This window comes from Homarus americanus, unplaced genomic scaffold (assembly GCF_018991925.1).
Source record: "Homarus americanus isolate GMGI-L3 unplaced genomic scaffold, GMGI_Hamer_2.0 scaffold1024, whole genome shotgun sequence".
In the NCBI taxonomy this organism is placed as follows: Eukaryota; Metazoa; Arthropoda; class Malacostraca; order Decapoda; family Nephropidae; genus Homarus; species Homarus americanus.
In genome coordinates, this window is record NW_024715228.1 from 4,204,084 (window position 1) to 4,276,172 (window position 72,089).

At 45.9% G+C, this 72,089-nt stretch overlaps 3 protein-coding genes across 3 annotated transcripts; 2 read left to right on the forward strand and 1 right to left on the reverse strand.

Moving 5' to 3' along the window:
- Positions 1–9,715: 9,715 nt before the first annotated feature.
- On the forward strand, positions 9,716–45,345 carry LOC121855938 (tetra-peptide repeat homeobox protein 1-like). The gene is made up of 4 exons (XM_042351159.1): positions 9,716–9,773; positions 16,333–16,461; positions 30,146–30,206; positions 44,724–45,345. Exons 1-4 carry the CDS (start codon positions 9,716–9,718, stop codon positions 45,343–45,345), a joined length of 870 nt encoding a protein of 289 aa, XP_042207093.1.
- Positions 45,346–45,442: 97 nt separating this feature from the next.
- Positions 45,443–45,766, forward strand: LOC121856036 (U1 small nuclear ribonucleoprotein C-2-like). Its single transcript, XM_042351305.1, has one exon. The coding sequence runs from the start codon at positions 45,443–45,445 to the stop codon at positions 45,764–45,766; it is 324 nt and encodes a 107-aa protein (XP_042207239.1).
- Positions 45,767–45,775: 9 nt separating this feature from the next.
- LOC121856147 (proline-rich proteoglycan 2-like) lies at positions 45,776–48,921 on the reverse strand. The gene is made up of 3 exons (XM_042351462.1): positions 48,893–48,921; positions 46,910–47,190; positions 45,776–45,942 (listed from the first exon to the last, which is right to left on the reverse strand). The coding sequence occupies exons 1-3, from the start codon at positions 48,919–48,921 to the stop codon at positions 45,776–45,778; spliced, it is 477 nt and encodes a 158-aa protein (XP_042207396.1).
- Between the last annotated feature and the right edge of the window lie 23,168 nt (positions 48,922–72,089).

Genomic DNA, 72,089 nt, shown 5'->3' on the forward strand with positions numbered 1-72,089 from the left:
CAGGATGCAACGCTAAAACTATGAATTTCTGCCAAGTGGAAGGCCACTGCGGGACCCAGGTAACAACTCAGGGATGTTCAGTGGAGCGAAGCGGAGTCGATCACAGTTATGTTGCAACCACTTGAACCCGGCCAGCGAGAAGCTTTGTTTCGGAGCATATGGTGAGACGATCCACTCATCTCCTGAACGTGAGGAGTTACCAAGAGATTGTACTGATATGACCCGAGTAAAGAGAAAATTTAAAACCCGGTTAAAAATTTATCTCATAAACCGAAGAAAAAATAAACTTAATGTCAATAACACCCACAGGAATATTACGTAATTTACTAAACTGAACCAGAAGTAACTGAGGTCCTTTATCAGTCTAATGATTCATTTACTTAACTGATCTAACAAGACCTCTGATAAGTCTAATTTAACCCAGTCTCCATAACAGCTGTGTAAACACGGTCTCCCAGCGCATATGTTCACCTCGCATAAGAGAGAACAGGATAAGGGAGCGCTCCATTAGCTACTGAGAATAATGGCCACTACAGTAAATAAACATTACACTGGCGTCACGGTCCACCAGTCTCTCCTGAGTGCTTATAATCCCTGGTGTACAGCGGCGTACATCAGGGATTATGTTACGGCAGGGTTATGTACGGGAGACCTGCTGCCAGCCAGTGACCCAGCCAGTGAACCAGCCAGTGAATCAGCCAGTGACCCACCTAGTAACCCAGCCAGTGACCCAGCCATTAACCGATATAATAACCCAGCCAGTGACCCAGTTACCGTCTGAGCTGCTGGTAGTATCTAATGACCTTCATAACAGCAGACGGGTGATGGACAGACAAATTACAGAGGGCGGTGAAGCGTGTGTTAGTGTTGCACCACAAAGAAGCAATTTACCAGCTCATTGAAACGAGTTAATTACGCTTCATATAATCCAAAGAATAATTACAATTTCTGTCGTGTAATTGGTCGATACAACTAACCCATCTCTTGTTAGGGAGTTATTATTTGCTGGTTCATAGTGTAGCTAGTGAAGTGTAGGTTGTTAGTAGTAAGTGAAGATAACTCAGGGATTAGTGTTGTCTGTCTGTCTGTCTGTCTGTCTTACGTGAGTGACATTAACAAGAACAGGTGAGTGACCCGGAATGCACTAGCTTGACACGTCACTGAGCCTGGTTATGAATCCAACGTCAGGTAGTAATTAGGTAAGTCATGACAGGTGTTCGGGGGGTGGTGGGGAGCTGCAATGCACCAGGCACCTCTTACCTGTAATTAGGAGGCAGGTAATGCATGTGTCACCTTAAACATGACAGCGTGTGTGTGTGTGTGTGTGTGTGTATTTTGTGGGTTGTTCCATCTGTGGTAACACACACACACACACACCTCAACCACACACACACACCCTCCCCCCCACCACTCACACCTCCCCCCCCACCACTCACACCTCCCCCCAACACACACACCTCCCCCAACACATACACCTCCCCCCAACACACACACCTCCCCACACACACACACATCCCCCAACACACACCTCCCCCAACACTCCACACCTCCCCAACACACACCTCCCCCCACACACACACCCCCCCAACACACACCTCCCCAATACACACACCTCCCCCAACACACACACCTCCCCAACACACACACCTCAACACCACACCCCCAACACTCACACCTCCCAACACCTAGCACTCCCCCAACACACACACCTCCCCCCCAACACACACACCTCCCAACACTACACCTCCCCCCAACACACAGCCTCCCCCAACACTCACACCTCCCCAACACACATTTCCCCAACACACACACCTCCCCCAACACACACACCTTCCCAACACACACCCTCCCCAACACACACACCCCCCCACACACACCTCCCCCAACACACACACCCCCCAACACACACACACCTCCCCCCCACACACACACCTCCCCCACACACACCTCCCCCAACACACACACCTCCCAACACACAAACCTCCCCCAACACACATTATTTTCTAACACACACAATTCCCCAACACACACACTCCCCCACACACACACACCTCCCCCAACACACACACTCCTCCCCCCCAACACACACACTTCCCAACACACACACACCTCCAACACACAGCTCGCGTAAGTAACAATAGCACTAACACAGCGTCGCTTTTATTGGTAAATCTGAGCTTCGCATGGGACCGTTGTGTGACGCGCGGTGGTAGTTTACGCGGCTTTTATGTTTGTTGACGCGGGGGAGTTGATGGGGAGTGTATGAGGCCGCCCCACGTCCACACAATTTATGATACACCATACATGTTAACCAAGTTTATGATACCGCTAGTGTGTGGTATTTTATGATGCTGTAATGTTTTGTGGAAATGTATGGCGTTAGTATGTGTCAGGCGTGCGTGTATGGTATGAGTGTGTGTGTGTGTGTGTGTGTGTGTGTGTGTGTGTGTGTGTGTGTGTGTGTATGGTATGTGTGTGTATGGTATGTGTGTGTGTGTGTGTGTGTGTGTATGTGTGTGTGTGTGTGTATGATGTGTGTGTGTGTGTGTGTGTGTGTATGGTATGTGTGTGTGTGTGTGTGTGTGTGTATGGTATAGGTGTGTGTGTGAGTGTGTGTGTGTGTGTGTGTGTGTGTGGCTCCTGGAGACCAAGGTGTATAAATGATGATAAATGACCCACATCACCCCAAGAACTTGCATTATGATATTTTAGTATTCCTAGACACGGACTGAGTGGAAGTGGATCTACAGCAGACTGTTTATGATGTGTACTTAGTATTTTAAACACACACACACACACACACACACACACACACACACAAACACACACACACACACAGGTCCAAAGTGTCATTAATATGTTATTAGCGAAGTGAAGAAAACTTGCCTAAAAAAAAAATATTTGGTAACATCATATATCATAAACTCACGAATCTAACCTAACCTAACCTAACCTAACCTAACCTAACCTAACCTAACCTAACCTAACCTAACCTAACCTAACCCATCACGTTCCTCGGTCAGCCATATAGTAGCAGCTAGACCATCATAATCTTGTATTCTTTCAATTGGTGTATTTTACTGATACTTCGCTTTTGTGAGTCAAAGGTTAGGTTAGGTTTGGTTCAGGTTAGGTTAGGTTAGGTTAGGTTAGGTTAGGTTAGGTTAGGCTTAGGTTTGGTTCAGGTTAGGTTAGGTTAGGTTAGGTTTGGTTAGGTTAGGTTTGGTTTGGTTAGGTTAGGTTAGGTTAGGTTAGGTTTGCTAGTTAGTTAGGTTAGGTTAGGTTTATTTGGTTCAGGTTAGGTTAGGTTAGGTTAGAAGTTAGGGCTTGGTTAGGGGTTAGGTTAGGTTAGGTTTGGTTCAGGTTAGGTTAGGTTAGGTTAGGTTAGGTTAGGTTAGGCTTAGGTTTGGTTCAGGTTAGGTTAGGTTAGGTTAGGTTTGGTTAGGTTAGGTTTGGTTTGGTTAGGTTAGGTTAGGTTAGGTTAGGTTTGGTTTGGTTCAGGTGACTCACGAAACATTCAGTGTGACAGAACAAAGGGATTAATTATAAGTCTTGCTCATTACTCGGAACTTCTTCAGAGTCATCGTCTCTCAACACTAAAATGAGATCTCGGGTAAGATTATTTTCCTCAACAACTCTCTCTCTCTCTCTCTTCTTCTTCTTCTTCTCTTTTCAGACTGTCTTTACGCCTGCGTCTATCTGTTTCTGCCTTCCCTTCTCTTCTTCCCTCTTCCTTTCCTCCCCTCCTCTTTCCCTTTGTTCCCTTCCTCCTCTTCTCCTCTCCCTTCTTCCCTTCCTCCCCTTCTCCTCTCCCTTAACTCTCTTCCAAATCGTTAACCCTCTCCCACACCTCCACCCTCCCCTCCCCCACCCCTCTCTCACCCCCCACAACCACCCCAGGAGGGAGGATGTGTGTGGGGGGGCGGGGATAGTGATCTGGGTACGCTGCTTCCCCCCCGGAAGTGACACATCTGACATGAAAAAGGAAGTGGCGGGGTACAACTACTTAACACGACAGAGTACGTGCTAATACACATGTGTCTGTCTGTGTGTGTGTATGTGGTGTCTGTTTGTATGTGTGTGTGTGTGTGTGTGTGTGTGTTGAGGTGGTATGTTTGTGCGTACATGACGTCCTATATGTGTACACAAGGACGTATAAATTATGTATACATGTAAGAATTATACGAGTTCACGTTCATGATAACATAGTTTGTGAGTGTTTATTATTTGTGTTTATAGGAGAGAGAGAGAGAGAGAGAGAGAGAGAGAGAGAGAGAGAGAGAGAGAGAGAGAGAGAGAGAGAGAGAGAGAGAGAGAGAGTAAAAACCTCCATTCAACCCAAATATAAACCAGAATGACGAGAAATTTAGAAACATTCTATTTATTTTATTAGATTTATCCTTCTTGACGACGTTCACAAGCAATCATTCTACGCTCAAACGTCTTTATTTCCTTCATTATGTTCCTAGTTAATTCTTCGTTGTTTTTCTATTGACGAAACTTGTGGTCTTATGTCGTGTTTTTATTTAATTCCTCCACGAGCCTCACAGCACAAGCATACCCAGTCTTGACAAGCGTTCAAATATCTATCCAATGTTGACAAGCGTTCACTTTTTTTTCCTTTTACGAAATCCTCAATAAATCATTCAACGAGAAACATTCAAATTTCTTAACTTTTTTTTCCCCCCCGATTGACATTCAGTACATAAACAAACATTCAATTATTCCTTTCTTACGAAGCTCCTCAGAAGATCACTCGACAGATAGCCACGATAGACGTTCAAATTAATTCATTATCATCCGCGAGTACAGTCTCTTAAACACGCTCAGGGGGGGGGGGTTCCATCACACCACAACCCAGGGGGAGGGAGGGTGGGAGAAGGGGGTGGGACGGGGGGTGGGGAGAGGGGAGAGGAAGGGAGGGAGGGAGGGGGGGGATGGAGAGAGAGGAAGGAGGGAGGGAGTGGGGGTGGAGAGAGAGAGGAAGGGAGGGAGAGAGTGGGGGGGGGATGGAGAGAGGGAAGATATAAGAGGAAGTGGACTATCTTACCTCAGGATGACTCCAATTAATAAGGGAGAAGGTAAACAGGGAGGGTAGGGCGTGGACCGGTCATAAATCACCGCTAATGTACTGCTCTCTGGCCACTGCTGACACTAAGAGCTCTCCAATTTGCATGTTATCGACGTCATTAAAAGGAGTTTGGAACAAAGAACATGCATAACTCACACGACACATATACACACACACACACACACACACACACGCACACACACACGCACACACACACACACACACACACGCACGCATGTATGTACGTACTCCCACACACACACACACACACTAAGGTCATCACCCCCCACTTTGATGTGTGTGTGTGTGTGTGTGTGTGTGTGTGTGTGTGCAGCTAAACGAGCAAGAGTTATGTCACGCTGTCATGTCTTCTACCACACTTCACACACACACACACACACACACACACACACACACACACACACACACACACACACACATTGTTCCGTCACTTCTACTTTATAAACATGATTCTTGTACTACTCAAATATCTGTTCCTACCATTAGTTCTACTCCTCTACCATGACTTACCATGATCAAACTAGTCATTGTGGTGTCAGAAAATTTTGCCCCGCTACCATTCTTTCTTGTACCGTTTATCTTATATGTGCTACTGTATATTCTTTTTCCTGTTGCCATAATGCTACACACCCAACCATCATGCACAGAGCTACCATGCATTCTATCCTGTTATCATGTTAGGTTAGGTTAGGTTAGGTTAGGTGCTGGTTCACACTCCGTAATAATCGTGAAACTCAAGAATACAATAAATAAGTGAATAGACACAATGAACAATAAACGAAGTGAAAACGAGAGATTAAAAGGCGGTAAGGAAAGAAGGAGATAGGGAGAGAAGGAAGAAAGGGAGAAGGAGGGAAGAAGAAAGGGAGAGAGGGAGGTGAGGGTGAGACTTACAGGCAGTGATAATACGGTGGCGGGGGGGTTGGACAGGCAGGGACAGAGCGAGCGAGGTGACAGGTGACAGGCGGGGCGGGGTGAGGCAGGAGGCTGTCTGGGTGATGACAGCCGGTGACAGCCTTGACGGCACGACCCGGGATACCTGCCATGTAAAAGTTGAAGCCTCCCTCCATTATTAATGCGGAGTTCTGCGGCCACGGGAGAAGACTCGCTTAAAAACCTGCTGAGAGAAGGTGTGTGTGTGTGTGTGTGTGTGTGTGTGTGTGTGTGTGTGTGTATGTATGTGTGTGTGTGTGTGTGTGTGTGTGTGAAAGCAGTAAATAAACCAACAGTAACACCACCACCAACAGTAGCAGCAACAGTAACACCACCACCAACAGTAGCAGCAACAGTAACACAGTCAGCCGAGACAGTTCCCCAGGCCGGAGTTAGTTCACATATATTTCAATGACTATTTGTTATGTCAGGATGAAGCTTTACCGCAGCTACGTGTTGGTTAAACGGGTGTTGTCTTACTCTACTGTGCCGGGAAAGAGAGAAAGAGAGAGAGAGAGAGAGAGACCATTGTTACCATCCACATATCTCTACGCCTTAGTATTCAATGTTAGCTCCAGTTTGCTTGGTTCGCTTTCAGCTTTTAATTTGCTATTTTCATTCCAGGTTCGACCGTCAGATGGCGTGTTGTTGTGAGTTAGTTCACCCTGCAGTCGACAGATGGCGTGGAAAGGGATTTATTTTTCCAATAAGACCAAGAAGTGATGTGAATTCTTTGCAAGTAAGTACAGTAGGACAGTACTCTGCCTCATTGTTAATTAATTCTTCGTGTAAGAAGTGAATGGCGAGTGACGTGAGTTTAGTTCTCCCAGTAACTAACAGATGGAGCTTATCATGTTTTAATTTTCCCACTTAACCAACAGATGGCACTTATCGTAGTTTAGTTCTCCCAGTAACTAACAGATGGCGCTTATCATGTTTTTATTTTCCCACTTAACCAACAGATGGCACTTATCGTAGTTTAGTTCTCTCTGAAACCAACAGGTGGCGTTATGTACCACAGCAGCCATTGTGATCCAGCTCTTCCCCTCTATGTACACCAACGAACGATTCTTTCCCTTTTTTCCCCACTTTTTTTTTTTTTACTATTGACGCCGACCTATTGTGCTGTTGTTGCCCTGTGTGAAGGCCAGAGTGAGGTCATAAATTTCTTCCAGAAGCCAAAAACTGCATAGAAAACGGCTGTAAGTGGTAAAAAAAAATAATAGTTTTCAAACCTCAGTCACCGCTGTCTTGTCCCTGTGTTAGCTTAAGAGTCGTGGTTACTTTCTCTCTACTAGTAACTTTAAGTGATACAAATCTAAGCACGTAGCACACAAACGGGGATAATACGTTATATTCATGACCAACCACTAAGCTAATTCAATAATCTATGTATACAAACAAGTTGGAATAACTCTTTAACTCCTCAAAGAAAGTATGGACTGTAGAGAGCGCCATCTTCTTCTTAAACTCTAAGGCACTCTTGAGGTTAATTTTGTTTGAAGGAAGATACTGTACTTTTAACAGGGTCTTCGCTCAAGTTCTTACTTTACCAAGCGAATAATGAGGCAGTAATATATATCTCTCTGCGAACGTACAAAGGGACACTCAAGAGGTCTTTTCAATAACCAGGAGTTAGGTGACAGCTTTACATGACTTCCACAGACCAACTGTTTTGTGCTATAAACTGACGCTATTGTGGAGGGTGAATTACAACGTTTGGGAGGGAGGTGGGTGAGGTGGGAGTGAGGAAAAGGGGGGCAGTGGGATAGGCAATGGGAGGGAGGAATAGTGGGCCAAGCCAGGGATGGAGGATGGAGGGAAGGGGGGGGGGAAGTCGTTCAGCACCACTAAGCTAATTCACAAGAAAGCGGACGAAGTTTCATTTTTCTCTCCGCTGTGCAAATAATAAAACCCCTTTTAAACTTCATGCGGGATTTTATGCGGTCGTAAATGTTCCCAGAAGTAAAAGCTCTCGAGATAAAGTAGACTTGAGTGTATGGACTTGAATGTATGTTGTCCAGTAGCTATATAAGTAAGTGTGTGATGGTTTTTCTTAAAGTCTTTCTTAGGCTGTATGAGGCAAATGAATGAGTGCCTCTACTTTAAACTTGTATGTAAACAAAAACAAATAATGTAGCTTAATCATGACCTTTAACCCCCCACCCACCTTCCCCCCACCTACCTCCCCCACCCACCCCCCCACCCTACCTTCCCCCACCCACCTCCCCCACCTCCCTTCCCCACCCCCACCTTCCCCCCACCTACCCCCCCCACCACCCCTTCCCCCCCACCCACCTTCCCCCACCCACACCCACCTTCCCCCCCACCTACCTTCCCCCACCACCTTCCCCCCCCCTACCTTCCCCCACCTACCCCTTCCCCCACCCACCTTCCCCCCCACCTACCTCCCCCCACCTACCTCCCCCCCACCCACCTTCCCCCCCCTAGTATTATGTGTATGTACTGTTACTGTGTTTAAATATCTCTCTACCTTTACCTGTGTGTACACCTGGATCTGTATTATTGTTTTAAGGTAATTAAGTTGAATTAGAATTAAGATTTATTTTTAATAATTATTACCCTGGCTTACCTTGTCTTCAACACACGGGAGATAATAATGTTATGTCGCCTCTCTAAAGGTTAAAACAGTCCTGAAACTAATTTTTAATATTGGTAATTATATATTTTTTTGTTTATTTACTTGTTAATATTTGTCGTCTATGGTTATTTTTGTACCGTACTCTAATATTTCACGACACTACCACGCCATCATACTACCTCATCACCTCACTATACCATCACACTACACAACCACGCCATCATACTACCTCATCACATCACTATACCATCACACTACACAACCACGCCATCATACTACCTCATCACATCACTATACCATCACACTACACAACCACGCCATCATACTACCTCATCACATCACTATACCATCACACAACACAACCACTACTTCTTTACCACACCACACCACCATACCTCACCACAATACCAAACTACCACATCACATTTTTCTCATCATACCACCATACCACCACACCTCACCACACCTCCATTACTCCACATCACACCTCATCACACCTCCACACCTCCTCCACCCCTTCAAACCTCCAAACCTCCAAACCTCCAAACCTCCAGACCTCCAGACCTCCCCTCCACATATCTCCAGTGACCTCCATGAATATAAAATTGCCAGCAGGGGCGAGCAAAGTGGTCGAGAGATTGACTTATCATGTCCACAACTCTGCTTGGGGAGAGAGAGAGAGAGAGAGAGAGAGAGAGAGAGAGAGGGAGAGAGAGAAGAAGAAGAATAAATATAACAAATAAATCAAACAAAGCGATAATAAAGGAAGAATAGGGGAATAGAAAGAAGGGGAAAGATAGAGAGAATGAGAGATAAAAAGACAGAGAGAATAAATAAGAAGAGGAAGGAACGAAGATAATAATGAAGAAGAGAGGGGAGGAAAGAGTGAGAGAGAGGTGTGGGAGGATTGGTTTTGCTGGAAGGAGTGGAAGAGAGAAATGGAGATAAGAGAATGTAATGATGATGAGAGAGGAAGAGAAGGGGGAGGAGGAGGAAGGGAAGAAGAGTAGGGGGAGAAAGTGGGGTGGAGAAGGGGTGGGGAGGGGGGAAGTCTATCAAGTACTAACTCTGTCGTCATATTGTGCGTTATGACCCCAGACCAGGCCATAAAGGGCAGTGCCAAGGATAGTGCCACTGAGGTCATGGGTTAGTTCATCACAGTGTTAACAAGGAAGTGTCATAGTAGTGTTAGGAAAGTGTTTGGGACGTACTAGGAAAGTGTCACGGAGGTTGTAAGTTAGTGTTAGGAAAGTGTCTGGAAGTGTCAAGAAAGTGAGAGGGAAATACTAGGAACGTGACAAGGAAATGCGAAGGAAAGTGTCAGGTAAGTAGCATAAGAGTGTTAGGTTTGACACTTTCCAAACACATCCTAGAGTCCAGATACTTTTTTGACACCTCACATACATTTCTTGATACTTTCCTGACACTTCCTTTGACATTTTATCCCTAACACTTACTTAAAACTTCATATCTGACACTTTCCTGGTACTTTCTTGTACCTAAAACTTCCCCAGTACTTCTCTGCCACTTCAACCCTGACACTCCCCTTCTCTGACACTTCCCTGACACTTCTGGATACTCTCTTCCACTGACACTCCCCCTGACACTTCCTTCACACCTCACACTTTATTCACAAGTCATTTTTTTCTGACACTTCCTTGACACCTTTTTCCAGTGACACCTTAACCCTGACACTTTCCTGACACTTTCCTCATATTTCCGGCTGACGTCTCATGTCACGTACTTGAAAGCATTAGTATTGTGAGCGCGTGAGAGGAAAGAGTGTGTGGGAGAGTGAGAGTGTGTGGGAGAGTGAGAGTGTGTGGGAGAGTGAGAGTGTGTGGGAGAGTGAGAGTGTGTGGGAGAGTGAGAGTGTGTGGGAGAGTGAGAGTGTGTGGGAGAGTGAGAGTGTGTGGGAGAGTGAGAGTGTGTGGGAGAGTAAGTGTGTGTACGTGTGAGAGCATGAGTGTGAGAGAGTGCGGCAGTGCGAATGTGAGAGTGTGTGAGTGTGTGAGTGTGAGAGAGTATGAGAGTGTGTGGGTGTGAGAGTTGGATGTGTCAGGGGTCAGAGGTCACTTGTTACTGTCTATGTAACCTTTTACGTTTATATAAAGACATAAATATTCACCAACTACCTGTTCTCCCAGCCTCTCCTAGCTTCTCCCAGCACCACCCTCTCCTAGCTTCTCCCAGCACCACCCTCTCCTAACCTCTCCCAGCACCACCCTCTCCTAACCTCTCCCAGCACCACCCTCTCCTAACCTCTCCCAGCACCACCCTCTCCTCCTCCCTCTCCCAACCCTCCCCCTCTCCCCAGCAGTACCACCCTCCTAACCTCTCCCAGCACCACCCTCTCCCCTCCCAGCACCCATCCCAACCTCTCTCCAGCACCACCCTCCTAACCTCTCCCAGCACCATCTCCCCTCCTCCCAGCACCATCCTCTCCCAACCTCTCCCAGCACCATCCTCTCCTAACCTCCCAGCACCATCCTCCCCCTAAACCTCTCCAGCACCATCCTCTCCCTAACCTCTCCCAGCACCACCCTCTCCTAACCCTCCCAGCCTCCTAACCCCTCCAGCACCATCCCTCTCCCCTCCTTCCCAGCACCATCCCTTCCTAACCTCCTCCAGCACCATCCTCTCCTAACCCTCCCAGCACCACCCCTCTCCTTGAACCTCTCCCCAGCACCATCCCTCTCCCAACTCTCCCAGCACCACCCTCCTAACCTCCTCCCAGCACCTCCCCCTAACCCCCTCCCAGCACCACTCCCTCCTAACCCTCCCAACCTCTCCCAGCTCCCAGTACCACCCTCCTAACCTCTCCCAGCACCATCCCTCTCCTAACCTCCTCTCCCAACCCCTCTCCCAGCACCAACCTCCTCCTGGTAACCATCCCCTCCCAACCCTCTCTCCCAGCACCATCCTCTCCTAACCTCCTCCCAGCACCACCCTCTCCTAACCCTCTCCCAGCACCATCCCTCTCTAACCTCTCCCAGCACCATCCTCTCCTAACCTCTCCCAGCACCACCCCCTCTCCTAACCTCTCCCAGCACCATCCTCTAACCTAGCACCACCCTCCCCTCTCTCCCCAGCACCATCCCCTCTCCTAACCTCCCAACTCCCTCCCAGCACCACCCTCTCCTAACCCTCTCCCAGCACCAACCTCCCCCAGCACCATCCTCTCCTAACCTCTCCCAGCACCATCCCTCTCCTAACCTCTCCCAGCACCATCCTCTCCTAACCCCTCCCAGCACCATCCTCTCCCATCCCTCCCCAGCACCATCCTCTCCCTGTCTCCCAGCACCATCCTCTCCCTAACCTCTCCCAGCACCATCCTCTCCTGTCCTCTCCCCAGCACCATCCTCCCCAACCTCCTCCCAGCACCATCCTCTCCCTAACCTCTCCCAGCACCATCCCTCTCCTAACCTCCCTCCCAACCTCTCCGCACCAACCCTCTCCTAACCCTCTCCCAGCACCACCCTCTCCTAACCTCTCCCAGCACCACCCTCTCCTAACCTCTCCCAGCACCATCCTCTCCTAACCTCTCCCAGTACCATCCTCTCCTAACCTCTCCCAGCACCATCCTCTCCTAACACCATCCTCCCCTAGCTTCTCCCAGCAATGTACTCCTCCAACCTCTTCCAGCACTGTGGTCTCCTAGGCTCTCCCAGCACTGTGATCTCCTAGGTTCTCCCATAACCGTGGTCCCCTAGGCTCTCTGTCAGTCACTGTCCTCTAGTCACCATTGTTGTTGCTTAGTCAATGTACAAGGCAGGCATTCATTTCCCTTCTGGTGGCCTCCCGACCTCACTCAGGCAACGTCTGTGTGTTGCCTCTCAGGTGTGTTATGGTAGTGGCTGTGTGTTGCCTCTCAGGTGTGTTATGGTAGTGGCTGTGTGTTGCCTCTCAGGTGTGTTATGGTAGTGGCTGTGTGTTGCTGGTGTGTTATGGTAGTGGCTGTGTGTTGCTTGGCAGGTGTGTTATGGTAGTTGCTGTGTGTTGCTTGGCAGGTGTGTTATGGTAGTTGCTGTGTGTTGCTTGGTGGTGTTGGTGGTAGTGGCTGTGTGTTGCCTCTCAGGTGTGTTATGGTAGTGGCTGTGTGTTGCTTCAGGTGTGTTATGGTAGTTGCTGTGTGTTGCTTGGCAGGTGTGTTATGGTAGTTGCTGTGTGTTGCTTGGCAGGTGTATTATGGTAGTGGCTGTGTGTTGCTTGGCAGGTGTGTTATGGTAGTGGCAGGTGTGTTATGGTAGTGGCTGTGTGTTGCTTGGCAGGTGTGTTATGGTAGTGGCTGTGTGTTGCCTCTCAGGTGTGTTATGGTAGTGGCTGTGTGTTGCTTGGCAGGTGTGTTATGGTAGTGGCTGTGTGTTGCTTGGCAGGTGTGTTATGGTAGTTGCTGTGTGTTGCTTGGCAGGTGTGTTATGGTAGTTGCTGTGTGTTGCTTGGCAGGTGTGTTATGGTAGTGGTTGTGTTGTGGTTTGGTTAATTAGTTTTCAGTAGTTACGTTCTAGTAAACTTTTGTGTAAATAATTAAATCTAATGTAATTGGGCCCAAACTTAATATATTATTCTTAATTATATATCAGGATTTATTAGTTTTATTTTACAATGAATAAACTTTTTAAAATATAATGCAAAGTACAAAGTTACCTGATCTGCCTTTAAAATATTTCTTTATTAGCTACAGGGAATTTGTATTATTTGACAACCATCTCCATCATTAACTCCAGTCAGTTGTTTCATCCTGTGAGTAATATGCCCAGAAGAACTCTTGGAACTTTCGATTTTGACGTCAGCAAGTGTCAGCGTCGGTGGCTGTCAGACCAAGTGTTGTCAGGATCCCTCAACACTTCAACCCACCCGACCTCCTGTGTTTAGTGGCTGGCGATGTGACAAGTTCCTCTGAGGTCCTGTTTTGACCCGGCAAGTTCTGTTAACATGAGGCAGTTCTTCCCGCCCCACTGCAGCCTCTTCCACAACACAGGTAGTGGCACTGAGGACCAACAATATAGTACTGACAAACTTGACCAACATTACTGTTACTTGTCTTCTAGCCAACAGTGGTTTGGTGAGACGCACGAATTCTAACGTGAATATCATGACGCTACACAATGAACCTTGACTCCTGGGCTCACCGAAGCTGCAGGTGAGGAAACTTCTACTCTCCTATATGGTGAGGATAATTGGCTCCCATACAAGTTATCTCAAACCCTAAATTGTTTAGTCATTTAAACTATTATATAGGCTCTTGATTCAAGTGGTCACAACGTCTTTTTAATTCAACCAAAGAATATCTTGGTCAAATATTTATCAAGTCAGCTCGTAAGTTAGACAAATATAATTGATACCATAATTGTAAAGATTACTCAGTTCGTCACGTTACTACAACACACGTCCTCTGGCCACACTCTTTAAGTATTACGGATGGCCTGCTGGTCTGTTGACACACCTCGTCTCACTAAGCTACACTACAGTCTCGCTATAAGAAGTTCTCAATTCTTATTCTTATTTTGTTTTCTTTTTTGCCCAATGAGGACTACAATCATCATCGGTTTACTCAACATCTGGTCACCTGGTTTAATCTCTTTCCTTGAGTCTGAAGTTCAACCATTTTATTATGGAATGACAGCCTCATAGATCTCTCAGGTGCCATACTGTACACTTATTTCAGGCAAGCGTTGTCAACTTACATTCCAACTGTAACGTTTGTACGCGAATGAAATCCAAGGACCAGTAATGGTGGTGACCCGAGATGTGTTGTTGATGCTTCACCGTCATTAACTCATTCACGTCGTTGTTGTTTATTTACTGTACAGCCCCACACGATAACGAGGCGTCAGTCCCCTTCTTGTCTCACTCCTCCACTCTTAGCCTCGCGGGTATGTCACCATCATCCTGGGTAACTGATACACTGTTGAGATACTGAACCTGATGTACAATGTTCACGTCTTAATTTATTGGGTAAAAAAAGCCTCAGTGTGTTTGGTATCATCCTATACTGAAGCCTCCCCACCCATCACCCTAAGTTGTGTTGTGATAACCAAACTTTCTCGACGCACACAACACTCGCCTCTCCAAACACTGTGTTCTCCCTGCCTAAATCTTCCTCTTCTTCTATTTCCCAGCGTTTCCCAGCAACATGTTTCCCCAGCCTCTCCCAGCAACGTGTTTTCCCCAGTCTCTCCCAGCCACGTGTTTTCCCCAGCCTCTCCCAGCAATGTACTCCCTCCATCTTCCAACCTTTCCCAGCCACATATTTTCCCAGCCTCTCCCAGCAACATGCTCTCCCACCCTCTCCCTCCATCTCCCAGCCTCTCCCAGCACCGTGCTCTCCCTGCCTCTCCCTGTCACAGCGTACGAGGCTCCATTTGCGACTTGTCAGGGAGCCGGGAAAAGTTTCTGATGAAATTTGCATGTGGATCACAACCCACAAGTTTGTGTCGTGTCCTCTGGTGGTGGAGGTGGAGGTGGAGGTGGTGGAGGTGATGGTGGAGGTGGTGGAGGTGGTGGTGGTGGTGGAGGTGGTGGAGGTGGAGGTGGAGGTGGTGGAGGTGGTAGTGGTGGAGGTGATGGTGGAGGTGGTGGAGGTGGTGGTGGAGATGATTTTTTTGGTGGTGGTTAGTAGCACTTGGTGTTGGTGGTAATGGTGGTGGTGATGGTGGTAGTAGTGGTGGTAGGTAGTGTTAGGTGGTAATGGTAGTGTTAGTGGGTAGTTTTGGTTTGATTGTCAGTGATTGTGGTGGACTGGTTATTATTATTATTATTATTATTATTATTATTATTATTATTATTATTATTATTATTATTATTATTATTATTATTATTATTATTATTATTATTATTATTATTATTATTATTATTATTATTATTATTATTATTATTATTATTATTATTATTATTATTATTATTATTATTATTATTATTATTATTATTATTATTATTATTATTATTATTATTATTATTATTATTATTATTATTATTATTATTATTATTATTATTATTATTATCATCTTTGGTCATCTTTTCTTCGTAGTCACAGTAATCAACCACAAAAATATTTATACCTAGAAAAAACTTATTAGGTAAATTAACCAAATAACTTACAATATAACATTAAATAAATAAAAACACACACATATTAGCTCCAACAATTGTCTCCTCCTGGTTTTGAAATATTTACCCATAAACAAATCTTAAAAAAAAATCATCAACCTTTTCGAATTTATATCATTGCAAAATTTACGTCATAGAACAGAAAAAATTTACCAGGGCTGTTTTCTAAAAAATTCTTCGACAAAACGTTAAAAATATGTTGTCTATAGAGGCGGTATAGAATTCACAGGTTCAGGGCTTCACAGTTAGTTCATAATGGTGTCATTCAGTCGTAACTCTGTCTGTGTATTTGTGATGTCTTGTTAACGACTCATTACTCACAGCTTTACAACATTTGATTCTTCATGAGCTTCTTACGTCACAGGTTCATAATGTAATGAACGATTGAGTCACTTTTCACATTTCTTCAAAAACGTCAAAATATATAAATGCATCTTTGTTAACATTTGCTTTATCTTATCTCTTATCATCATTACATCTATTTACTAACACTGTTATCTGTATTTGGGTCTAATTTCATCATCTAATTATCATCTATTTATCTTTTACTTTCCAAACAGAAATTAAAACCACATTCATTTGTCTATCATTCCAGCGTTCGAGTCCATCCAGCGTTTGACTCCATCCAGCGTTCGAGTCCATCCAGCGTTCGAGTCCTGTTTCTGGATCACCTGTGGTCATCTGTCCATGACCACAGTACCACCTGCCATTTGTTGTGTAGCAGGTGAGTCAACACAGCTGGTCCACTAGAGGGGCGGGGTGGTGGTTAATGCTCCAGCTGGTGTTACTCTTATGCGTTTGGTCTATTTTACCTCCGTCAATCCTCCTCTAATTTATATGGCCTTAATATTGTTTACTTGACCCTACTCTAACTCAACTGGCACTACTCTAACTCAACTGGCACTACTCTAACTCAACTGGCACTACTCTAACTCAACTGGCACTACTCTAACTGAACTGGCCCTACTCTAACTCAACTGGCCCTACTCTAACTCAACTGGCACTACTCTACCTTAGATGTAACGTACTTTAGCTCATCTAGTAGTGACTAACACACACACACACACACCACTAGGGGAGGAGGAGGACAGACTGAACCTACAAATAGCGATCATTGAGAGCAGTGTTCCCCGGGAGTGACAAAAATGTAATTACTATTTCCACGAAAAACCACATAAACTGGAGAAGCTATTGTCATGGGCTCCGTAGCACTATACATTCTAGTAACTGAGGGATAGCAACACAAAATAGCATTGCCATATTGCCAAGGAAATAGGACTAGCATTCTCCATCATTCAATTTAAATACAGCAAAAATATACTAGAAACATTGTTGCCATGGTGATAGATATTGGAAACGTCATTCTTAATTTACATAATAACATAAAAATAAACTTGAAACTGATTATTAATGATTATTGAATTAGCTACCAGACCATAAGTATCCCACACACAAAACTACTACATGTGTTTATCGCTTAACAAATGGTATTATTCACTATAAATAAAGTACCGTAAATTTTTGCATATAGATATACATTCTCCACCTATTTATAGAACATATATCATAATAGGCTGCCTAATCTCTCTCTCTCTCTCTTGGAAGTGTACCTCACCCACGATACATACTATCAGTTAGGTCAAGAAAGGTCGATAATTGGTTAAAAATACGTAAATAAGAAGAATTAATATGGATTTAATTGTTTCGTTATAACCCAGAGACAGAGAAAGAGAGAGAGAGAGAGAGAGAGAGAGAGAGAGAGAGAGAGAGAGAGAGAGAGATCAACAAACGTAAAAGGGCTCACACGGTAACAAAACAAATGAGCGGCGACAAATTTACGCGGGAGAGATTCGTCTTGTCAACACCTCCACCCCACTCTACCGTAGGTGGGAGTGAGGTGGATGGGGTGGGGCGGCCAGCATGAGTGTTAATTAGTCCACTCTACCGCAGTTAATCTCTCTTTTACCGCTCTGCATTAACACTGTCCCGGATAAATCGAGAGAGGGGGGTAAAATGTTACAATATTTTACACAAGATTTACTGATGGTTCGCTATGATGAGAGTGAGAGAGATGTTATTAACTGTATAAGCTAATGATGTTGGTGTCTAATGCATTGTTTTTGTTGATGTTTATGTTTTTACTGTTGTTTGTTGTTTACACTGTGACTGTTGTTGTTGTTTCCATTGGTACTGTAGTTGTCGTTCTTGCTGGTGCTGTTACAGACGTTTCAGTAGCTCTACCTGGTGAGGGAGAGGGGGCTACATTAAGCTTCCATTCGGTACCTGCATTTGGACATCATCGTGTTGTTTGACCAGCTTAAAGTTAGTAAGTTTATTTCTCTCTATATATATTACCTGTACACATGTTTTTGAAGCTTAATTGGTTAAGTGTTATAGCTAGAGACATAAGCTCACTTTCTTTCTTTCTTTCTTTCTTTCAGCAGTCTGGAAGGGTGATGTGTCTACTTCCATCTTTAACATTGTGTAAATACCTCACCTTGGCGATCTAACCATCATTATAGACATCGAATAACACGTATCCTCTCCCGCTAATGGTGGTCACTTGTGTCGCATTATGAAGCTTCGTTTAATATCATATCCGTGTAGTGAAGATGAGGCAGCATTAAACGTATAGTAGGTTAGGTTAGGTTTTCTTTCCTGTGAGTTGTTTTGATAGATTTGTGTATGGGTGGTGATGACTAATGAGAGTGTGTGTTTAGGTAGGTAGAGGGGGAAGAGGAGGCGGGAGTGGTGGTAGAGGGGAGGGAGAGAAGGGAGATAGGGAAGTGAGGGAGGGAGTGAGGCGAGGGAGGCCGCGGCAGTGGTGTGTGGCAACCCTCTGTGGTGTCAATACCAGCTGCTGAGTAATGGAGTGCCCTCACAGAATCAATCACAACCTGGTGCAGTTATTATCTTCCGCCCCGCCGCCCACACACACCGCCCACACACACCGCCCTACCGCCCCACCGCCCACACACACACACCACCCCACCGCCCACACACGCTGCCCACCGCCCCACACACACACCACCCCACCGCCCACACACGCCGCCCCACTGCCCACACACGCCGCCCACACCACACACACACACACCACTGCCCCCACACACACATACACACCACCGCCCACACACGCCGCTTTTACAAACATAAACATAGTGTTTTAAATTCTGAACTAGGGCTTTATACAGAATGTCTTGCTTTACAAATACAAACACTCACGTAATGTTTTTTTCTTGTTTTGTTTAGATCATTAATGTTTAGTCCGCTTTTAAAACACAGAATTAATGTTTTTGTTTTGTTTCTCACTTTACAAACACAAACATTAGTATATTTTATTGGACTAGTTTATTTTACACTTGTTTATGTTATCTGTATAAATGTTTGTAACGTTTTAAATTACAGAATTAATGGCTGAATCTATATATGTTGCAAATATAAATATCAACTGGTTTTTTTTTAATACACCAGCTTGTGATATCTCTGTAAATGTGATGATGTTTTGCAGTGAAGAATTAAGAGTAAACTGCATGTAATAGCGTTTGACAGATAAACACAGAAACTGCTTTTCAATACTGGATTACGATTTTCTGTTCAATAGTCTTATTCTCGAGGGAATGTATTGATATAAGTCGTAATTCTGTCTGATCAAAATACTAGGTGACTCTATAGGTGTTCAGATGTATGAATTTAGTTTATATAACTTGTATTTATGCTCTAATATCATCAATGTAACCCCCCAAAAAAAAGTTCCCACGTCTGTTATATCCAGGTGCTAAAATCCCAAGAGTCGATGTGTTCAAACCCTCGACATATTGTCCCCCTTAAAAAGACCAGGATAAAACTCTACCTACAAGCCTCCAGTTCACATAACATCCACCAACAACGTCCACATCCCTCCTCCACACCTCCACGTTCATAAGTATTCTTCGACAGGTTCAATAATCTTTTCACCACAAACCACTAACTTATGATATACCACATAACACAGTCACTTTCTTTCTTTTTTTGCTTCAGTATAAGATGCAAGAATTCTACCTCAACGCTTTTTAAATCCATCGTCTTGTCGTCATCACTTTGAAGATTCGTCTCACCAACTTCCACAACAAGTCCACAGACATTCTTACAAACTTCGTATTCAATAAAAACCACTGAGTCAACCCACCTCGTCCAATCTTCCATTAATATCGTTCTTTAATATGTTTACAAAACTACTCCAGCAACGTGTACAAAATAACCCCAAAATCGACACACTATCCACAAAATCTCTCCCTCTTTTGAAGACGTCCTAAAATACCTCTCCTACACACTCCCAAAACCCAGCTCTAACATGTCAGCCCCCCAAAAAACCTTTACACAAAACCTTAAAAATCCTGACTCAACAGGGCCAAAATCCCTCTCCCTCTCACACACACACACACACACACTCTCTCTCTCTCTCTTCAACCCAAAATCCACACACCGCACCAGACCAGCCAGGCCCCAAAACACGGGCATAAAGACGACCAACACGGTGTGACACTTTTGACACTTCGTTAGAACCTCCGGAATCGAAATATTCGGACCAGTAAAATCTGCATATGTGCCGAGGGTTGGGAGCGAGGCGTCAGGGCGAGCGAGCGGATGTCAATACCTCTGACAGTCTGCTAGTCACGACGAAATCAAATTTGTAACTGAGTTGACAGGGAGAGACAGCGCACCGGGGGAACGTCCGACTGTGATTTCTCAGCTTTTCATGTACATATATATTTATATATCTCTCTAGCGTGTGTTTTGTGGATGGCTGATAGTCAAGCAAATGCAGTTAAATTGTTAAATACACTCTAGTGTGTGTGTGTGTGTGTGTGTGTGTGTGTGTGTGTGTGTGTGTGTGTGTGTGTGTGTGTGTGTGTGTTATTCAAGGTCTGAGGTTTCAATTGTCTGTTATCTTTTGAGGGAAAATTTGACTGTGATTTCTCAGATTTTCGTGTTGTGTGTGTGTGTGTGTGTGTGTGTCCTGTGTCCGTGTATATATGTGTGCGTGTGTCCATGTGTGTGTGTGTGTGTGTGTGTGTGTGTGTGTGTGTGTGTGTGTGTGTGTGAGACCAGGAAGATAACGTTCAGTGACTCTGTGTGGTAAATATTTCTACTTGGTTGTAATGTTATAAATGTTTGTGTTTGTTTTGTGTGTGTGTGTGCGTGTGTGTGTTTATGTCGCTATAATGTTAGAGCAATAATATATTAACACCTGACTCTTCTTATTTAAATGACGGTAATGTTAGGTTAGATTAGGTTAGGTTAGGTTAGGTTAGTTTCCTCGATTTTAACAATTTATTATTTTATTTGCTTATTTGCACCGTGATTTTTAGACATTCGTAAAACACACCAAAAAAAAACTTGCCTTCTTATTTTCACTTTTCAGTTTATTTCTATCACGAATATTTTAATCAACTCAACAATTTGATTCAAATAGGTATTGGAAAGAAGCTATTCATCAGTAGTCATCAACAGGGCTAGCTGATGTTGACGTCAATGTGTGAAAGTCTTCATATCAGTCATCAATAACACTGTTCTTCATGCGTCTTGTGAGGAGAGAGAGAGAGAGAGAGAGAGAGAGAGAGAGAGAGAGAGAGAGAGAGAGAGAGAGAAGAATAGAGAAACTACATACATAAATACATACATGAATAACCATACATATAAACACAATGATAAAGAGACGAACAAATAAAGAGAGGATAAGATAAGAAAGATTAACAAACAGATAAATACGGACACAAGACACAAGAAACACACCGATAAACAGATATACATTGATAAACAGATGGACAAATGGCGAGAGAACGAGAGAAAATCCGAAATATCGTATTAAAATGGTGACAACATACAACAGGTATGTATAAATTACCATGTATTAATTACAATCCACTAATTGCTATTTGTATTTCATCTGTATACGTATAAATATTCAGGGTAATGTATTTTCCAAATTGCTATGTTTGGCCAGTCATTTTTCATGACGTGTTCATGAGCTTTTAATCCATTACTGATATATTTTTAGAGATTCATCATATCTGAGTTGATGTGTGTGTACTTGTCGTCACAATGGGTCAGCCCGTGTTTCATATTGTTTTGTTTCAGGACCGAATTCCTTTCAGTGTTGATCGAATTTTAATAAATGATTACATATATTTTAATTTATCAATGAATCAGTGGAGAGAGCGAGAGAGAGAGAGAGAGGGGGGGGAGTGTGTGTGTGTGTGTGTGTGTGTGTGTGTGTGTGTGTGTGTACTTCAGTCACTGTACCTCGTCACCACACCAGCCCACACTCCAGGGATGGTTACTGACACACAATACATTACCCCTTAGTTCTCACCTACGAAAACTCACCAGAAATAATGCAGGAATGGTGATGACTCTCCTCTCACTCTCACTTCTTTCACCTCATCTCCTTAACCCCTCATCTTCCTCTTTCACCCCCATCTCCTCTTTTAACTCTCATCTCCCTTAACCCCCCATCTCTCACTTCATTCTCCCCTTCACCCCTTTATCCTCTTCATTCTTATCTCCCCTTTCACACCTCATCTCCCTTCAATTTCTATCTTCTTCACTCTATCTCTTCACTCCTCCCATCTCCTCACCCTCATCTCCTTCAATCTCTCATTCACCCTCCTTTAATCTATACTATTAGTTTTCCCACTCCCTGTCCACCTGCTTTATTTATCATGTCATTTTTTCTATTTTAATATTTTACTGCATATGTAGAGACTTTGATGGCGTTCATAAACTCCCCAAATTAAATCCCAACTTTGTTTATTGATTCATATATCGCAAAATCTCGTTATCATTCCTACAATTCAATAAATGTAACAATCATAATGGATATTTTTTATTTTTTTTGGTATTTTTATATATTTTTTTTGTTTTCGTTACAGCACACTCAATCAGGAGGTTCGAAATATCTATTAACTATTAAATTCGCCCTGACTTAAACGCTGTATGTTTATATCAAGTTATACCAGCTGAATATATTTACATTTATGTCTTGTAATACATTTATGAGGCTGCCTTGTATATTTTCTCCGCTTGTAATTTATAGTTGGATCTTCCATTTGATACTTATCTGTTAGACAAATTTATTTCGTAGGTGGAAGTCGTAAAGTGTGTGTGAGCCACGGCGGGCGCAACCTGACGAAGGGCAAGTACATCTGGGGGGGTGTTGGGGGGGGTACAGGGGTGAGCGGTAGAGGTGGGGGTACAGGGGGTGAGGGATAGTGAGAGGTACAGTGTGATGAGGGGTAGGGGATAGGGTTGGGAATGTTGGGGAGGGGTCGGGTGGGGGGTGGGGGGTGCTGCAGCTCAAATGACCCTCACTACTGATATTTTGTTTATATTTATTGTTGTGTCGTATATATAGGCACCACCCTAACACCACCCAAGGCCTCGGTGAGCTAACGAGACAGGGGGTGATTTGCCCCATACCCTAATTTTAACCAAACCTAACCTAACCTAACCTAACCTAACCTAACCTAACTATCAGGTTTAAGCACCCAATAGTGATGGTTAGGTTAGGTTTAGATCAGGTTAGGGCCTGTACAAACTGGGGACAATAAGGACATAAACCCATTAGACCTGTCACCCATGGCCAGTTTAGTACGTATATACAGTCACGGATTATGGCGGTGTGTGGCAGTCTCCGGCATCACACGTAAACAATGGAAGTTACTCATCTGTTTAGCATATAATCGAGCTGTATCTTGGAGGACGACGGAGTGGCATTCTGTTTGGCGAGTTTCACTGAGGTATTGACAGGCTATTATCTTGTGTATCGCTGGACGGTGCACATCATTACCCTTGTGTTTTAAGATTGTGTTGGTGTTGCAAAGGTCATTTTTTTTTCTCTTATATTTTAACCTTTTATGGGATTTTCAGACTTCTTTCTTTTTTTCTTAATATTACTAGTTATATAATATCATGGTATATCTTTTCTTATATACTTTTATCGTCTTCTTTCTTTGTGGATTATTATATTTTTGTCATTTTTCTGGTCTTTCTATTTCCCTTTTACTATACTTTCTGATTCCATGTTATTTCTTCACTTCCTCGAGTCTCTATTTCTACATTCACACCATCTTCGTGTTTTCGTTTCTCTCAGTTCTATAATAATTATCTGTTGTTTTAAGCTATCATCCTCCTCTCTCTAGTTACCTATCCTGACTGACTGGCTGACTGACTGGGGAAGTGAGAGGGCGGAGGTTGATGGGATGGGGTTAATGTTTTGTTCACATCTGCTTGAGGGGCATAGAGCCAGCAGGTACTTATATCCTAACCTTAGTCTAGCGGTTAACGACGTCTTGTAATCTAGTGGTCTGTTGGGCTTACGGTGGAGAGGGGTTGTGTGGAGTGGGGAGGAGCTGTGTGGGAGTGGAGAGGAGCTGTGTGGGAGTGGGGAGGAGCTGTGTGGAGTGGGGAGGAGCTGTGGCGTGGAGGAGCTGTGGGAGTGGAGGAGGAGCCTGGGGAGGGAGAGGAGCTGTGGGGAGGGAGAGGGAGCTGGGGAGGGAGAGGAGCTGTGGGGAGTGGGGAGGGAGCTGGGGAGGGAGAGGAGCTGGGGAGTGGGGAGGGAGTTGTGTGGTGGGAGAGGAGCTGGGTGGGAGGGAGAGGAGCTGTGTGGGGAGTGGGGAGGAGCTGTGTGGAAGTGGGGGGAGCTGTGTGAAGTGGGGAGGAGCTGGGGGAGGGGAGAGCTGTGGGAGGGGGAGGAGCTGTGGGAGGGGAGTTGTGTGGGAGGGGAGGAGCTGTGTGGGAGGAGAGGAGTTGTGGGAGGGAGGAGAGCGGGGGAGGGAGAGGAGCTGTGGGAGGGAAAGGAGCGGTGGGAGTGGGGGAGAGCTGTGGCGTGGGAGAGACAAGGTGTGGGAGTGGGAGGAGCTGTGCGTGGAGAGGAGCTGTGTGGGAGGAGGAGCTGGGAGTGGGGAGGAGCTGTGTGGGAAGTGGGGAGGAGCAGAAGTGGGGGAGGAGCTGTGGGGTGAGGGGGAGGAGCTGTGGGGAGGAGGGAGGAGCTGGGGAGTGGAGCTGTGTGGGAGGGGGAGGAGCTGTGGAGGGGGGAGGAGCTGGGAGGGGAATGGGCTGTGGCGGGAGAGGAGCTGCTGTGTGGGGAGTGGAGCTGTGTGGGGAGGGAGCTGGGGAGGGGAGGGAGAGGAACTGTGTGGCGTGCAGAGGAGCTGTGTGGGAGTGGGAATGGGTTGTGTGTGAGTGGAGAGGAGCTGTGTGGAGTGGGAAGGGGCTGTGTGGAGTGGAGAGGAGCTGTGTGGGAGTGGGAAGGGGTTGTGTATGAATGGGACGAGAGGTATGGGATCAGTGTGGAAAGGGAAAGCATCTTGTAATGAGTGACTTTATAGATTGTTAGGAAGTGTATGATAGAATCCTTGCTATTGCTTTCTCTCCCCTTCACTACCCTACACCTCCCCCACACCCTCAAACCCACACCATCAAACCCACACCCTCAACCACCACACCCTCACCACCACACCCTCAAACCCACACCATCAACCACCACACACTCACCACCACACCCTCAACCACCACACACTCACCACCACACTCTCACCACTACACCCTCAACCACCACACCCTACCACCACACCCTCAACCACCACACCTCACCTCACCACATTCTCAACCACCACACACTCACCACACACACTCACCACCACACCCTCAAACCCACACCTCACCACCACACACTCACCACCACACCCTCAACCACCACACACTCACCACCACACCCTCAACCACCACACCCTCAACCACCACACCCTCATCACCACAGTCTCACCACCACACATGACTCCCACTCTCACTCTCGTCCACCTCTCTGAAGAAGATAGCCGTGAAGGAGGGAGGGAGGGAGGCAGTCAAGGCTCCACCTCCACTTGTTCCTCCACCAGTGTTATCAACATAATCGTCTCTCAAAATATGAAATACTCCTCGTGAGAGAGAGAGAGAAAAAATATATATACAATAATATAAAACGGATATTTACGAGGTGGAGTGTGTGTGTTTGGAGACGCCTCTATAGCGAGCTCTCCTAGTGCTCTCTCCCGGCCCAACCTCCATGTTTATATCACGCTTATATCACCTTTATATCACCGTTATGATCGCTATTTCGCGCTATAACCCTGCTGGGGATGGCGCCTGATAGCCGATAAATTATCCAGGTATGAGACAGTTATGTATGAATGAGTGAAAACAGATAATACCTGTATTCAAGGTGGGGGGGTGAGGGGGGTGAGGGGGGAGAGGGGATTCTTATAACAGCCATCTCTCTGTTATGTCTCTGAGGGAGGGAAGGGGAGGGAGTAGAGCGAATGGGGAGGGGAGAGGATGGGGAAGTTGGTAGATGATATGTTTGTGAAGCAGGGGGGGGGGGCTGTGTGTGTGTGTGTAAGAGAGGATACAGACAATTTATACAGCTTTCAGAATAAAGGATGTGGGCAATTTTTCCTCGTTTTCAGGATATACAATTCAGTTTATCATTAACATACACAGGGAATTCTCAGTGTCGTGTATAACAGTCAAGTTCTCTTCTCTCAAGTGTCGTGACTCTGTGTTAACATTTACACTAAACTCCCAGCACCCATCAGGAGGACCAAGGAAGAGGGTGAAGATTCCTTGTGACTAACATAAGGGATCTCTGTATTTGGAAAAGATCATCACCATAGTTTGATTAATTTCAGTCCCACGACCTAATGTGTGGTGGTGTATACCCGTGATAAGTGGTGTCCCGTAGGGCAGTGTGCTATGACCTGCGATTCACTTTTACTCACAAATGTTTACTAAGGACACCATGGAAGTTAAACAAATTAGAAGTTTGGTTGTGAAGACTGGTGAAATTATCTTTGCCAGCTTCAAGCATCGCGCCACATGAATATACGCTAAGATCTGACTGAAAAAATGTAAGAGGCTGCAACTTGGAGATATTTTTGGTAAAAGAAGTATGCCAAGCGTATCAACATATTGGAGATGAAGTCATAAGTACAGTAACTGAAAATGCAAATACGGTTTTGGTGTTTGTGTTGATAAAAAAAAAGTGAAATGAGAAACACATGAGCCTTGTAAACAAACTCATTGGATTAATACGAAAATCTCTTAAATATCTAGTTTGGATTAGACTCTGTGATTAGAGGATTTAAATTATGTTACCTCATTTGGAGTCTGGTGGTCCTATTTACTATTTTACACATGATGGAGCACATAACAGTGTGACCTACACATGAGCTTGGCTTACCTGGTGACTCATTAAATTTACTAATCAATCCAGACCGTCAACATGCGGGCCTGACGTCACCTGTTGTAGCCAGGTGGAGAGAGTTAGGTGTAGGTTCTATGGTCTGGGTTTTTGTGAGGTAGTTGGGATATTAACAACAGGTAGGTGGAGACGTGGCCCCCTAGACATGTTTTAAACTGTCAATAATGGCTGCTGTGCTGCTCAGTTTGTTTCATTTATCAAAAGTAAAGTGGAGAATATTTGTTGATACTGTAGGAGAGTTATTGACGTTTATATGACCACACCCACAAGAGAAGAGGTCAAGAGGCCACAGCCTCAAGCCAAGGAAGCTGCCAGCACATAAAACTGTTACAACTAACTTCTGTCACTTTATGTAACTTGCTGACAAAACCTATGACCCTTCAGGTTTTTATGCCCTTAATGCATGAGTCATAAAGGCAAGCATGAACTTAGCATGCTTCCCAGATGGGCGCTGTAAACGCTTCTGCGTTTCACCTTGCACAGGATGTAAGGGGGTGCCCAATAAACTAGTCCCCTCGGGGGCAATCTAAAAAAGAAAAATCTAACTTGTTTGCAGTGAGAGTTGTGGACTCATGGAACAAGCTGCCACTGAATATTGTGAGAACACCAAGTATAAATTGTGTAACGCCCAACTACACCAACACTGACATGTCCAGGTGTACATCCAGAAGTCCGTGCTTGACCACTAACTTCTTGAGAATTAGAAAAGTGAATAAACGTGCGAATAACCGGTGATGGAGAGGATAAATAGTGAGGAACGGCTGTGTGTGTTTGTGTGTGTACTGACTCTTCACCCACACCCCCACTAACCCCCACTCATCAACCCATTAACACCCCCATCAATAATACCACCACACCATTCCAAACAATCACAACCCTCCTCCCCCCTCCCACCATCCTCCCCCTCCTCTCCCCCCTCCTTCCCCCACCCTGCCACACACAACCTCGCCACCTCATTACGCATGACGTATTCGACGTAATGGTACAGTGGCTGACATTTTATGACCAGCCCGTTCATTTTGATCTATTGACGCAGCGCCGGTGTTAAAGGCAGGGGGGGAAGCAAAGGGGCGGTTGGCAGGGGGGGAAGCAAAGGGGCGGTTGGCAGGGGCAGCAAGGGGGTGATTGGCAGGGACGGGTGGTTGTCGGAGGGACCTAAAGGGTGGTTCACAGGGGGAGGCATGGTGTGGTTGGCAGGGGATGGTATAACTAGGAGAATTAGGTAGGGAGGGTGGTTAATGGGGGGTCGTCAGGGAGGGGAGGCAGGTACTGGTAGGATGTGGGCAGGGAGAGATTAGTCGTATAACAGGGGTGGTTGTATAACAAGGTTGGTCGTATAACAGGGGGTGGTCTTATAACAAGGTGGTCGTATAACAGGAGTGGTCGTATAACAGAGGTGGTCGTATAACAGGGGTGGTCGTATAACAAAGTTGGTCGTATAAAAAGGGTGGTTGTATAACAAGGTTGGTCGTATAACAGGGGGTGGTCATATAACAGAGGTGGTCGTATAACAGGGATGGGGAGTATTTCTGTATCATAATAAGTGTCGGCCAATATAATAACACATGGGCCCAGAGGGGAAACTCATCGTCCGTGTGTGTGTGTGTGTGTGTGTGTCTGTGTGTCTGTGTGTGTGTGTGTGGCAGGAAAGAGTCATCAACAGTCCCCCGTCACCACGTAGTCCCGCCTTACCCTCCGCTAATTGGTGGCAAAATGACATGATCAGTGCGATAATTTGGGTCATTTGGGGGCTAATTAAACGCTGGCCGAGTCATAAACTCAACTGCAGATAGGGTGAGGCGGAGGTCGTTTGTACATAACACACAGTTCAGCTGCTGACACTGGGAGCGGTGTGTTGTTTGTCCAATTAATTCACGTAAAGACACGAACTGTAAACAATGTATTTCCACAGTGAAACACCACAGACTGACACGAGTAATAGTCAGCCCACAGTGTCAGCCATGTGGTCCTGGTGTCATGTATCAGAGAGGGTGAGATAATCAGCTCAAAGTGTCAGCCACATGGTCCTGGTGTCATGTATCAGAGAGGGTGAGACAGTCAGCTCAAAGTGTCAGCCATGTGGTCCTGGTGTCATGTATCAGAGAGGGTGAGACAGTCAGCCCACAGTGGCAGCCATGTGGTCCTGGTGTCATGTAGTACAGAGAGGGTGAGATAATCAGCTCAAAGTGTCAGCCATGTGGTCCTGGTGTCATGTAGTACAGAGATGGTGAGACAGTCAGCTCAAAGTGTCAGCCATGTGGTCCTGGTGTCATGTATCAGAGAGAGGTGAGACAGTCTGCTCAAGTGTCAGCCATGTGGTCCTGGTGTCATGTAGTACAGAGAGGGGTGAGACAGTCAGCCCACAGTGTCAGCCATGTGGTCCTGGTGTCATGTATCAGAGAGGGTGAGACAGTCTGCTCAAAGTGTCAGCCATGTGGTCCTGGTGTCATGTAGTACAGAGAGGGTGAGACAGTCAGCCCACAGTGTCAGCCATGTGGTCCTGGTGTCATGTAGTACAGAGAGGGTGAGACAGTCAGCTCAAAGTGTCAGCCATGTGGTCCTGGTGTCATGTAGTACAGAGAGGGTGAGACAGTCAGCCCACAGTGTCAGCCATGTGGTCCTGGTGTCATGTAGTACAGAGAGGGTGAGACAGTCAGCCCACAGTGTCAGCATCATGCACAGTATATCCAACTAGCGTGTGTAGGTATTAATGAACTCGTTGTGTATTTCGGTCATGTACACACACCCCTGAACACATCACTATAGTTCGAGTTTTATACACACACACACACACACACACATATTCATAAACAAAGATATACTTACACACGCAAACACACACTTGCACCCACTGACACACAAACACAGACAGGCAAAGAGACAGACAGAGGCACACACACACAGACACACACACACACACACACACACACACACACACACACACACACACACACACACACACTATAAAACTGAATTTTAAGCTATTTCACCTGATTCATATACCTGCAACATAGACAGGTAATTTAAGGTAATAAAGAGAACTCCACTGATCTCTCTCTCTCTCACTTGCCGTTACCTGAGACTCACACGAGATATAAATGTGGTGAATTTCTCAATGTTTCCCCAACAGTTTACAGTCCAACGGAGAATATTGCTGAAGTAGGTGACAGAGGCTCTCGCTATATGACTAGGTGAGGGAACGTGTAAAACTAGTTGGTGAACAGACCTTTGACGATGGTGGATTTTATTTTATTTTATATATGTTTTTTTTTGTGTATGTGTGTGTTTTGGTGTGTGTGTGTGTGTGTGTGCGTGTTTTGGTGTGTTTGTGTGTTGGTGTGTTTGTGTGTTGGTGTGTGTGTGTTAGATACAATGATCAGTAAATAAACAGACACATTGACAGATAAATATACCTGTAGTTACACAGATACATCACACTTTACAGAGATTAATGGCATGATTATACAGACAGACAGACAGACAGACAGACATATAGCTGAGTATATTTTTCCTCAATATATTCCAAAACCTCATTTCCCCAAATTTTCATATAGACAAAATTTATTCGTAAGTCAGAGTTACACGTGTCTCATAAATCATCAGAAACAGCTTTGTACACCATCAAATCTGAAAACCCCTGATTTACCTTAATAAATCTAGATGGTGATGTGAGGTGGTCAGGTGAGACGGTGGGGCTTCAGAGGTGATTAGTATGCACAGGTGTTGGTTCAGCCTCTGACAACACGCCAGGGATATCCACACCTTGTGCCTGCCTGCCTCATCCATCTCTCTCTCTCTAATTCTCTCTCTCTCTCTCTCTTTCTCTCTTCTCTCAAAGCGATTTTTTGACAATTTTTTTCTCAAGCGTGATTATATATACATTAGGCGTCTGGTGCGGGGTTTTCTGTGCCGTGTGTCTGTCAGGCGTCTGTTTCAGTGTACTGGGCGTGTTCGTCAAGGGAGGCTGGGTTTTCGGGGCCACTTTTTCAATTCCCAGTTTCTTTTTTTTGGGCCTTTTTCTTTGCCTTTGTGATTCAATCTTCCTGTCTCTGTGTTTCTCTCTGTCTCTTGTTCTCTTCTGTCAGTCTGTCTGTCAGTCTGTCTGTCTGTCTGTCTGTCTGTCTGTTTGTCTTTTAGCTGTTTGTTTACTTATTTCTACGTGTGTATTTGTGTCTTTCTCTCTCTCTCTCTCTCTCACACACACACACACACACACACACACACCGACGTGTTTGCTAATCGTGGATAAAGTCTTGTTTTTATTCTTATATCTTAGAGGAAGTTTGATCTTGAGTCTTTTAATTTATTTTACACTAAGAACAACGCTTATCAGTATTATCATTAGTATCAGTTATCATTATTTTTGCGTCTTGATCCTGCTTGAGGAGGTAACAGTGTTGTGAGGGGGAGCTGCTGCTGCTGCTGCTGTTTGTTGATGATGTAGCGTTTTGGTCACCTGGTCTTACCTGCCGGGCTAGGGAGGACCTGACTTACTGACTCACTCACCTGGAGTACCTGAAACTCTGCTGGGAGGTTCATAATGGTGCTGGTGAGTTAGTAGAGGTGGTGATGATGTGACGGTGTTACTTATGACCAGGAAAACCTATTCTTGAAGTGACTAGTAGGGGGGGGGGGACCTGTGGACAACCTGTAGATGACCTGGGCCTTCCCCGACGAGCAATACACTAATGCCACCGGCCATGAAACACACAGGTAACGACCCACTTGTGCGTTAAGAGCGCGTTTACGTGGCACTTACCATCCTTAATGGCGTATAGGAAACTCCTTATGAACTGTGCCCCACTTGTAGTAGACATTACTACCCCAGAGACCTATTAACTTACCGGGAATATCTGAGACACAAAATTTTTATAGAAATAGTGATGGCGTGAATGAAAATGAACAGTTCGTGGAGGTGAAAACGGTGTCCAGTAGTAAACGATGAGAGACGTTGAGATACCTCAAGAGACAACAGAAGACGTCAGCAGATGACGGCAGACTGCAAGAGACGATTGGAGATAACAGGAGACAACAGAAAGCGTTAATAATCTATGGGAGACGTCAGAAGACGTCAGGAGACAGCAAGAGACGGCAGGTGACGTCAGAAAACGCGAGGAGATGCGGGAGGAGCAGCGAGCCAACCGTCTAGTTCACCACACGCCAAAGGCTCGTTTAGCTTTCCTCCTCACCAGCTTCCTTTGTCCCTGGACACCGGCGGCCGTCACACGTCCTCCCCCCCGCCCATCGCTTACACGCCAACAAGATCAGCAAAAATGAAATAACATGCATTAGGAGGAGAAACCTGCCTGGCGATAAGTGGGTTAGACTTCACAAATCTGCACACATGACCAATTACAGCGGCAGCAACGACCTCTCGACCAATGGGTGAGCGTCGCGGCTGGCCAGTATCTCAAGCCTGGACGACGCCGACTGCTCGTAAAGAGGACGGAACAGTCATTAAGCCAGCGCTGGAGCTCGACTCTCTCTTAAAATAAAGTCATTTCTAACTCACTTGCTCAACACACAAGCGATAAATAATTATAAACAACCCGGAGGATAAAATCCAATTAAGAATAAGTGCAGGGACTGGGAGCTTCATCAAAGAATCAATACCACCATAAAAAGAGAGGAGTTATGGCGGAATCAATGAGGCCAGCTTCAGGCGCGGGGGTAAGACGGCCATAAAGAAAGTGGAATGGGCCATCTGCCGAGTTGGCCATCTCTCCTGTCTCCTCCCCACCGTCGCCAGGCCTCTCCGTCAATCCTGGCCCAGGAGATGAATGTGGTGGTCGACGGGGAGGCAGCGACACCCACTTACCCTCACCCTCACCGCCTGCAGGGGGAGAGGGGGCGAGGGGGAGGTGTGACCCTAGGGCTGTTTATTGCCCCAGAAAGGGTGGAGGTGTGGGCCCCCAGAGAGCCCTCCCCCGTCGCCCGCCGCCTCTGTTAATGTGCTGACTGCGGACACATCCCTTATGGCCAGGCACATTGGTTTCCTCTGGTGTATAATGTCGACTTGGAGGAGTACATGAATCGGGGAGGATGTGGGGGGACTACACAGCTCTTTGGGGGAGGATGTGGGGAGACTACACAGCTCTTTGGGGGAGGATGTGGGGGGACTACACAGCTCTTTGGGGAGGATGTGGGGGGCTAGCTACACAGCTCTTTTGGGGGGAGGATGTGGGGGACACAGCTCATGGGGGATGTGGGGGACACAGCTCTTTGGGGAGGATGTGGGGGACTACACAGCTCTTTGGGGGAGATGTGGGGACTACACAGATCTTTGGGGGAGGATGTGGGGACTACACAGCTCTTTGGGGGAGGTGTGAGGACTACACAGCTCTTTGGGGGAGGATGTGGGGGGACTACACAGCTCTTTGGGGGAGGATGTGGGGGAATACACAACTCTTTGGCGTAATATTTAGGAAATTAACTGAAAAATATAAGACCAGCTGCAGATCTATGTATAAAACCGAGTTAGAGTATATTCTGATATTAATAATCATCTGGCGAATAATGCCGAGTTATCGAGGTACAAAATACAAGTAGAGTACGTGTATCTGTAGTTCACTTCCTCTCCGCCAGATGGATTTACTCTATAGAATATTACATAGTAGTTATGATTACTATTGTTATTTACTTATTTATGTATTTATTTATTTTGTACTGTAGTGGTGAATGAAGTCTTTAAAATTCTATACAACTACAGACTTGTGACTTCTAGGTAGTGTGTCTCTCTCAGTAGCACCAACAGCTCTCGTAGATCAAGCTGAATGGTTGAAAGCTTGAACAGCCATATTGGGAGTTATTATTTTGTTTTCAATTCCTCTTCATTAAATGCCTGAACTAAAACTCTCATTGTATTAATGACGTGTTTGAGAGCTTTCAGGTTCTTGAGATGTAAGCCAATGAAAATGAAAGGCAAAATATATCATTAGTTTGTATGGGTGACTCAGACATCCTCACGAACGAACAAAAAATGATGGAAAATTCAACCACATTTATCATAGTACACACACAAAAAAAACTGTCTTTATTGCCACTATGACCACACATCTTTTCCTCCCAGTTGTCTCTCCCTCCCAGTTATCTCTCTTTTCCAGTTATCTCTCCCTCCCAGTTATCTCTCCCTCCCAGTTATCTCTCCCTCCCAGTTATCTCTCTTTTCCAGTTATCTCTCCCTCCCAGTTATCTCTCCCTCCCAGTTATCTCTCCCTCCCAGTTATCTCTCCCTCCCAGTTATCTCTCCCTCCCAGTTATCTCTCCCTCCCAGTTGTTCCTCCCTTATGAGATGACGCATCAAAACTTTTACGATTTATGCTTACGACATCTTTACAGGAGACAGAGAAAGTCGTAAGAGAGAAACCCGAGGATAATGCACAAGGAACTTAAGACATTCTGCAGCTGTCCCCAGGGAGAGCAAAGTGACTTTCACGTAAGAGACGATGTGAGATTTTTTTTCCTCTGTCTGTCTGTCTGTCTCTCTGTCTGTCTATCTGTCTACCTCCTTATTTATGTATCTTCTAGCGTCATGTTTATCATTTATTATGTATCTCTTGGCATTTGTATCTCTCAGACTATGTGCATTTTAACCTTTCTTGTCTCCTAAGCTTTATGTCTTCTATATCTCCTGTGTGCGTCTCCTAGTCTTTGTATCTTTGTAGAGTTTACTTATATCTCCTGCTTCTCTTTACGTATCTCCTAGTCTCCATCTCCTAGACCTCGCTTTCTCTCCTTCCTTTTATCTTTCTCTGTTTCCCTCCCTCCTTCTCTCTCTCTATCTCTCTCCCTCCTTCCTACCCGCCCTCACTCCCTCCCTTCCTCCCTCTCTCTCTCTCTCTCCCTCTCTCTACCATCCAGGGCCACTTGCGTCTCCCCTAGGCAGGCAGTAAATCCTCCTCCCCCCCTACATCTTAGCCCTGCCTCACCCACGCTAGATAGATGGCGCTCGTCTGTTTCCTTGGATAATTAGGTAGATTGACTCTGCTATTTCATTTACTCTCTTTATTAATGCTCTGCCCTGGCCTCTGAGGGGAGAGTAAAGGGAGGAAGAGGGATGGAGAGAATCAGTAGGGTAGGATGAGTGGTAGGTGAGAGAGATAGAAGGAAAGTGAGGTGGAGGGAATAAGAATGGTGAGGAATGGAAGGGGTTGGGGTAGGGAGAGGAGAGTGCAGGGAGGTAATATAATGAGGGAGGGAGACGGAGGGTGAAAGATGAGAGAGAAGAGAGAGATTAGATTTTGTGGAAGATTATGAGAAGTAATGGAGGTGGGAGGGGATGTGGGAGATAAATGTGTAGAGGGGGAAAAAGAGTTACATCTAGGGAATAAAGAAGAGGCGATGAGGGGAAAAAGATAAACGTGTAGGGGAAACAATGGAACCTCTTACAATACCTTAGTTTTTCTCTCAAGGGTGAAAGGAAAAATAGAAAATAGATGAGGAAAAAGAAGAAAATAGTGTGTGTGTGTGTGTGTTAAGACCCTCACCATCTCAGACTTTTATGAAGATGGTGTGAAGATGCAATTATAACAGGAAGAAACACATTATATATATATATTCGATAAACTACAATAACTACATCCTTCAAAACTTCCCAGAGATTCATAAAAAAAATCTCTTTGATCCTTTTATGAAACCTTATGTAAAGTATTTCATCATAGTATTACAAATATATATTTCTCACAGGGTGGGATTGTTTTAATATGCACCAGATTACAAACAGCAGACAGTGGCTAACATTTCTGATTAGTTAAGTATACCCTGTCCGTTCTCTGTAATGGATTGAAAGATTTGCACCAGCTCGATGTTCCAACCGTTCATATCTGTCTGTGTAACCTCAGACCCACATCACATTATTCTCGGTGTAAGAATAATGGAGATCTTCGCTGATGCCGTAATCTTTCAGCGTGATGGACTGGTGATGTTCCTCTCAGTTAACTTCCCTGTTTTATCTTCTTCGTGATGTTAGAAATATTCGGCAACGTTTTATTATTGAAGAGGTGAAACAATTTACTCTAAAATGGAAATTAGTTAGTTTATTTTGTTTGTAACACCGAGACATCATTATTCATAACAACTACAATGGTAAAATATTATGACGTGATATATGTAGTGGTCACCAGGGCCTTGAGAAGTATCTACGTGGCCACCTTGACTCGGGGAATATCTCAGTGGCCAGACACCACAACTTGACAAGGTTCCTACGCCGTATCAGTGATTTCTTCCTCTATTAAACAATATATTTGAGACACCATTTACATACTTCAGTCATGGGCATGTGAGATTAACCAGAAGACGTCACCCTTCCACAACCACCACCACAACTCAGGAAAATGCGTCTTCCGAGGCGTGTCCGAGGAGGAGGAGGAGGAGGAGGCAAAGGCGAGCGAGCGAGCTAGCGAGTGAGTGAGTGCGGGGTATGGATAACTCATTTCCAGGCCATTGGTTCCATGAGCACGTTCCGCCTGGAAGATGAGGAAGCAGCTGTAGCCTCAGGTCAAGCACCACTCTTCAATTACACACGGGGTTTTGAGGCACATTATTTATTTTTTTCTTCCTAGAGGGAGTCTGACTTAATGTCGCCTTTGTCTTGTTATCTCCGGTGCTTCATCTTCTTGGAGGCGTGACCAGCTCTTCTTTTTTTTTTTATACTCGTAGATATTTTTTCGTGGTTGGGAATTATGTATCTATCTGTGTCGTTGTTTTTGTTGATGTTTTTTTTGTGAGTTCTTGTATACCTTATGATCTGGATTCCCTTCCTGTCTGTCTTAATTATGGTTAATGTTGTTCTGGTGTGTCATAAATCGTAATTTTTTTTTTTTTAGTATCTCAAGGACTAGATTAATATAATGTTAACTCCATCTGTATGACTTGTTGTAGGAGCAGTGTGTGTGTGTGTGTGTGTGTGTGTGTGTGATTAGTTGTCAAGACGATTATATATATCATATTTATTATTATCATCTGTCTGTATTAGTTTACTTCTACATGGAAGTCTCCCTCTTAAGCCTTCAACAGTTGTATCTTGAGCACACACACACACACACACACACACACACACACACACACACACACACACACACACACACTAACAACTGCTGCTTGGGACCCGATGCCTCACTGAGTAATAGTATAATAACAGGACTACAAGTTTCAGCACCTTTGTAATAAAACTCTCACTGGACTGAACCAAGAAACCTCGTGACTCAGAGGAACAAAAAATAGTCCATTGGTCCCTGGGTGAGTGTGTGCCGCATACCCTCACCTCTTACACCTCCCACTACACCTCTTACACCTCCCTGCACCTCTTACACCTCCACTACACCTCTTACACCTCCACTACACCTCCCTGCACCTCTTACCTCCTCCACGGCAGCTCTTACACCTCCCACTGCACCTCTTACACCTCCCACTGCACCTCTTACACCTCCACTACCCTCTTACACCTCCACTACACCTCCACTGCACCTCTTACACCTCCACTGCACCTCTTACACCTCCACTACACCTCTTACACCTCCACTACACCTCCACTACACCTCTTACACCTCCACTACACCTCTTACACCTCCACTACACCTCTTACACCTCCACTACACCTCCACTACACCTCTTACACCTCCACTACACCTCTTACACCTCCTCGACAGCTCTTACACCTCCACTACACCTCTTACACCTACACTACAGCTCTTACACCTCCACTGCACCTCCTACACCTCCACGACAGCTCTTACACCTCCCACTGCACCTCTTACACCTCCACTACACCTCTTACACCTCCACTACACCTCCACTGCACCTCTCTTACACCTCCACGGCAGCTCTTACACCTCCACTACACCTCTCTACACCTCACTACCTCCACTGCACCTCTTACACCTCCACGGCAGCTCTTACACCTCCACTGCACCTCTTACACCTCCACGACAGCTCTTACACCTCTTACACCTCCACTACACCTCTTACACCTCCACTACACCTCCACTGCACCTCTTACACCTCCACTACACCTCTTACACCTCCACTACACCTCCACTGCATCTCTTACACCTCCACGGCAGCTCTTACACCTCCACTACACCTCTTACACCTCCACTAACCTCCACTGCACCTCTTACACCTCCAGGCAGCTCTTACACCTCCCTGCACCTCTAACACCTCCGACAGCTCTACACCTCCCTGCACCTCTAACACCCTCCACAGCTCTTACACCTCCACTGCACCTCTCACCTCCACACCTCTACACCTCACTACACCTCTTCCTCTACACTCCACTGCACCTCTTACACCTCCCACGGCAGCTCTTACACCTCCCACCTCTTACACCTCCACTGCACCTCTTACCTCCCACCTCTTACACCTCCCACACCACCTCCTGCACCTCTTACACCTCCACGGCAGCTCTTACACCTCCTACACCTCTTACACCTCCACTACACCTCCTGCACCTCTACCTCCACGGCAGCTCTTACACCTCCACTGCACCTCCCGACAGCTCTTACACCTCTTACCTCACACCTCTTACCTCCACTACACCTCCACTGCACCTCTACCACCTCCGACAGCTCTTACACCTCCTGCACCTCTAACACCTCCGACAGCTCTCCTCCACGCACCTCTTACACCTCCACTACCTCTTACACCTCCACTACACCTCCACTGCACCTCTTACACCTCCACGGCAGCTCTTACACCTCCACTACACCTCACACCTCCACTACACCTCCACTGCACCTCTTACACCTCCGGCAGCTCTTACACCTCCACTGCCTCTTACACCTCCACGACAGCTCTTACACCTCTACACCTCCACACCTCTTACACCTCCACTACTCCACTGCACTAACACCTCCCGACAGCTCTTACCTCCACTGCACCTCCTAACCGACAGCTCTTACACCTCCACTGCACCTCTTACACCTCCACACACCTCCTGCACCTCTAACACCTCGACAGCTCTTACCTCCACTGCACCTCTTCACCTCCACTACGCCTCCCACTGCACCTCTTACACCTCCCACCTCTTACACCTCCACTACCTCTTACACCTCCACTACACTCCACTAGCTCTTACACCTCCACTGCACCTCTTACCTCCACGACAGCTCTACACCTCACTACCTCCACTGCACCTCTTACACCTCCACTACACCTCTTACACCTACACTACACCTATCTGTCTTACCTTCATTTCTGCCTTGATGGTTCTCTCTCACTGTCTCTACCTGTCTGCCTATTTATCTGTCTGTCTGTTTGTCTCATTTGGTCTATCTGTCTCATTATTTTCCTCCTTTGTAAGTCCCTGTTTCTCTTTTTATCTGTTTTTATCCTTTTCTTTCTATATCTTCCTTTCTTTATGTTTTTTCTTCCTCTTATTCCATCATTTAGTTTGTTGGATTTTATTTGTAATATGTAATTACCTGGTTTATTTACCTGTGGATCTGATTATATGTCTTTTATCTACCCTTTCGTTTTTATGCTCTCTCTCTCTCTCTCTCTCTCTCTCTCTCTCTCTCTCTCTCTCTCTCTCTCCCACCCACGTCGCGGCAGAGCTTGACACATTGTCCTCACTCAGCTAATTCCGTGGCTCCTGCGGCCAAGGCTAAAAACTCCCGCAGAAGACGTGTGTTTCTCTCGTAAATTCTAAACTTCCTCTTACGGCTTTAATGAAGTCTGAGCCTTTCTTTACGGCGAATGACAATAGTTTTAGATCTATCGTCGAAGGATCTTTGGTGGGTATCTCTCTCGCTCTTAGATCTATTCTGTCGTAGGTAAGGACATTCATTTCCATCTAATCGTAAGAGATCTTGGTGTCGCTCTCCTCACAAAGAACTTTCGCATCAAAGCAGTGTGAGATGCAATACCTCCTCTTCCTCCTCTCTTTCCTCCTCCTCTTCTCCTTCCTCCCTCTCCTTCCCATCCCCCTTCTTTCTCCTCCTTACTCCCCTCCTCCACTGTCGTGTCTAAGTCAGTTACCCATAAAAATTTTTAGATCCGTTTTCTTTTATGTTTACATGTATCTAGTGAGTGATGTTATTAAATGATACTGAGCACATAAACACTTACTGATGGTGATAGTTATTGTTATTTAATGTCTTATCTACACTAACTTACTCCTGAACCTCAATAGTTTGTCTAAATAGAGAATTCCATTATTATCGTACCTCAACAACGTCTACTATAGGTACAATATATAGTTATATTTTGTGTCTATTTTCACTACCTGTTCTTTCTTTCTTTCTTTCTTTCTTTCTTTCTTTCTTTCACAGTAATCAAAATGAACAACAAGGACTCTCTCTATTCTAAATAGTTATCATTAGTGACTCACCTGTAATTGGGGTAGATATTAATTCCAGGGCCCCGTTACAGTATGTAGTGATGGTGGTGGCGGCTGTGTTGTAGTGATGGTGGTGGCGGCTGTGTTGTAGTGATGGTGTGGTGGCGGCTGGTAGTTATGGTGGTGGCGGCTGTGTTGTAGTGATGGTGGTGGTGGCGGCTGTGTTGTAGTGATGGTGGTGGCGGCTGTGTTGTAGTGATGGTGGTGGCGGCTGTGTTGTAGTGATGGTGGTGGCGGCTGTGTTGTAGTGATGGTGGTGGCGGCTGTGTTGTAGTGATGGTGGCGGCTGTGTTGTAGTGATGGCGGTACTGTGTTGTCATTTCAGAAGGTTTCATTAGAGTCTGGCGGTGTCTTTTTTTTTCTCTCTGTCTGTTTTCCCATTTTTCTGTTTGTCTGTCTGTCTGTTTGTCTGCTTCTTATTTCTTTCTACCTTTGTCATTTAAGCCCCTTAAGTTTGTCTATATCTCATTGTGTTTCTGTACGTCTGTATGTGTGTGTGTGTGTGTGTGTGTGTGTGTGTGTGTGTGTGTGTGTTTGTATGTTCTATGTCTTTCTACGTGTCTGTATGTCTATTGCCTCTCATTGTGTGTCTATATGTCTGTGTGTCTCATTGTGTTTCTGTACATCTGTATGTGTGTGTGTGTGTGTGTGTGTGTGTGTGTGTGTGTGTGTGTGTGTTTCCTTGTATGTCTGTGTGCGTCTCATTGTGTGTCTATATGTCTGTGTGCGTCTCATTGTGTGTCTGTATGTCTGTGTGCGTCTCATTGTGTGTCTATATGTCTGTGTGCGTCTCATTGTGTGTCTGTATGTCTGTGTGTGTGTCTCGTTGTGCCTCTGTGTTCGTCTCTCCAACTGCGAGTGAGTTTAACAAGTTTGACGTCAGCAAGGACAGGAAAATGGTGGAGTATGACAGAATAACTTAATGTTGTGTTTCACTTCTCATTAACGTTGAGTCTGTCTGTCTGTCTGTCTGTCTGGCTGATGTTTTATTTCTCTATGTCTCTCTCTGTTACTCTCTCTCACTCGCTGTTTCTCCCGCCCCACCATGACGAAGGTAACTACCGGCTGTACCTTGCTTGGCCTGACGAGGAGCCCCGGAGAGACTAGATGGTCGTGAGCTCCCGGATCCCCGCCGGTAAAACACCTTCAGGAGATTAAACCGATGAATCCTGGTGTCACCTGAGCTGAGAGGAGGTCGTGGGGGCCTGATTATCCCACGGGGCGCTGCACAAGTTGCTTAATTCTATTACATTGTGACTCCCTCGTGATGAGTCCCCTCCCTCCCTCCCTGCCCCCCCTCCCTCCCTCCTCCCTCCCTCCCTCCTCCCTCTCTCCCTCCCTCTCTCCCTCCCTCCCGGCTCCTAGGGTTTCAGCAGTTAAGGTAGAGATTAAAGTATTATTTTTCTCTCTGTTACGAGATTTTATCTGAAATCTAGAGATTAAGATAGTGTTTATTTTTCTTCTGTTTAAGGGGAATATCTTGAGGGATGTTTTAGGGAGGCCCTCCATAGGCAGAGTAGAGGGCGGTGTGGTGCTGTGGTAGAAATGTCTTACAGGCTCCTGGTATTTTTATTCTGGTTTTATCTTAAAATTTGTAACATTTACAATGGATAAGTTTATTTGATCCAAGATGTGAAGATTTCCTTTAGAATATTTCACCTTAAAATCACGACAAACAGACCTTAAAGAACAAACTCAAACAAACCTTTGATTTTAGCTGAAACGGACCACTGGGTCTTGTCAACTGTGGTCTGATCCTATACCTACATGAGACACAGCGCCAAGTGGGATGTTTTTAGCTTTACCGAGTTGTGGTGCTGAAAATATTAACCCCTGGTCTACGGGCGCCCCTCTGTACTGAATATAATCATCTGGTGTTGGAGAAATAAAATATTAAACGTGGTGTCCCCGCAGTGAAGGTGTTAGTGGAGATAGTCTACTAACCCCTCGTGTTGTTATCGTGTTAAATCTTGATGCACGAGGCGAGTGTTGGGTCAAGCGGTACACTAGCTGTTGAAATTGAACTTTTACCGAATGACTTTGACAGGCAGCTCAAGATTTTTATGTAGAAAGTCTTTAAAGAAACGAGTTACTCATGAGTCACGGAACATACAGTACCTGATCAATATACAGAGATCACTGACGATAAGCAAAGGTCACATATACCACCAGAGAGTCGTAAATTGAAGCGACTATTGTACCATTGCGTCACCTTCCAAAACAACAGTAGCTTTACGTATGTGTGCGTGTGCGTGTTGGAGCCTTACCCACCTTTGTAAAGAGTCACTCACAGTCATCAAGAAATTCTATGACTGCATGCCATCCCCTCCCCCACTCTGCGTACCTGACGGCGACCACCCACGCCCCCTCCCCCACTCTGCGTACCTGACCACGACCACCCACGCCCCCCCCCCTCTTCACTCAGAAACATACTGTAATCGTCGTCCAACCTGAAGAGAAAACACAGGTAAGTTGTATCCGTGGTGGCTGGTTTAACGCGATGAATATATGACTGTCGACCATCTGGGTTTAAAGTTTTACTCTGTATTTATGTTGGTTCGTGACTATCAGGTAATAACCAGGTGACGAGATTCTGACAGGTAAGTATGAGGTGGCAGGGGCGGTAAGTTGAGCGGGTGTCTCCTGAGCACTCAAATTATGGCGTGTGGTTTTATGATAAACTTTTTCTCTTTAATTATCTTGTCTTTTGCTGTGGTTGACGTTACGTGGTTGTGTGTCAGGGGAAAAAATGTCAATAACTGAGACACGTATTATAAAGTGTAATAGTAACAACTCTTCAGGTGTAGTAAATGATTATGATCTGTGGAGGAGATGATGGGAGAATGTTTAGGTAGGAAAGTTCATACACAGTAGAAGAACGACTCAATGAACGATGCTTAAATGACATAGATTTTGATTTTCTGAGTAAATATATAGAGGTTAAATATATCAAGAAAACACACAAAACACAACGTAAACAGAGGTGGATGTTTATAAAGATGAAGCCAGTAAGTGAAGGTCATATAGAATGATAAGTATAATAGTTACCAATAATCCTGAGGAGGAAGGTATGATTACCATGGCTTTGTAACTTACCTCAGTGTTGCAGTAAAAGGAAACAGTTCACGTCTTGGTTAAAATTTTATTTACTTATTATTATTTGTCCTTTAATATAACAAGATTAAGTCCAAACGTGAGGTATATATTTATCTCATATATAAACATATATACGAAATATTACGTTGGGGAGTTTCTGGGGATGCTATTGGTTCTTGGCAGCATGACGTGTAAGCTTTGATTAGCCAATAGCATGAACGCTCCCTCAGTGGGGCTTCCAGGAACTACCAATAGACTTGGCGCCGAGGCTCAGTGATCCGTCTTAGCTTAATATGTTTCCCTTAACTAAGAATCAATTAATAGGTGTAATTAAGGAGTTGTCTCAGGGTAATTATGACACCTTTATTGTTATCTTTATGTTGTGGTTTAATGAGTCAAATTTATTCTTGTATTACCTGTTATTGTGAAATTTGGTCCCACCCTAAAGATTACACCCCCCCCCCAGCCTCAGCTCTCCCTCACACCTAAATAAACAACACCTCAATTATCGTTTTCTACAAGTGTCATACATGTGTCAACCTCACCCCCTCCCCCCTTACAGCTCAACCTTGGGTCACACTACTCAGTCCAACGTCAACCAATACTAAGGAGTGTCTCACAACCCAACATAAGGGCAGAGGTGCAGCCAGAGGCCCTCCTTAGGAGTGGCGTCACCCCCCGGGCCCTCTCAGGGGCAGCGGCGCCCCCATGGGCCCTGACAGGGTCTGTGGTGCCCCCAGGTGCCCTTCCAGGAGCGGTGGTGCCCCCAGGGGCCCTGCCAGGGATGGTGGGGGCTCTCCAAAACGCGGTAGCGACCCAAGGGCCCTCACTTTGGCGGCAGCGCCCCCAAGCGCCCTCTCAGGGGGGGGGGGGGGCCTGGGGCCCTCCAAAATGCGCTGGCGCGCCCCAGGGACCTCCTAGGCGCGTTAGCGCACCCAAGGGCCCTCCTAGGGGCGGCAGCGCCCCTAGGGGCTCTTCCAGGTGTGGAAGGTCCCCCAGGGGCCCTCCGAAAGGTGTCGTACATAGTGCATACGTCCACCAATCCCTTACTTAACTGTGATTGGTGGACTAAAATGTAAATCCACCAAATAACAGCCAATAGGGGAACAGAGTAGTCAGTCAGCACAACACCCCAATTTATCTTTTCCTGTTGGATATCTATTTTCCTTTACATTGTTCATGATGCGAAGATACTGGAAATGTGATGATGGGCGGTGTATTTATTTAACTCCATATCTCCCAGCTAACTAAATAGTGCGAAAACAACTACCCCCAGGGGCCCTCCCATTGATGGCGGTGACCAAGGGGACTTTTCAGAGGCGGTGGCGACCCCAGTGGATCTCCCAAGGGCGGCAGAGCCCCCTGGGGGCCTCGCAGGGACGGCAGCAACCCCAAGGGGCCTCCCAAAGGTGGCAGAGCCCCCAGAGGCCCTTCTAGGTGAAGTGGCGCTCCCAGGGACCCTTCCAGGGGCGACTGGGCCTCCAGAAGCCACCCCAGGGGCTGCGACGACTCCAAGTTCCCTTTCAGGTGCTTTTCCAGGGGCTCCAGCGCCCCCAGGGGACCTCCCAGGGGTATCAGAGCCTTCAGGGGCAGTCCCGGGGGCGGTGGCGCCCCCAGGGGCCCTCCAATGGACGACAGCACCTCTAGGAGCCCTCCTGGGGGAGGCATCGGTCCCAGCAGCCCTTGCAGGGACCCATCCCCCAATGGTGGCGGCGACTCCAGGGGCACTCTCAGATGCGGTAGCGATCCCAGGAGCCCTGGCAGGGGTGGCAGCGCTTCCAGGGGACCTCCCAGGGCCGGCGGCGCCCACTGTCGCCCTCCCAAGGGCTGCGACGCCTCCAGGGGCCCTCCCAGGGGCGGTGGCTATGCAAGGGTCCCTCTCAGAAGCCCTCTCATGAACTGCGGCGCCCCAAGGGACCCTCACCAGTTTGGCAGAAAGCCCCCAGGGGTCTTCCAACGGGTGGCGGAGAGCCCCCAGGGGCCCTCCCAGGGACGATGACGCCCACAGGGGCCTTTCCAGGGGCGGCGGCGCCCACAGGGGCTTTCCCATGGATGGCTGTTCCTCCAGGTACCCTCCAGGGGGAGGCAGCGGCTCCAGGGGCACTCACAAAGGCCCTCCCAATGGCGGCGGTGACCCCATTGGCCCTCTTAGTGGTGGCGGCGATCCCAAGGGCCCTTCCAGGTTTGGCAGCCATCCCGGGATCCCTCCCAGTGGCGTCGATACCCCCATGGGCTCTTCGCAGGGATGCCAGCGACCCCACGGGCCCTCCCATGGGTGTCGACGCCACAGTGGCCCATCCACTGGCGGCGACACCCTAAGGGTCCCTCCTAGGGGCGGCGTGGGCCCTCCAAAAGGTGGCGGCGATCCAAGGGGGCTCCCAGGGCCGGCGGCGCTCCGAAGGGCCCTCCCAAAGCCGGAGGCGCCGCCAGGGATTCTCCCAGAAGCGTTATCGCCCCTTGGGGCCCTCCCAGGGGTGGCGACTCCCAGAGGGGCCCTGCAAAAGGTGTCGAACTTAGTGCCTACGTCCAGCAATCCCTTACCTAACTGTGATTGGTGGAATAAAATGTAAATCCACCAAATAGCAGCCAATAGAGGAACAGAGTAATCAGTCAGCACAACACCCCAACTTATGTTTTCCTGTTGGATATTTATTCTCCTTTACATTGTTCATGATGCGATTATATTGGAAATGTGATGATGGGCGGTGTATTTATTTAACGCCATATCTCCCAGTGATTTAAATAGTGCGAAAACAACTACCCCAGGGGCCCTACAGGGACAGTGCTCCCTGGGGCCCTCCCATTTGCCCTACCAGGTGCAGCCCCCTTAGGATCCTTCACAGGGGTGTCGGCACACACAGGGACTCCCCATTGGCGGCAGAGCCCCAGGGACCCAGCCTTTGGGAGGGCCCCTGGAGTCGCCCCCGCATCAAGGAGGGCCCTTTCAGGGGCGCAGTGCCCCCAGGATCCCTCCCAGGGGCGTCGGTACCGCCAGGGGCCCTCCTAGGGGCCCTAGCATCAAGGAGGGCCCTTTCAGGGGCGCAGTGCCCCCAGGATCCCTCCCAGGGGCATCCGTGCCCCCAGGGGCTCTTTCAGGGGTGGGGCTTGGGAATAAAGAAAATGTATGGAACCAATTTAGAATCTCAGTCAGGTAAAGGGATCTAATTATCTATATCTATATCTATATCCGTGCCACCAGGGGCCTTGCCAGAGGCAGCGACTCCCCCAAGTTCCTCCCAGGGGTGACGGCTTCCAAAGGATCCCTCTCAGAGGCCTTCCCTGGAACGGTGGTGCCCCCAGGGTCCCTCCCAGGAGCGGCATCGCCTCAAGGGGCACACCCAGGGGCGGCGGCGATCCCAGGGGCCCTCCTAGGCGCCCTTGGTAGTCCCATGGGACTCCTGGCCCTGGTGGGGCCTCCGCTAGGTGCCCATGGTGTGTTTGGTCGTGATGGGGAAATTTTACTGTCACGTGGGCCCCAGGGCTCTGGTGGAGCTTCTGGAGGTGCCCCTAGCACTCCCATGCGGTCCTGAGGCCTGATGGGGACTCTGGAAGTCCCTGGCAGTCCCATGTGGCCCGGGCTCTGGTGGGGCTCCTGGGGAGGCCGCTGGCAGGTCCATGGGGCCCTGGAGGGCTCCAGGGGCTCCCTTTGCAATCCCATGGGGGCCCGGGCACCCGATGTGAATTCTGAGAGCACCCTTGGCAGTCCCATGGGGCCCCTTGCTCTGATAGAGCCCTGGAACCCCCTGGTAGTTCCATGGGGCCAATGAGCCTACCAGGTCCATGGAGGGAGGGAGAATGGAGGGGAAGGAAGGGAGGGGATGGGAGGGAGGGAGGAAAAGCAAAGGATGAAAGGGAACGGCTGAAGGGAGGGTAAAGGTTGGGGAAGGGAGGGAATTAACAGGAGGGAGGCAGAAAGGGAGAGAGGGGAAGAGAAGGGTGGAGGGAGGGAAGGTAAGTGAGGTAGGGGAAGGAGGGGGAGAATGAATGTTTGGGAGGGTAAGGGTCGGGAAGGTAGGGAGGGGAAGGAGGAAGGAAGTGAGGTAGGGGAAGGGAGGGAGGGAGGGGAAGGAAAGGGGGGAGGTAGGGGAAGGAATGGAGGGAGGGAAGTGAGGTAGGGGAAGGAGGGAGGGAAGGGCAGGAAGGGGGGAGGAGGGAGGGGAATGGAGGAGGGGAAGGAATGGAGGGAGGGTAATGGAAGAAGGGGAAAGGATGGAGGAAGGAAGGAAGGGGAGAGAGGAGAACGGGGGGGAATAGGATGAAGGGGTTTGAGAGGGAGGGAGGGGAAGTGAGTGAAGGGGAAGGGAGAGAGGGGAAGGAAGGGAGAGAGGGAGAGAGAGGGAGGGGGAGAGGGGAAGGGAGGGAGGGAGAGAGGGGGAGGGAGAGAGGGTAGGGAAGGGAATGGAGAGAAGGGGAGGGAGGGAGGGAGGGGAAGTTGGCTTTATGGGGGCTTGGCGGTGGCCGTACGGACTCATAAGGTATCACAAGCATTCATAAGGACTCACAAGGACTTAAAAGAACTAAAAAAATAACTCACAATAACTCACAAAGACAATCGCTTTATGAGGGCTTGGCGGCTAAACATCTCCAAACATCTCTGAGCAATCCTAGACAACCAAGTAACCCTCTTAACATCCCCAACTAATTACTCCTAAACATTCTAAAAACATCATAAAGGACTCCCAGACATCCTCCACCACCACTAACCGGTTCCAAAACATCCCTAAGCACCAGAGGAACACTCCCCCACCCCCACTCCACCACCCCCACTCCCCACCCCTGTTCCCCCCCCTCCCACTCCTGCCCCCCACTCCTCCCCCACTCCTGCTCCACTCCTGCCCCCCACCCCTGCTCCCCCACCCCCGCTCTGGTCAGATTTATCCTGGCAGGGCTGTCCCCACTCGTTGCTCGTTGCTCAGGCATAAAAGGGCAAGAGTTTTTTCTTTAGTGGCTTAGTAATTACAAGACCAGACGTCCCTCGCTACTGAATGATGCGTGATTAACAATTAGCTTTGCGTTTTTAGGAGACAATTTTTCTTGCTAACATCTCATCAGGTTAACGAGTAATGTAGTTCGGGGCCTCTAATATCCGATGCTCTAGCTCAGGTTTTATTGTATGTGTGTATGTGTGTGCGTGTGTGTGTGTGTGTGTGTGTGTGTTTGTGTGTGCGGTTGCCGATGCTCTGTTGTTTCGTAAAAATAATTGAGGCGTCTGTCTGGAAGGGAAGCGGCGAATTATCCCCTAAATCTGGGGGTCGAGTCGGGCCAATTAAATTAATCCCTGACATGGACAAACGCTGGAAAATCCTTCTTCTTCTTTTCTCTATCGTGAAGAAAGTAATGACGTTAATTAAGGGCTGTAAGGTGGACAGGTTTACGAGGTGGGCGCCCCTTACCATCCCTCCCCCTAGACCTGCAACAACAGCATCAACACTCCTGATGACTTACCTGTGTCGTCCACCTGCTTGTTGTTGCATGTTTACTTAGTTGTTTTCCTCCCTTGTTTGTCTGTTTACCTACCTGCATGGTTGTTAATCTACTTGCTTGGCCATGTTGTCTTTTTGTTTACCCATCTGTCTATTTGTTTACTTGCCTGTCTTTTTTGTTTGTTTACCTGCCTGCCTGCCTACCTACCTGTTTGTTTGTTTACTACATACCTCCTTATCGTATTTATCTACCTGACTACTTGACTGTTTACCAACCCTTTAACTGTCTTTTTTTGGTGTTTACCTGCCTGTCTGCCTGCCTACCTACCTGTCTGCTTGTCTGTTTATATTCCTACCTGTTTGTCTTGTTTCCTTACCTGTGTGCTTGACTTGTTACCCAGCTACTTACGTGTCTGGTCACCTGCCATCTCATCTATCTGCCTCCTTGGGTGATGAGATACGTTCTTACATATACACCTTCGAGAAAAATCCAACTTATTAACCTTTCAAAATGGTTATACCTGATGGAGACGAGCCTCAGTTTCAGATGGAGAGCCTCACCCCTAGATGGAGAGAGCCTCACCCCCTAGATGAGAGCCTCACCCCCTAGATGGAGAGCCTCACCCCAGATGGAGAGCTCACCCCGCAGATGGAGAGCCTCACCCCGCAGATGGAGAGCTTCACCCCTCAGATGGAAAGCTTCACCCCCAGAGATGGAGAGCTCACCCCAGATGGAGAGAGCGCCTCACCCCCAGGTGGAGAGCTCACCCCCAGTGGAGAACCTCACCCCAAGATGGAGAGCTCACCCCTGAAGAGAGCCCCACCCCCAGGGAGAGCTCACTCCCCAGATGGAGAGCCTCACCCCAGATGGAAAGCCTCACCCCAGATGGAGAGCCTCACCCCAGTGAGAGCCTCACCCCAGGTGGAGCTCACCCCTAGATGGAGAGCCTCACCCTGCAGATGGAGAGCCTCACCCCTAGATGGGGAGCTCACCCCCAGATGGAGAGCCTCACCCCAGTGGAGAGCCTCACCCCCAGATAGAGAGCCTCACCCCTGCAGATGGAGAGCCACCCCAGATGGGACACCCCCAGATGGAGAGCTTCACCCCAGATGTAGAGCCTCACCCCTGCAGATGGAGAGCTCACCCCAGATGGAGAGCTTCACCCCTAGATGGAGAGCTCACCCCCAGATGGAGAGCCTCACCCTTGCAGGATGGAGAGCCTCACCCCAAGATGGAGAGCCTCACCCCAGATGGAGAGACCCCAGATGAAGAGCCTCACCCCGAGATGGAGAGCCTCACCCCCAGATGGAGAGCCTCACCCCCAGATGGAGAGCCTCACCCCCAGATGGAGAGCCTCACCCCCAGATGGAGAGCCTTGGCCCCACGGTCTGGAGATTCCATATTCCGCTTGAGTGGTCGTCCCTATCGAGCGAGAAACTGATTACTTATTTAATACAGACAGATTATTTTAATGGACGAATGAACCCTGAGAAATTGGGTTCTGAGGTAGAGAATGCGTTGGTAATAATGCTGCCACCGATGGGAAGTGATTTTGGTATTATGTTCTGGATAAATAATGTTGTTATTCTTGTTATACCTTGATAATGTTCTTCCTTTAATTGTTCTTATGTTGTTATTCCTGTTATACCTTGATAATGTTCTTCCTTGATAATGTTCTTCCTTTAATTATTCTTATGTTGTTATTCTTGTTATACCTTGATAATGTTCTTCCTTTAATTGTTCTTATGTTGTTATTCTTGTTATACCTTGATAATGTTCTTCCTTTAATTGTTCTTATGTTGTTATTCTTGTTATACCTTGATAATGTTCTTCCTTTAATTGTTCTTATGTTGTTATTCTTGTTATACCTTGATAATGTTCTTCCTTTAATTGTTCTTATGTTGTTATTCTTGTTATACCTTGATAATGTTCTTCCTTTAATTGTTCTTATGTTGTTCTTCATTTAGTTTGTCAATCATTTATTTATTCCTTTAATGTTTAATTTTTTAATTTTTTTTTGTTTTCTGTTCGTTTCCCTTATTCAGTTGTCTATAAGCTCTTGAGTCCAGGGTTGGCAGATTTAAACCAAAATACAACATCGTTTTATGTTTTGTTTTAATCTATGCCTTTTATCTTGGTTTTAATAAGTTTTTTGCTTGTTTTTTATTACTTCCGGATGGTTTTAATGGTTTATAGTAGATTTGGAAAAACACATGATAAGGCGGAGAGAAAAACGCTGTGGGAGGTATTGCAAGTGTATGGGGTGGGAAGTAATGGTTTAATAACACTAAAGTAATGGTTTAATAACACTGAAGTAATGGTTTAATAACACTGAAGTAATGGTTTAATAACACTGAAGTAATGGTTTAATAACACTGAAGTAATGGTTTAATAATACTGAAGTAATGGTTTAATAACACTGAAGTAATGGTTTAATATCACTGAAGTAATGGTTTAATAACACTGAAGTAATGGTTTAATAATACTGAAGTAATGGTTTAATAACACTGAGGTAATGGTTTAATAACACTGAAGTAATGGTTTAATAACATTGAAGTAATGGTTTAATAACACTAAAGTAATGGTTTAATAACACTGAAGTAATGGTTTAATAACTCTAAAGTAATGGTTTAATAACACTGAAGTAATGGTTTAATAACTCTAAAGTAATGGTTTAATAACACTGAAGTAATGGTTTAATAACTCTAAAGTAATGGTTTAAAAGAGACAGTGGGGAAAAATAAAAATAACAGTTGTAATAAAAACTCTACAACCTGGTAACAACAACAACAATAATTACATTAGAACCATACATCAATAACAATAACAATAACACCAGAACTACACAATAACAACAGCAACAATAACAGCTAAAATGTATATAAAACAAAATAACAAAGAAATAAAAACCACCACCTGGAAACACCTTAAAACAACTGGGTTATAATCACGACAGAATGACACAAGTGAGACGATCATGAAGAAGCAATAACTCACTAACGTCACGTGTAAATGATACTACAACCTTCCAATTTGCGTGTCAAAAGCTGCAGCGGCGGAGCTAATTTTATAGTCTCTTTGTCTAGCAGGTAAAAATATACATTCGGTGTTTACAAAAGAGTGTGTGTGTGTGTGTGTGTGTGTGTGTGTGTGTGTAAGAGCAGAAAATACTCTCCCCACACACACACATCATTAGCATTAACAGTGACCACATTCCCGGGAAAGTTAATCGTCAGCACTTAAAATACAGACAGGCAGACAGACGGACAGAGAGGCCAGTAGACAGACGGACAGAAGGAGGATGTAGGTCAGTGAACTTCGTATTCAAGTCTGACCTTGGTGAAGATGAATGTTTATGCTGAATTATGAAGATACTAGCCTTCACGGTCCTTCCTGAAGCGTACACACACACACACACACACTTCTGAACATCTCCATTCAAGGACTCAATAACACCACTGCAGCCGTGACGAGAAACCGGGAGCCATCTTCAGGTAACTCCAAAGACCCTCTCTCGTTCCTGAACCTCTGACTATTCATTTTCTTTAATTGTACATAAAAGATAAATTCTAGTCTGTGTGCACTTTCGAGACATTACTGGGCGTCATCACTGCGTTATAACAATGTGTAGGAAAGTATTTTTGTTTTCGTTACTTATTAGGAAGAAGCATTTAACCTGTGGAGCTTCCATGAGAATCCGGGCCCTATACTTGAGTCTCTATGAAAGTCGCTGCCACTGCTTGCTTCCCTTCTTCCTCCTCCCCCTCTTCCTCCTTCTTCCACCTCTTTTTCCTCCTCTTCTTCTTCTCCTCTTCTTCTTCCCTCTCCTCCTCCTCCTTCTTCCACCCTCTCTCGTCTGCTGTTTCCGCTCACCTCCTACCATTACTCAACAAGCACACAGATTACGGACCTGCCAAAGCAAGTGGTGTATCATGGCCACAATTTAACACCATTAACTACATCAAGTACGCTCGTTACTGCCTGGTTAGCGTTTATGGGGGTATGTTAACTCCGGGTTGCTGGTCAAGATTGATGCTAAGAGAGAACCCAACTTTTTTGTTTTTCATTTACTGTTTTTTATTTATTTTCTCAATTCTTCTTTTATCTCTATCCTACGTGTTACACTTTTTTCCTACTAGTATTCTCTTTATTCTTCTCCATTATCTTTATTCTCTCTTCTTCCTCTCTACTTCCTCCTTCGTTCGAGTTAAAAACGAATAATCAAAACTCAAGTTATCATCAATCCTGCTCCTCTTAAGCCTTTCTATTTGTCTATATATTTATCACATTTTATCTTATATTTTCATTTTCTTTTTTCCTGTATGTATTCTATTCTTTTATTCCCATCCTTTGTTATTCTGTTATTAACTTCATCGTTTCTTTCATCAGTTCATTCACCAAAATATTTTCCGTCTTTCTTATCACTTTTTCTCATTTCTCTTCACCCATTTCCGGTCACCGTTTCCTTGAATTAAATCCTTCTTTCTTCACCTTCACTCCCCCTCCCTTCCTTCTCCCATTCTCCCTTCCCTTCCTTCTCCCTCCCTTCCTATCACCTTATTCTCCCACCCTTCCCTACCCCTTCCTTCTCCTTTTCTCTCTTCCCTTCCTTCTCCCTCACTTACAATTGTCTTAGACTGTGAAAAAATAGAACCTTGTGGCCTATACTTTGTAATCCTTTTTTGCGCTACCGCTCACAGGATGAGTATGGGGTGCACAATAAACTAGCTGTTGTCCGCGGCAAAAAAAAATAAAATTCCACACACACACACACACACACACACACACACACACACACACACACACACACACACACACACACACACACACACACACACACACACACACACACACACACACACTAGTTTACCCTGGAAGTGAAATGTTCTTAATTATACAGTTTTAAGAGTTGGCTGGCAGATACTGAGTGGGTTTACGAATCGTCCTCAAGTCGGTGAGCTGGTTTAAGAGAGAGGCGTTGCTGGAGGAGTGGAAGTGGGAGGAGGAGTAGGAGGCGTTGAACTGGATTAAGGGTTGTCTTGAAGGAGGCGAAGGAGGTGTGAAAGTGGCCCCCTGCAGGTGCCCAGTGACGCCCCTTCTGAAGAAACAATTACAACCTGTCACCTGTGATCGACGACTGGCCATCAGGTGGGCAGCACAGGGGAAGGTGGGCAGTACAAGGGAAGGTGGGCTACGCAGGGACGGTAACTGGAATAGGTGGGCTGAGTAGGTAGGCTGGGTAGATGGGGAAGTTGGCCCAAGTAGGTGGTGCAGGTGAATTAAGTGGAGAGTACAGGTGAGTTTGAGGAGCAGCAAAATGTGGGTCAAGTTGTTCAGATGGGTAACAAAGGTGGGACAGCACAGATGGGTCGATAGGGTCGATAGTCAGCACAGATGGGTGGACGGGTAACAAAGGTGGGTCAGCACAGGTGGGTCGATGGTCAGCACATGTGGGTCGATGGTCAGCACATGTGGGTTAATGGGTTCCCTGGAGTGGGTTCTTGTTGTATGACGATTGAGGAGGTAAGTTATGGGGTAGGACCTTTCTCTGGGCACTGCTTCACTGCCTCGGGTTCAATAATAAAATGGAAATGGAAATACAGACAAAAATTATCACTATATGTATGTTTCCTTGAGCCTGGGGGTGTGTCAAGGGTGTTTACCATGATGGGTTGTATCAAGTAGAACATGTATATTATGGAGCAGGTAACAAGATCACTAGATGTTGTAACCGCTAGACTAAGGTTAGGATATACGGTACCTCTGGCTGTATGTCCCTCATGCAGCTGTAAACAAAACAAAATGCAAATTGGACACACACTCGAACACTACGTCCTTGACTGTGAAACAATAGAACCTTATAGGGACAGATTCAAGCACACTGTATGAAATGGCACAGCACTTTATCTCTAATGGCAAGATAGCCGACATATTAGGATAGTGTCCACTTTTTTTTTGCACTTGATAGTTAAGTCATTTCAGATGTATAGAACCAAACACACAATGTGCTTGAATACCTCTCACGCAAATGTGAGTAACAAAGTGTGCGGCCAGATATACTGCCTCACACTGCTGTACTCACGCAGTCGTTCATAAGTCACCCTCTGTGTACAGAACTAAACAAACAATGTATTTGAGATACTCTGTAACATTCAGCACAATAATATCCTGACTACGGGAGTCTGTTATATACAAACCCTTTGTGGCCACTGTTGTGTCATCCTTTTGCACTCACAGGATACATATGTAGTGCACAATAAACTAGCCGCTGTACGTGGCAAAAATCAAAATTCAATTCTTCCACCACCACTAACCCCATCACCTCTATACACCACCACTACTACCTACACCATTACCTCCATACACCACCACTAACACCATCACCTCTGCCGTCAGAGACCCCCGCTGAAGCCCAATAATAAGTTAGAGGGAGGCGGCCTTATCTTCCTGTATCTGCAAATTCAATCAGACACCTGACGTAGTGTTCATAAATCAGCCACTAGACTCTCTCTCTCTCTCTCTCTCTCTCTTTCTCTCTCTCTCTTTCACACTATTTCACACACTCTCACACTCACACTCACTCTTTCACACTCTCACATTTTCTCTCTCTCATTTATTGTGTTTTCTTTAACTTTTTCTCTCTCCTTTAATTGTCTCCCTCTCTCTCTCTCTCTCTCTTTTCCCTCCCTCATTCTACTTGTCCTTCTCTCTAATTCTGTGCCTGTCTCTCACCCCCTCCCCTATCTTTCCCATCTCCCTTCTCTTTCTCACCCATCTTTCTTACACCCCTTTCTCTTAACACCCTTCTATTACCCTCTCTCTTTTACCTACACTCCCTCTCACCCTCCATCCCTCCACCCTCTCATACTTTTTACCCCCACCTCCTCGTTCTCTCTCCATGCTCAAGAAAATGACGAAACTCGCGTATAATTACTGATGCTTATCTGAATGATGGATCCACCTGCTTCTGCCTGCCTCCCTGCCTGCCTGCCTGCCTGCCTGCCTGCCTGCGACTCCGTGTAAATGTAATCCACCCCAGATCAACAGGTACCTTTGGTCATCTCTGGTTTCCCATCCCAATAATAGTTAGTTACTGACCGGGAAAATTAATCTTTAGGTTGACCTCTCGTTTAGGTACAGGTCTGGAGCTTCAGACAGATGTATATGTAGGTCAAGGGTTCCAGCAGGTGTAGGTCAAGGGTTCCAGCAGGTGTAGGTCGAGGGTTCCAGCAGGTGTAGGTCGAGGGTTCTAGTAGGTGCAGGTCAAGGGTTCCAGCAGGTGTAGGTCGAGGGTTCCAGCAGGTGTAGGTTGAGGGTTCTAGCAGGTGTAGGTCGAGGGTTCCAGCAGGTGTAAGTCCAGGGTTCTAGCAGGTGTAGGTCGAGGGTTCCAGCAGGTGTAAGTCCAGGGTTCTAGCAGGTGTAGGTCAAGGGTTCCAGCAGGTGTAGGTCGAGGGTTCTAGCAGGTCCACGAGCTCTGAGAGGGTTGAGAGAGAGGGTCATCATGAGAGTATCGATTCATAAGAATGTCGAATCATGAAAGGGTCGAATCATGAGAGAGTCGAATCATGAGAGTGTGAAATCATGAGAGTGTCGAATCATAAGTGTGAAATCATGAGAGAGTCGAATCATGAGAAAGTCGAGCGTTGATAGGGTCGAGTACCAGGAGCAAGTAGTGTGGCGGAGACGTATAATTAAAGACTATATACTTTTTCTGGCCGCTGAGTGGTCCGTTGTAGTGATTTTATCCTACCGAGGTTTTTATAGAGCTCATTAGAGGCAGGTTAAACCCCTCGAGGCACCCTGGAAACACACACTTAGCTACTTTTTCTCATTCATTGTTTTGAGTTAGTAGTCGGTGGAATGGCTCGTCTTATTAACCAGAACAGGGGGACGCGGGGGACCGAAAAAAAACCCAACAACGTAAAGTGTGTGGAACGCAAAATGATAAACTGATCAAAAAAGTTAATCAGATGTTTGTCTTTCTCTCGCAGTGGCAGAAGTTCCATTACTTCTCCGTGTGCTGGTGCGTGGAAATTGTAAAGTGTCTTTCCACTGACAAACACGAATTCATCCCCCATTTGCACGAGTGAATAATAGCGACTACATTTTTAGGTAAGATAACACAGAGTCAAGGTAATAATGATATATCATTTCCAGACAAAATTCGCCAAAAAAAAAAAAAAATCTGACGAAATATGAATGGAATAAATTTATTGTCAGCTCTTCATAATTTTTTTTTATTTTTTTTTTACCCCAACTTCTACTGTAAAAATCCGATAAGATATATAAAAAATAAATAAAAACGGAGGTGATAATGTCAAGAGTACATTCATAGCCGAACAAAAATAACACTGTTAACTTTATACAGAATACTGGATGTTATCTTCATTATACAACATAAATAACTCCCCCTGACCCTAAAGTCTTTTATATTACGTAATGTTAATCGTCGTTCATCGTACTCACCAGGTCCAACAATGTTAATAATGACAGCCGAGTATAATGATGGTGACTTAACTAACAAGTGATAAAAAAGAGACTTATGATGAAGTGGTTCTTGTAGTTATCACACCTTATTCTTCCTTTATGTGTGTGTGGAGAGAGAGAGAGAGAGAGAGAGAGAGAGAGAGAGAGAGAGAGAGAGAGAGAGAGAGAGAGAGAGAGTTTTTTGTGTATATACTGTAATGTCTGCGCGCTTTTGTGTGTGTGTGTCCTGCTGCTCGTTGCCCCTCCCTCCCTGGCGGGCACTACTTACTGCCTCGTGTTTCACTCTGGTCGACGTGATAATAACGAGTGTTTGTCATCATGCATCACCATTATCGCGCCTTAACCTGTCACACTACGGCCGGGGAACGCAAATGCTCTGGCACTTTTCTAATCCAATGGCGTCTGCTTCAAAGAATTATAAGCAAAGTCTAATTACAACACACACAAAAAAAAATACACACCAGGATACAGAAAATTAGTTGAGCTTTAGCGTGGCATCAAACATTGGAAAAAATTTACACTAGACTTGTGGATAATTACAATGCTACAGGGTCCTCGCTAATATAGCCAAGCAGCTGAAAATTATCGCGCCGTCAAACACGCCAGAAACCCGCCTAAAATTGGCGATAAATAGCCCCGTGTTGACGCCACGACCACCTCTTCCACGGCCCCTTGATAATTGGCCAGGTGTGTAGAAACGCTGGGCAGGCAGGTGAGGTGAGGTGAGGTGAGGCCCGTCACCCTTCCTTCCCCCTTGTACACTCCAAGCCCGCCCCTGATTCTCAAAGTTTCGTAAGTTGAATTGTTTCCTACCTGAGGAGATATGAAGAAATATCCTTAACTCATTCACTGAAGCAACTGTACAAAGTAGACCGCTAAGGGTGTTAAGTTCGCACAGAGACTCTATAGTATGTACTTGTACAGTAGATGTGTTCCCTCGGCCACAGTCTAGGGAAGAAAGAAACAGAATAAGAGACGACCTGCTGAGAATTCTAGCCACTCCTCACTAACACAGCCCAGAGTCCAGCCAGCCCACACGCGTCTGACCCAGAGGAGGAGAGGAAGGGAGCAAAGTGTGTGTAACCAATATGACAGCTGTGAAATTGGATTTTAATTGTACCAATCAAAAACACTTTCTCCATCCGGGAGCCTAAATGCGAGTGGACAGCCTTTATTGGATTTGTGTTTTAACCTGCCAAACTCATTTTTCGACGCATTACCGGCGGAGTTATTGTGCTGGTGAGTACACGACAAGTCAACACATTCCATCCACATTTCAATTAAAGGGTTGGTGGTCGGTGGTGATGGTGGTGGCGGAGGAGGCGCTGCCAACCACTAACATCACAGATCCCGGAAGACCTGATACCATGATGGGACTTTGTGTTTACCCATCAAGAAAAATACAGTATAGGTTCGTGATGGGGTCTTCTTAATACAGGGTGATGGGGTAGTGAGGATATTAAGTAGCGGTTACCAGGTACAATGGTGTTGTGGTGCGCGTGGTACTGAGTGGTGTTGTGGTGCGAGTGGTACTGGGTGGTGTTGCGGCGACGTCTGGTGTACCGCGGTGCTATTGCGTCCTCGTGTAGACTGAAATATAAATAAGTAAATAAGTAACTAGACAAATACACAGACCATCAATAAACTGAACATTAGCTGAAAGTAAAACAGAATAAAGGACTCAAGTCAGATACAAACCAATTACACGATTCTGTACCCTGAAATATGTGCTTTACAATGTTGATTATAAAGATGATGATTGATCCGTGTGTGTGTGTGTGTACAACGTTGAATGCCACTTAGTAATGAGTTTATTAGAAGTTGTATATAGAGTAACTTTGCTCAGCTCTATTCAATTTATAAATCCACTTTAAATTCCGAAATCATTTACACACTAATAAAATTTTTAACCACAAGACCAACGTGTATAGTAGAGTCCAAACATCATAAGGGGAGGTGGGGGGGTCTAGTAAGCTATTAAATCCAGATACAATTTATGGGGGAATGAAATGTTCGGGTTGGGAATAACTGGGAAATATATAGTCAACTGAACGATAAAATAGGGAACTGTTCATGAGGACGGATACTGGCACTGTGGCACTCTGGCACTCTTGACGTCAGTGGCAGCAAACACAGAGTTACAACACTGTATCAAGATGGACACTGGTACTCTACACTCTGTTGTTTATTCATCTATTCATTATTATTCATACTGATAATGCACACTCACTCATAAAAACTATCTATACAAAATTGTGTTGAAATAATATGACACAACGGACGAAGAATTTTGACAACCCTACCGAGACAACAGGAGTCACAGTGTTCATTGTGAAATTCATCGATCACCCCAAGTAGAGATAGTTTTTTGAGTGACTGTATAACTCTGAAATAAACCTGTACCACTTCTTAATGGTGTAGGTCAGACGGCCAACATACTCAGTGCCACGACATATTAACAACCTCATAAATCGTCCAGTATTAACCTCAATTAGTGAGGAGTTTGTTCAATAAAACTAACACACTTTATCGCTGTATCATTGAACCGCTGATGATAGTGGTGTCAGTACATGCAGTGCCAACAACAGTGAATTGAGCTCATATGTCTCTCTACCATGACCGCAATTGTGTGTTTCAGATCTTCCTCGTAAGGTCTAATCATGAGAGAGAAATTACCGCTTTGTTGTGGTCGTGAGTCACTTATATCACAAACGGTACTTAAGGCTTGGCTGGAAAAACTCGCTGCTAAATGACAGGTGTGAACTGTGAGTGACGAAAGCCAACCAAAGAACAAAGAACATTTTTCATCAGTTGATGTTAATGACATGTAATTTAGTGAAGCAGTTTTATATCTGTGTATTAACCTTTCGTTCTCCTTGATTATCATACGAAGAGGAAACGTTATTTACAAGTGTTATTTTGTGACTGAAATACAAAAACAAAGAACTACGTGAACACTGGCCTGAGGTGTTCTTGCTGTGAGGGAATAATATAAATGATCGTTCATTCAACCTCAGTGTTCTCCGTTACTCGAATGTGAACTAGGTTTTATTCTTGAAGGAGAAAAAAAAAGTTCTTTGATGTTATTTCAAGACGATAAATATTTCTTTACAAATTCTCAGAAGGTTTGTATCTTGGGATTTCTTTGAGGATGAATTATCTTGGAGTTCCTGTGGAATTTTTGGAGAATTACTTGGAGTATCTGAGGGGAGTGATGAATCCTTTACATTCCTTAGATGACTCGACCCCTTCAAGTTTTGGCTGAAATGGGATTCAAGTAAAAAAGCCTTAGAGGAGTGAGGGTTCTTGAGAAAGTTCTTGGACTAAGGACTTCACTTTATCAAACCCAGTTCTCAACACCTGTCTAAGTCATCAACACCTGTCTAAATCCTCAACACCTGTCTAAGTCCTCAGCAACTGTCTAAGTTCTCAACACCTGTCTAAGACCTCAACACCTGTCCAAGACCTCAACACCTGTCCAAGTCCTCAACACCTGTCTAATGCTAAACCAATCACAACAGAGAGGAGTATCTCACATCACCACAACTGTTGACGTACGACGACAGGTTTTGGACAGGTGTGTTAACCAGCCAACACCTGTTGTAACACCTGACCTAGGTGGGATCCTTGTTGCGTCCTGCCAGCACTCGGCACCCGTGAGTCTGGCCACTTATCGCCTTGTTTCCTTTACTGCCTTCACTTCCCTCAACAACTCATGTCGGTTGTTAAATATTTGAAGGTAATTACCAAGAACACAGGTGTGTGGGAGTAGTTGTGTCGTTACAACTTGCAGTAATGACAAGCTGTTGGTGATAACTCGCTGGTTTACTGTGCTAACTACCCTGTTATGGTACACTCCACTTTCTAGTGTTTACCTGTAATTAGGGGCAAGTGCTTCGCTCACCCGCTGAATTTGTTGATTTTATTAGACAATTATGTTTTCCAGGTACTTTTTTATCGCGTGTTATTGAAGGCTATTCGGTTTTATAGCTCGCATGCAGCGGCCGTAACTTTAACTCTCTTGAACAAATGAGAGGTGTTTTGCGAGGGGCTCCATCGCCGACTTCCGTAATACCAATCTTAGTGGTGCGCGTCCTCCCATACCTCGTGTGCCCCTCCGTCAGTGTGTTGCTGGCGAGGTCCTCTACTCCCCCATCATAGCTCAGAGGGCCCCAAGGCTGGTTGATGGAGTGAGCTTTAAGCATTATTCATACATATAGTTCACCACCTCTTTCACGCTTCTCCATCATCCAGCTCTTAGACTCCTACGTCAAGTAAAAGGGAAAGACTTAACGAACTCTCACATCTATCTCGGCTCCTCCCTCCTCTAACCAATCATTTCAGGCGGGGGAGGGGAGGGGGGGGTCTTAGTGTTGGTGAAAAGTCCTTTTAGCCCAAATTTCACATACATCTCGACTCCTCCCTCCTCTACCAGCCATCACAGCAACAGAAATTATAGAGCAGGGAGGTAATATGCACCCTAGACACGTCACCCTAACGCGAAATTAAACGTCAAAACGGCAAATTACAGGGCAAAGGAGGTGATTACTTCCCCCCTCTCGTGGACAACCATTCGTGTCACAGGCATTTGCCACCTCGGGAAAATGATGGGTTGTCTGACAGGATGAAGAATTGCTGTTAAATGTACCACGTATAGCCTGTAATGGACGTCTATTTCTTACCCCCTTTTTTTCCTCCACTCGGCATGAACAAGATGGATTGACAGTCATGGTGAGAAAATTGTCTCTGGTGTGAGGGTTTAAACTTTTTTTTTTTCCTCTTTCTATATCTGGTTACCTCTTTCCCTTTTTCTCCCTCTCTCTCTCTCCCTCCCTCTCCTTCTCTATCTCCCCCTCTTTGTCTCTCCCCCACCCTCTCTCTTTCTCTGTCTCTCTCTGTCTATTTTTTTTTTCCTGGGAGTTGTATGAAGCTTCGTGTTTGGGTTAAAAACAAGAGCGTCGGGAGCGTGTTCGAGTGAGTGACAAGGTGTAATTTTCTGGAGGATGGTTATAGCTGCCAGAAGCCATTGGGATGTTTTGCAAATCCTCTTATTTTTCAGTTTTGTTTTACTCCGCTACTCACTCATGGGTGCCACGATGTAAACACTGGTATTGTGTAGTTCTTTGTATCTGTGATTTGGATTCGCGTTTGTCTGTTGTTGTTGTTGTGAATCCGTCAACTCGAACACTGGGAAGAAAAACTTGTGTTGAAGTCAACGATGTGTTCGTGTTAGTTCTGTGTACGTATGTGACGGAGACTCGTTACTTTTGTTTACGTCAGTATTTACATTCGTTATTCCTTTGTTTTGCGTGTTCTTCAGCTGTGTGATTAAGACTGTTCATAATAGTTTTTGTTTTCTTTAACGTTCTAATCGCCAGTTTTACTTGTATCAATATTTACCTCTATTTTTTATTTATTAACAAGAATATCTGGATTAAACTCATCTTTGTTGTTTGTTGATATATATATATATGGCCGCTTGACTGGTGACGTAGATCCTTGTTACTCCGTTATTTACGACAGTTGATGGACCAGATCTTTCTTTAATGTAGTTCATTCACTACCCAGTGTTTGTTAAACCTATGCGTGTTTACACGTGTGTTTGTTTGTATGATATGCGTGTGTGTGTGCATGGCGGGCGCACGCCTTTGTGTGTCTACATGAGGGACACTCGTGAGACACCTTAAGTGTTCATACTAAATGTCTGTCAGTAGAAACTCCTCCAAGCTCGCCACGCAACCGACGCTACAGACTGACACTTCTGGGTGACTCATGACTTAACTCTCCTGACTGACATCCATGACTGACAGCCGTGACTGACGTTTCTGAATGACGCCTGTGAGTGAGCACCCTACACCACCCACATACACACCACCACCACTAGTACCACCACCACCACCCACACCGCCACCACCACCACCACCACCCACACCACCACCACTAGTACCACCACCACCACCCACACCGCCACCACTAGTACTACCACTACCCACACCACCACCACTACCACCACCAACACTCCCATCACTAGTACCACCAACACAACCACCACCACCACCAACACTCCCACCACTAGTACCACCACCACTACCCACACAACCACACCACCACCAACACTCCCACCACTAGTACCACCACCACTACCCACACAACCACCACCACCCAGTAACAAATGACCCCCTCTGCTCGCCGCTGATGTAAGGCGTCAACACCGACAATTTAACACCATCGGTCGCGGGGGCCCCAAAACACATCGATTTGCTCAGGAAGAATAGCCTGGAAAATACATGTCATTGCGTACCTGACTACCGACATTAAGCTACGCACCAGTGTGTTACCTGACGGCGGCGTGGCTGTTGTTGCGTGTGTGGTGGTCCTTTTAAACAACGACGCCAACCACGCTCCACCCTCTATTGTCGAATTACCACGTGGAATTAATACTTCAAGAACGATATTTCACACCCAAAGTGGAAGAGAGGCACTAATTTGGGAGGTGTAATCAGGGGGGGGGGGGAGAGTGTACGTCACCGTGTTTTTATATCTCCTCACTTGTTCAGGAAATGATGGGAATTTGTAAATCACTTTGCCCTCTTTCCGGAAGAGGTCTGGAGGGGTGGATAGGTGGGTGGGTGGATGGGTGGATCGTTGTGGGGATGAGTGGAGCTCTTCCCCCCCCCTCTCCTTGTTCCCACTTCTTCATCCCCCTTACATTATCCCCCCCTCCTTCCTCCACCTCTCCTTTCCTCCTTACGGTAAAGTGTTTGAGGTAGTGTTGTATCTTAAGGAGACAAGTGTGAGCTCCTTATTTACCTCCAGAATGTCTAGTCAAGGATCTGTTGGGACGGGCGACAAGGGGAAGACTGGAGAGAGAGAATTGACCTGGACGTGTTAGTAAGTGTGGCTCTTGGAGAAATCAGATCAGAAAGGAGGATATGGTTTGCCGACACAAGAATAAAAAATACAATTCTCTCGGAAACGGTGCATGGAAAGTAGGGTAACCAGACATACTGTAGGGTTTATAGTTCTTGGACACGGTGGAAGGTACAGTTCTGGGCCTAGTAGTACAGTGCGGTATATGGACATGTAGGATGTTACCAAGTCCCGTTCCCGGTTTAATTTTGTATTCAAATAAAACAAAAAATATAGAGTTACGTTTTTTCTGCATCATGTTGCTAAAGTAATTATTTTTTTTCTTTTTAACATACAAAATATAATCCAAGTGTCCAGTTGCTAATAATAAAAGCTGGAATGAAGCTGACGACGACAGAGGGGAAAGCTTAGTATGTCACCTAGTGTGTAGAGTTGCAACTATTCGTTATTGTTTTGCAAGACAGTTCGCCGCCTCCACTCTCTCTCTCGACTATTGTATTTGTGTAGTTTATGATCTATTATTAGCCGGCAGATGTGGTCATTCCGGCCAATATTTCTCTGCCGTCGCCACTTCTCCCTCGCCCCGTTTCCCGACCAGTCTATTTCGTCCGGAAGTTTTTTTTTCGGGGGGAAACATTTCATATTTAACCATTTGTGTGTTGTGGCTAAACGTATGTAAACGAGACCATGTTTTAGTTTGTTTTTTTCACAGCGATAATGGCAACGACAAAGAAGAACAACAAAAATAACAACACCCAGCAACAACAACGCAATTATAACAACCTATTATAACAAGAACTTCACATGAAGATAAGTTAAAAGCACTGAACGATGCTCTTGTAAACTTAACTGAGGGATTCGTAATCTAGTGTGTGTGTGTGTGTGTGTGTGTGTGTGTGTGTGTGTGTGTGTGTGTGTGTCTGTTTGTGTGTTTTTAAGTCTATCTAAGAATTATCTTTACTGAGGCCTTTAAACAACTCAAGGATCGCTAGTTAGGTCGTATCTCTCCTGAAGTTGGTGGTGTGGTAGCCAGCGTTGTGACCCGGGTTTGTATCCTATCGGGGGTCACTTGTAAGGACGGTGCTCAGTGTGGCCCTATGGACATGGCGGATGGCCCTCACTGGACCTATCGGAGACCAGGGACTCATAGGAGATAATTATGTACTGTAAATGTAATTATCAATCATCTCAAACAATTCAAAGAGACTCTCGTCACAACTTGTCTCCCTGAGTACATTTATACAATTCCGAGACCGACTTACGAGAACATTACGAGTACAGGACTTATAAAAAAAAAACTTAAGAGTGTGTCTCGCGAGAACGTCTCCTCCCAAAGTCCTCTAAAACACCCTGAGAGAGAGAGAGAGAGAGAGCGTCTCGCGAGAACGTATCTTTTAGGTTCCTTTAATAAACAGTAAATCATAAAGCCTTCACTGATTAAAGCACAAGAGATACATTTACCAGATAAGAGGCTAATTAATCGAGCAGTATCTCACAGGATGATAGCGAGGCCTGTCATGTCCATTATGCTCCGCCATTGTTACGCTACATAATTATACCCATTATATCGTATATTACGGAACCTGCTGGATTATATGCCGTATCATCATATAGCGCATGTAATATATCGGTCGTATATAACATCGAGGCGGAGTATGTCATAAGCCAACTTTAATACAAATGTTATTAAAACGGATGAAGCATATTTTTTGTCTATGTGTGTGTGTGTGTGTGTGTTTGTGTGTGTGGGTGGGTGGGTGGGTGGGTGGGTGAGTGGGTGGGTGGGTGGGTGGGGGTGGGCGTTGTTATATTTGTTATATGCAGTATATTCGGAAGTATATTTCGTGAGGTATTAATTCACCTTCAGGTTATACTTTACAATATACAAGTCGAGTTAAATTTTAGGGTAGCGTAAATTTTTGACTTAAGTATAATACATAAATTTGCATATATATATATATATTTTTTTTTTTATTGTTTGTGAATTATAACGTGTAAGTCACCCCTTGTGTCTCTACTTTGTTACTTTTATGACCTGGAAGTAAGACGTTTGTTGGTTATATCTTGAGTTACAGGTCGTGGGTTATATTTTGGAGGGAGTATATCTTACCAGCAGCGTTAAAGGGATTATACCTGTGTTACTTTATTCTCTACTGATTATATTAACGTTATACTTCAAGAGTTATATACCTCTTGTGTTATATATTCCTGGTATATCTCAGTGTGTATAGGTTTCATGGGGTATAAATTGGTGGTGTTTAAGTCTTAATTTATATACTATACAAATCAGTGGAATAAATATATAGATACTTAAATTTATATTAGGTTTGAATATTTTCTATAACACACACACACACACACACACACACACACACACACACACACACACACACACACATCCACTCTCACACACACACACACACATACACACACACTTAACACCAACATACTCGAGTCTCATCTCTCACACTTCTCCATGTTCTCACAGTTCTCTCAGCTCTCCCTCAGCTCTCCTTCCCTTATGGTTCTCCCTCTCAGTTATCTCTCCCTTCCTTCAAGTTCTCTCTCTCTCTCTCACTCTTCCACCTACCTCCCTCCCCCTCCCACGCTTTCTTTCACTCAGTTCTTTTCACTTCTTCACCTCATCAACTTCTCTCCTCCCATGTTCCTTACCCCAGTTCATCCCTTTCTCCCCCACTCTCTCTCTCTCTCCATCTTCCCCACTCTCTCCCTATCACCCCACTCTCTCTGCCAATTCATCCCCTATAACAAGAAGAAGAGAATGACACACAACAAGCAACACAGAATCAAAACAACAACATCACCTCCCTCCTCCTCTTCACTCCCTCCCTCTCTCCCTCCCTCCCTCTCTCCCTCAGTGTAAAGGACAGACGATGTATTAACATAAATTAACATGCATTACATTGGTGTATATGAATGTAACATTTTAATTTAGGGTGTGATGGAACTGCCAATTAGGCCCAAAATATGACCTAGGTAATTAATGTACACGCAAACTAGAGGACTAAATGACATGTTGGATTTATGGAGGTGGTGGCCGGGTGGGTGAGAGGCCTGTGTGTGTGTGTGTTGTTGTTGTTGTTGTAGGTAGGTGAATGATTGGTGACCCTAACGTGATAGCCATTAATTGTTAAACTGATTATCGAGTTGGTTGTAGTTTGATTTAGAGAGCATAGCCAGAGGTGGTGCCTATTGGTGTGTACTGTGTGGTGGTGAGTTAAAATTGGTGTTGTATTTTTTTTGTTTTAACTTTTTTTTTATGTAAGTATATGTAGATGATTTAATTGACTTAGAGAAATGCTTAATGTTTAGGTTATGTGATGTATTTATTTAAGGAGGTACAACACAACCTACAACACCACCACCACCACAAATAACATAACACCCCCCTCAAAAAAATAACCCACTACCCACAACAACAACATAATCAAACACCTACAACCACAACACTTGAGACTATAACATAAACAAACACACACACTGGTAGCTCCTCCTCCTTCTTCAGAAGCAAAATAAGGGATATTTTTCACCGTCAGGCAACAATTATCAGGAATTATTACAGCCAAGATGAATGTGGGTGTGTGGTTGCCTCCATTTAGCGAGAGATTATGATCATCTGTTTTCCAGCGGCGGCCTTTACGGGAGATTAATGACAGTAATGAAAAATATCGATTACATAATAAATGAGCGTCATTAGCCTCCCGCGTTCCTTGCACGGCCGTAATGATGCTGCATTAATTACTACTACTAGCCACAACAGAGACCAAGTGCTGCTGGGGTCGTAGTTAGCATATGACGTTGCTTAAGTACTACTAAGAATCACAGTGTTGCTTTGGATGACTACCTCAAGTTACGCCGCCTAGTGACCATAAACATCAAAAAGACGTCAACTACAGACGCGGCGTTACTGATCCTTATTCCATTTAGTATAATTTCTTCAGTTGCGAGGAGGACACAGAGACCTACTCCCGCCCGTAGCTGTACTGACGAAGTATTGTCTGTGGCAGTAGTTGACCGACATGTGACGACAACTACCCGTGTACTGTACCTGTCACTAGAGGGGTTGACGGCTCGTAAATTTTGGCTCTATTGAACGTTTAAGTTGGACTCGAGGCACATTGGTTTTCCCCCGTGACCTTGGCCGTGATAAGTATGACCTTGACCTTGGTGAGTGTGACCTTATCCTAATCAGATGATAAATGTTATAAGCTTACATTATCCTCAGGGGGGGGGGGGGTAAGGTTTCAGTGACATTGGCTCATGGGTTTTTGTAATAATGCAAAGTACCGATTAATTTTTTAAATAAATTTTCATTATAATTTTTGTATTTCATATGTAAATTAAACCGTACAATAACGTTAAAATTACCATTATTATTATGGTTATTAGTATTATCAACAGACAGCAGTAGTAGTAGAATTAGTAGTAGTAATTAGGGCTAATAGTAGTAGTAGTAGCAGCAGTAATAGTAGTAGATATAAAACACATAAACGCCAACAGACAGCGAACCCTTAAAGAGAGCATATAATGTTATGACCCAGCGACTGTGTAATCCAAACCGTCCCTATTACCCGAGGCGTGTTATCGGACCTGACAAGCAGCATCGTCTACAAGGGCCAGTTATCCCCCACCAATGTCTTCCAGGCTTCATAAATCATGCCTTTATAACCTTACATGAATACCAATGGATACCTAACCTGCCATCTATGTTTAGCTCTGTGTAGCGGGAACTGAGAGGAGGAGGAGATGATGATGATGATGATGATGATGATGATGATGATGATGATGATGATGGTTCTTCTTCTTCTTCTCCTTCTTCTTCTCTTCCATATACTTCCCACTCATCTCTCCTGACCTCTTACTCTTTCCTCCTTCCCCCTGCTCTCCCTTTCCCTTCCATTCCTCCCTCCCTACCCCTCTCCTTCCCTTTTCACCTAACACCTCCCTCTTTCCCTTTCTGTCTCATACCTCCTCTTCCACCCTCCCGCCCATCATTCCACTCCTTCCAAATCCACCTCCCTCTTTACTTCCTCCTTCCCCCTTCTCACCTCACCCTACCTCCCACTCCCACCCTCTCCCCCCCCCATTACCTCCCCTCCACCTTACCTCCCTCCCATCCCCCCCAAAATTCACTACCATCGCCCGGTTCCATAAGAGGCCAAAATTCATGGGGAAACTTCAGCGACGCGATGCCGCTAAACTATTGCTCTCCTTTGTAAGGGAAAACTTGTAGCTCTATCTACGTCTTGTACCGTAAAACAAATCCTCCACCGCATTGCTGTTGCGGGAATAAATTTGGAAAAGTTACGACGTTTGAAATTGCCGCCGTGGCCCGAGGGTTTTATGGCAAGACCGGCGCCTCTCTCCGCCCTGCCATGGACCGGAAACTCAAAGGTTCGTAAGGTAAATTTACTCTGTTAACTGTGGATATGAGAATGTATCTGGGCTGTACCGGAAAGACTGTCAGCTGAAGGAGAGAACAAGGCCAACTGTCTAAATAGTTAACTGGGGATTCTCAAACATTTTGCGATCAGTTGACTCTGGCACAACCTAGCCTGGCCACACCACACCTAAACACAAACCTGGCCACACAACACAACCTAACCTGGCCACCGCCTGGCCTGACCAAGCCTGGCCAGACCAGACTGGCCTGGCCTGGCCAAGCACAGCCCCCCCCCCCCCCCCCCCCCCCCCCCCCCCCCCCCCCCCCCCCCCCCCCCCCCCCCCCCCGCCACAACCTGGCCTGGCCTAGCACACACACAGCCTGGCCTGGCCTGGCCCCCCCCCCCCCCCCCCCCCCCCCCCCCCCACCCCCCCCCTGGCCTGGCCCCTGGCCTGGCCTGGCCACCGGCCTAGCCTGGCCTGGCCTGGCCTGGCCTACCTAACCCCTAACCATTCAGGAATATCTTGGGTTGGCATGGGTTGAGATATAGTGTGGGTTTGGTGTCATGACACGACCCACTGACTCGGGAGTGTAAATTGATTTTCCTTCTTTCTGGACCACGAGCTTGTAAGCATTTGGGGCTCGTGTGTGTGTGTGTGTATGTGTGTGTGTGTACATTTGGGAATCTACGTATGTATGTTTGTATGCGTGCATGACCGTATACACACACTCTCTCTCTTATTCTACGAGTATATCTCTATATTTATTAATTTCTTCTCATCTTTCTTCCGTTCTTTCCTTGGAGACAACATACAGACAGACAGACACACAGACAAACAGACACACAGACACACAGACACACAGACAGACAGACAGGCAGACAGACAAACAGACACACAGACACACAGACAAACAGACACACACACAGACACACAGACAGACACACAGACAGACACACAGACAGACAGGCAGACAAAAAGCTGATACGCCAGGTAGTGTATCACAGCACCGAGTTACTACCACAATCGTCAGTCATTCAAAAGAAGTAGCATGAATGACAAACATGTAATCAAAACAAACATAAACACATCATGACGTAGTAACACCTGATGATGAATGGGAAACGTACAATGGTTAGTCACTCTAGTTCCAAATACTACACTACTATTTACTACAATATCCATTCATTCATAGCAGGAGAATGGACGGCCGAGGTAATGTAAACATGTGTTTTATATATATATACGTCCAGCAAGACTAATGAATAAACAGAGGTATTACCCCCCCCCCCCTTTATTAACGATGTCATTCATGGCCTAAAGAACTTGTAAACATTGGAGGAGGTGGAGAAGTACTGTCTTGCTAGGTGTATTATTTAATATTTCTCATGGGATAGATGTTAGGTGGAGAGGGTGGAGAGGGTGGAGAGAGTGGGGGAGAAAGGGGATTAGATGGAGAGGAGAAAAGAGGGGTTAGAATTAGGTGTGGAAAGGGAAGGTGGAAAAAGAGGTGGGAGTAGAGGAAGGAAGAGAGGGAGATGGAAGGAAAAGTGAGAGAGGGCAGGAGTAAGGAGTAACTAGAGAGAAGGTGGAGGAGGGAGAAGGGAGTGGAGGGAAATAGGGGGTATTAAGAGAATGGGGGAGAGGGAGGAGAGAATGGGAGAGGAGGAAGGGAATGGGGGAGAGGGAGGAAGGGAATGGGAGAAGGAGAGGGAGGAAGGGAATGGGGAGAGGGAGGAAAGGAATGGGGAGAAGGAGGATGGGAATGGGGAGGGAGGAAGGGAATGGGGGAGAGGGAGGAAGGGAATGGGGGAGAGGGAGGAAGAGAATGCCATAGAACGACCAAAGGGAGGAAAGTTCTAGGATGAGAAAGAGAAAAGAGGGAAAGAGAGGAAAGAAAGGAAAGGTGGGCTTGGAAAAGGGAAAAGGAGGGCACAGAGCGATGAAAGGTAGGAAGGGGGGAGACGAAGGAGAAGTAAGACATAGAAGAGGGAAGGCGTAAGGAATGGAACGAAGGAAGGGGAGGGCGTAGGAGAGGGAGAAGATATGAGAAGAAGGATAAAGGAAGAGGAGGATATAGTAGAGGAATAAGGACATAGGATAGGGTGTGGAACGAGATGGGAGAGGAGGGCGTGGGGAGAGGAACGAAGGAAGGGGGAGGGCGTGGGGAGAGGAACGAAAGGAAAGGGGAGGGCGTGGGGAGAGGAACGAAGGAAAGGGGAGGCGTGGGAGAGGAGCGAAGGAAAAGGGAGGGCGTGGGGAGAGGAACGAAGGAAAGGGGAGGGCGTGGGGAGACAACAAGGTAGTGACGGGCGGGTAAGTGATGGTGCGCCCCGGCCCAGCGAGGTGTACCATTCATCACCATCTATATTTGGCCAAGTTGTGTGATTTATGCGGCGGTGGTGGTAATATGTAATTTATCACGCCCGCCCGCCCACTGATAGAGAGGGCAGCAACA

What these genes read in the sequence shown, in the direction of transcription:
- LOC121856147 (XM_042351462.1), bottom strand. Translation starts at nt 48,921, where the DNA reads ATGCAACAACAAGCAGGTGGACGACACAG. An exon ending in CAAGCAGGTGGACGACACAG is followed by an intron (nt 47,191 to 48,892) that starts GTAAGTCATCAG and finishes TGGAACTACCAG; the next exon opens with GGGGTTCCAGGGCTCTATCA. An exon ending in GCCCTGGGGCCCACGTGACA is followed by an intron (nt 45,943 to 46,909) that starts GTAAAATTTCCC and finishes CACCTTTTGCAG; the next exon opens with GGCCCCTCTGGGAGTCGCCA.
- LOC121856036 (XM_042351305.1), top strand. Translation starts at nt 45,443, where the DNA reads ATGACGCCCACAGGGGCCTTTCCAGGGGCGGCGGCGCCCACAGGGGCT.
- LOC121855938 (XM_042351159.1), top strand. Translation starts at nt 9,716, where the DNA reads ATGACCCCAGACCAGGCCATAAAGGGCAGTGCCAAGGATAGTGCCACT. An exon ending in TAGTGCCACTGAGGTCATGG is followed by an intron (nt 9,774 to 16,332) that starts GTTAGTTCATCA and finishes CTATCATTCCAG; the next exon opens with CGTTCGAGTCCATCCAGCGT. An exon ending in TGCCATTTGTTGTGTAGCAG is followed by an intron (nt 16,462 to 30,145) that starts GTGAGTCAACAC and finishes TTTCCCCAACAG; the next exon opens with TTTACAGTCCAACGGAGAAT.